Raw genomic sequence first — 72089 nt, 5'->3', positions numbered from 1 at the left:
AAGAAAGCCACACATTGGAAAAATCTCTGCATTTTAGAGTTTTTTAATTAGTTTTTTCTTTGAAAGATGACCGTTCTGAAATAGATAAGAGAGAAGGGGGGTTGTGACATGCAACAAAGGTTCTAATCCTTGAATTGAACCTTCAATGATCAAGTTGCAAGTCTTCATAGTGAAATTAAGTCAAGTCTCAAACTATTCCTGCAGAGTTTATCAGCTGCAACTGAAACAATGGTATTGTGTTCCAGGCAAAACCATACATGTAGCAAAACATGTGCCCCGTGTGAGGCTCGAACTCACGACCTTCAGATTATGAGACTGACGCGCTGCCTACTGCGCCAACGAGGCTCCGAAAGCTGTAAAATCGCATCGTTTTTCGAACTTGTGCGTTCTTTTACTGCATTTGCACCATTTATTCTCTGCCCTATAGGGCTGGTAAGTCCTGTCCCTGTAATACCGCTTCCGGTAGACCCAAGCCCCCAACACAGCAACTTCCTGGTTGATCCAATACGGAAGTGCCAAAAACTGCAGTACTCCGAGTGGCCTGTAAGAGTAATAGAGCAGTTTCTGATTGACCCCCATGTTAAACAGGCCGTTTTTCACAGCATAATTAAAGTCCTGTTTCCAAAAAAACATTCTAGTCCATATGTTTAGGTCATATGTCCATGACAACACTTAGGAGGGTGGATTATTTTGTGACAGGCTAGTTTTTATTTTATTGAAAGTTAAAGTATACGAATAATTAGGGGTGCTTAAGTGACAGCTAGCCTCATCTCGACCTCGTCTACGGTCATTCGTGTGGTGGTGTTAGCCATAGGTGACAAGATGGTTTGCTCTTCGATCAACTTTACAAACAGACGGTTTGGGAACACACCGTGTTACCGTTAGCTTTGTTATGCTAATTAAATAGCTGCACATGAACCATCACTTGCCTGCTATCTATGGCACATACACTAGATGCTAATCTGGAGTAGCGGGAGGATTCAGGCCATGAGGGTCGGTGTTTTATAATCTTTAGGCATGGTACTGTGTTGAATATCAGTTTTAATCATAGATCATAAATGCTAGCTGCATGCACTTCACTCCCGGAGCCGGTGTAATCTCCGCTAGAGACACGGGAGTGCCTGCACTTGGCTCGCCGAGTTGGTGTAGTCTCCGCTACACACAGGAGTGGGAGACACGGGACTCCCACTCCTGTGTATCAATGTAACGTGTTCTGTTAGCCTAGCTCCCAGGCAGTGGAGTTAATGTGGCAATTTCTGTAAAAGTCATCCAGACGATAGCCCATGGATAATATCCGCTTCATGAGTCATTTAAATCCACAGCGTCTAGGTGAAGCAAATTTCTCCATTCCTCCTCTGATCAAGCGCTGTCATCGCACTGGTATCAAGGACAGCTTCAGAGCCAAGGGTCCCAGGCCGATCCAGGTAAAGTTTCACTACTTCCAAGACAGGCTGAAGATTATGAAATTATCCAGGGAAAAGACGGGACCCATTCAGTACAAAGGAGCTTGAGTCTACATATACCCGGACTTCTCTGCTGGTCTGGTCCAGAGACGTCGAGAGTTCGATGCAGTGAAGAAAAAGCTCTGTGACCGGAATATCAAATATGCCCTGATCTTTCCCTGCACATTGAGAGTTACCCATGCTGGTAAGACAAACATTTTTTCGTACTCCTGGTGAAGCTGAGAGGTTCCTCAGTGAACACTCCTCCTTTGACTCCTCCATGGCCTAATGCTGGTGACTTGAGGCTAGTACTAATGTTAGCACAACACACTGCCTGCTGATGACATTTTTGAACTCTTCCCGTTATTCATATTCTTGTATTCATTTCCTCCTTCTTTTATGATTCATATGCAATTTTGTCGCTGATATATAACTGCGAATTTTCTTCTTTCTTAATTGTAAAACGGTTGTGGGCCGCTGCCATGATGGGAACTGCTTTACGACCTTTGCCGTACCGTATGTCCAGTGTTTCGAGGGCTACCAAGCAATATCGAATCAAATCGTGACCCAACAAATCGAAATCGAATCGAATCGTGAGATTCTTAACAATACCCAGCCCTAATTTGCAATTCAGTAGCTTACCGCGGCCAGCAGCTCTCTCTCTCTCGCACTCTCTTTCTCTCTCTTTCACCTCACTGGCCTGTGTGTGCCAACGGTTTTGCTCTTACAATTGGTTGGTGCTGAAATCTGAGCTAGGGATGTAATATTCCATGTCGCCCTGCCCGTGATATCATGGTATTCGCCATTTTGGCAGGGTGCCATCAAATGCGTTCTTTGTTTTTGTCTGCAGAGGCAGAACTCATTCACCTTGCATTTACAACGTTAATGATTTTAGCCTGACAACATTTAAATATTGCTCTGTCTGAATCTCAGGTGTAAGTATCATTCCTGTGTTTTAAATTTTTGCACAGAAATAATAACCAACTTATTCTTAACAAAAGACTGTTGCATTGGCCGGGAATCGAACCCGGGCCTCCCGCGTGGCAGGCGAGAATTCTACCACTGAACCACCAATGCTTACATGATGACTCACTGGCATTTTGAGGGGTGTATATGCCCAGGATGCGATGAAATGGGACTTGAAAAACTATGCCAAACTACTGCAGAGAACAAAAACATTTATTTACATAGCCATTTTCATTATATTCCATTTTCTAAGCAACAGGGTGCCAGGCCCAAGTCATCGGCACCCTCCTCCTCCTGCCTTCTCCCCGCGGAGTGGCAGTGCTCCACCAGGGAGAACGGAGCGGCGGCCCCGGGCCTGGTGAGCTCAACTCCACTCAAGCCGAGGGAACCCTGGTCGAGGGTGAACAGGGGCACTGGGGCTCGCCGATCTCTCCCCCCTCCGCCTCCGGATCTACCACTGGATAACAGGTTTGACGTCCTAAGCCTGCAGGAGTTTCCCTCGCTCGGTGCGCGCTCGGTGCGCGCTCCAGCTTGTCTCCGGCATCCGCCCACAGAGTCAGTCGTGGCTCTCGCCGACCCAGGAGCCGGGGTCCGCTCGCCCAAACCAACCACCCTGCTCCGCCCCGGTTAGGAGCAGCCGCGAGGCAGCGCATTCCCCCTCCCGTGCTGGTTGTCGGAACCTCGATGGTCAGGCATGTGAGGGTGCGCTGCGGCCAGACTTTCTGCTACCCTGGAGCCCGCGTCAGGGACGTTGAGTGCTCCGCCCTCCAGCTGTGTTCACAACACAGGTCGGCCTCCACGCTGGTGCTGCAAGCCGGCACCAACGACTTAAAGAAACGCCAGTCCGAGGTCCTCAAGCAGAACTTCAGGTCCATGGTGGACCGCCTGCTAAACACAGGGAAGCGTGTGATCATCTCCGGCCCGCTTCCCCCGCCCCGTTTTGGTGACGTCATGTACAGCCGCCTCCGCCAGCTTCACCTGTGGCTTAAAGGACACTGCCTGGGGAAGGGCATTCCATTCGTGGACAACTTCACAACTTTTTTTAGAAGACCCAAGCTTTTTAGACGCGACGGCCTGCACCCTAACCAAGAAGGGTCAGGACTTTTGTCTGCAAACATTGACCTGACTATCGAGTCCTGCACCTCCACCACCTCCTGACAAAAACCCAGTGTTGGGATCAGGATGCAGAGTCAGAGTTTAATTCACCTCTCTGCGCTGCCCTTACCGCAAGCACACAGCAAGCATAGCTGCAGTCTTACACAACTCTCCGCGAGCTCTGTGGATCACTTTACAGCTCAGTATCCTATACAAACGCTGTGTGCCCCACGATCATCTACATTAATTAAATCAAAAATGAACAGAAGAGGAGCTATACAGAAAAACTTGATGCAAATCAACACAAAATCTGCGATAATGCAACAAAATCAGAGAATAAAATGTGGACTTTTAAACATCAGATCTCTGTCATCTAAAGCTGTATTAATAAATGATCTGATATCAGATAACCATATTGATGTTCTCTGTCTGACTGAAACCTGGCTGCGTCCCGAAGAATATGTTAGCCTAAATGAATCCTCTCCTCCCAGTCATATTAATACTCATATTCCTCGAGGCAGTGGACGAGGAGGAGGCGTTGCAGCGATTTATGACTCAGGCCTATTAATAAACCCTAAACCTAAACTAAATTATAATTCATTTGAAAGTCTTGTTCTTAGTCTTTCACATTCAACCTGGAAAACTGTGCAGCCGTTTATACTCGTTATAGTGTACCGGGCTCCCGGTCCCTACTCTGAATTTCTGTCTGAATTCTCAGAGTTTCTATCAAATTTAGTCCTTAAAACTGATAAAGTAATCATTGTAGGAGATTTTAATATTCATGTGGATGTTGTTAATAATAGCCTTAGTACCGCGTTTATCTCTCTATTAGATTCAATTGGTTTTAGTCAGTGTGTACATAAACCTACTCACTGTTTCAATCACACCCTCGACCTTGTTTTGGCTTATGGTGTGGAAATCAATGACTTAATAGTCTTTTCACAGAATCCTATTTTATCAGACCATTATTTAATAACTTTTGAATTCATATTACAGGACTACTCACCTCTGGGCAAAAGTTTCTACACTAGATGTTTATCTGATAGTGCTGTAACTAAATTTAAGGAAGCGATTCCACCTGCATTTACTTTAATGCCTTATCCTAATATTCAAGAGTCCTGCACTAACGTTTGTCTCTCTGAAATTGACCATTTTGTTGACAGTGTTGCTTGCTCACTAAGAAAAACACTCGACTCTGTTGCTCCGTTAAAAAAGAAGAAAATAAAACAGAGGAAGTTAGCTCCGTGGTATAACTCACAAACCTGTGAACTAAAACAAATATCGCGAAAATTAGAAAGTAAATGGCGCTCTACTAAATTGGAGGAATCTCACTTAGTTTGGCAAGAAAGTCTAAAAACATATAGGAAGGCCCTCCGTAATGCCAGAGCTGCCTATTACTCATCTTTAATAGAGGAGAATAAGAACAATCCTAGATTTCTTTTCAGCACAGTAGCCAGGCTGACAGAGAGCCACAGCTCTATTGAGCCATGTATTCCTATAACCCTCAGTAGTAACGACTTCATGACCTTCTTTAATGACAAAATTATAACTATTCGAGACAAAATCAACTCGCTTGGCACCAATCTTTCATCGAACCCAGGAACCTTAGAAACAACTGTACGACCTGATATATTCTTGGACTGCTTTTCTCCGGTCGACCTTAACAAATTAAACTCTACTATTTCAGCATCAAAGCCTTCTACTTGTCTCCTAGACAGGTAGGTTACTCAAAGAAGTGTTACCTTTAGTTAGCACTCCTGTATTAGATATGATTAACATGTCTTTATCAGCAGGTTATGTACCACAGTCTTTTAAAGTAGCTGTAATTAAACCTCTTCTTAAAAAGCCCAGTCTCGATCCTGAGGTACTAGCCAACTATAGACCTATATCTAACCTTCCTTTTCTCTCTAAGATCCTCGAGAAATTAGTTGCCAATCAGTTGTGCGACTTTTTACATAATAATGAGTTACTTGAGGACTTCCAGTCAGGATTTAGAGCGAATCATAGCACTGAGACAGCACTGATAAAAATTACCAACGACCTTCTAATAGCTTCAGACAAAGGACTTGTCTCTGTGCTTGTCTTACTAGATCTTAGTGCTGCCTTCGACACTATTGACCATCACATCCTGCTACACAGACTAGAGCATCTGATCGGCATTAAAGGAACCGCACTGAGCTGGTTTAAGTCATATTTATCAGATAGATCTCAGTTTGTACATGTTAACGACAAATCCTCCATGCACACTAAAGTTAGTCACAGAGTCCCACAGGGCTCTGTCCTTGGACCGATTCTATTCTCCTTATATATGCTTCCCTTAGGAAATATTATAAGGAAGCACTCCATAAATTTTCATTGTTATGCTGATGATACACAATTATATTTATCGATCAAACCAGATGAAACCCATCAGGTAGATACACTTCAAATGTGCATTAGGGAAATAAAAAGCTGGATGACCTGAAATTTTCTGATGTTAAACTCAGATAAAACTGAAGTTATTGTACTTGGCCCCAAAGGCCTCCGAAACTCAATAGCTAAAGACATTGTTACTCTGGATGATGTTGTGTTGTCCTCCAGCACCACAGTAAGGAATCTGGGTGTTATTTTTGATCAGGATATGTCCTTCGATTCTCACATAAAACTAACGACAAGGACTGCATATTTTCACCTTCATAATATTGCAAAAATTAGGAACATTATGTCTCAGAAAGATGCAGAAAAACTAGTCCATGCATTTGTTACTTCTAGGCTGGACTACTGCAACTCCTTATTATCAGGCTGCTCCAATAAGTCTGTTAAGAGTCTCCAGTTGGTACAAAACGCTGCAGCTCGTGTACTAACTAAAACAAATCGAAGAGAACATATTTCTCCTGTATTAGCTTCTCTGAACTGGCTACCTGTAGAATCTAGAATAGACTTTAAAATCCTTCTCCTTACCTATAAAGCTCTTATTGGTCTGGCCCCGTCGTATCTTAAAGAGCTCATAGCACCGTATCACCCAACTCGATCACTGCGCTCAGAAAATGCAGGGCTACTTGTCGTTCCTAGAGTCCCCAAAAATAGAACGGGAGGCAGAGCCTTTAGCTACCAAGCTCCTCTCTTGTGGAACCAACTCCCAAGTGTTATTCGGGAGGCAGACACTGTCCCTATATTTAAGAGTAAACTTAAAACTTTCCTTTTTGATAAAGCTTACAGGTAGGGCTTACAAGCTCTCAGCTGTGTTGCTGTTGTTATTCTTAAAGCTGCGTCCGTTCAGTTTAATGATGCTGCTATAAGCCTAGTCTGCAAGGGGAAATATTACCTTTCCTAATACTCTGAGATTCTCTCCTCTCTATGTCATTCATGTCTCATCAATGCATGTTATTAATTCAACTTCTTCCCCGGAGTTGTTTGTGCTTTGTCATCTCCGAGGTCTCTGCTGATCGTGGTGGTGCCTACTGCCGTAGTCCTGTGGGTCACTGCTGATTTTGGTAGTGCCTGCTGCCTTGGTCCTGTATATCAGGTCCCTGCTGATGGGGGTGGTGCCTGCTGCCGTGGTCCTGTGTGCTACTCTCTGCTGGTGCTGGTGGTGCCTCCTGCCCTGGTCCTGTGTGTAGGTCTCTGCTGACGGTGGTAGTGCCTGCTGCCTTGGTCCTGTGTATCAGGTTCCTGCTGATGGGGGTGCTGCCTGCTGCCCTGGTCCTGCGCGCACATCTCGGCTGATGGTGGTGGTGCCTGTTGCTGGGGTCCTGTGGTCCTGTATGAAGGTCTCTGCCGATGGTGTTAGTGCCTGCTGCTGTGGACCTGATTGTTGGTCTCTGCTGATCGTGGTGGTGCTTGCTGCCGTGGTCCTGTGTGCTGGTCCCTGCTGATGGTGGTGATGCCTGCTGCCCTGGTCCTGTGTGCAGGTCTCTGCTGATCGTGGTGGTGCCTGCTGACGCTTCCTGCTACTTCAATAACTATTAGTCATTTATTCTGTCACTACTTTTATAAATTATAAAATCATAAAACACCATCAGTGGTATATCTTGCTGTATCCTAGCTGCTATTGCCCCTACTCATCATTTTGTCATAATTATTTTCATTTTCATGTTCTGTCATCTTGGATGGGCGTGTTCCTGCTGTTCTGCTATGCAGACTGCCATAACATGTGGGTCATGTTCACATTACTATAGATATTGTTATAGTTACTGTTACTCGCTGGCTGCTTGAATCTCTGGAAGTGTGTCAGTCTCTCTGTCTTTTGTCTATCTTTGTGTTTCTCTCTTTCTCTCTCCTTTTCTTCCTCCCCAACCGGTCAAGACAGATGTCCGTCCTCCACAGAGCTGGGTCTGTCCGACGTTCCTGCCTGTTATAGGGAAGGTTTTCGTTGCCACCATACTCTATGGGGGAATTGTTGGGTCTTTACCTACTCTGTAAAATGTCCTGAGATAACTTTGGTTATGATTTGACACTATAAATAAAATTGAATTGAATTGAATTGTTAATAAGCCTAATTTATTGTAACAAACTTTCTCGTCTCGTGTGTGCCTTTGCCATGTTTGAGTTTGTCAAAATCTGCCACACATTGGAAAAATCTCTGCATTTTAGAGTTTTTTTAATTAGTTTTTTCTTTGAAAGATGACCGTTCTGAAATAGATAAGAGAGAAGGGGGTTTGTGACATGCAACAAAGGTTCTAATCCTTGAATTGAACCTTCAATGATCAAGTTGCAAGTCTTCATAGTGAAATTAAGTCAAGTCTCAAACTATTCCTGCAGAGTTTATCAGCTGCAACTGAAACAATGGTATTGTGATCCAGGCAAAACCATAAATGTAGCAAAACATGTGCCCCGTGTGAGGCTCGAACTCACGACCTTCAGATTATGAGACTGACGCGCTGCCTACTGCGCCAACGAGGCCCTGCAAACTGCAAAATCGCATCATTTTTCGAACTTGTGTGTTCTTTTACCACATTCCCACCATTTATTCTCTGCCCTATAGGGCTGGTAAGTCCTGTCCCTGTAATACCGCTTCCGGTAGACCCAAGCCCCCACCACAGCAACTTCCTGGTTGATCCAATACGGAAGTGCCAAAAACTGCAGTTCTCCGAGTGGCCTGTAAGAGTAATAGAGCAGTTTCTGATTGACCCCCATGTTAAACAGGCTGCTTTCCACAGCATAATTAAAGTCCTGTTTCCAAAAAAACATTCTAGTCCGTATGTTTAGGTCATATATCCATGACAACACTTAGGAGGGTGAATTGTAACAAACACCCTCTTTCTCGTCTCGTGTGTGCCTTTGCCATGTTTGAGTTTGCCAAAATCTGTCCGAATTAAGTAGGCTGTGATATATTTTTGGATAAGTTATAACATGAATGTTTGTATTAATATTAATATTATTATTTATATTATTATAATAATTATCATTATTTTGGGTAAAAACGAGGGAAAGTTTTGTTTATGAGCACTGGCAGGAATGCTGCTTTAGCACACAGTAGCCCATATCAAGTGTAACCGTTAAATGCTTTAGGAACTTCCATATGAATTACTCATCTAATAATAAAGATCTAAATGTGGAAAACACGCTGTGTTTTGTATTTTCATTGCATTTTGAATATAGTTAATTTTAATTAAAAAATATTAATGATTAATCAAAAATCAATTGTTAATTCTCCCGACGATCAACTAAGATAATTTAATCAAATGTCCATCCCCAGTTCGGACTGATGGGCCATTTACCATCAACAACCCCCACAAACAGTAAAGTCATTAGCTTCTTTGTCCACACGATCGAATAAATAGCTATTTTTCTCCGTCGTTCTAAAAAAGTTTTCCGTCCAAACGGACTCTGTCTCCAGTGCTGCTGACCACAGTGTCAGATACTCCGTCCTGCAGTCTGACATACTGTGGTTGACCCGTCAAGTCATCCGTAATCAAGGAAACCGGGCAAGGGTCCACCTGCATGGCTGTCAGCTTACTTCCCAGCAGAACAGGCCGGATGGTATTGAATGCACTGGAGAAGTCCATGAACAAGACTCTCACAGTGGTTCCCGGTCCCTCCAGGTGGGCACAGGCACGGTGGAGCGGAAGGATGATAGCATCCTCCACACCTAGTCTCAGCTGGAAGGCACACTGTTGAGGGTCCAGTGATAAGCTGACCAGGGGCCGAAGAAGTGACAGGACCAGCTCTCCAGGGACTTCATCAGGTGCGACGTCAGCGCACATGCTTTGAGAACCCTCGGGCTGACACCGTCGGGACCTGCTGCCTTGCCTTGGTTTGTAGCCAGTGATGCTCCTCATGCCGCTCCACACATCCTTTAAATTGTTCTGCTGGAGTTTGTGCTCCAGCTTCCTCCTGTAGCTGTCTTTGACCTGTTGAATCCTCTCCTTAAGCTCCCTCTGGACCTGCCTCATCTGCTCTCTGTCCCAATCTCTGAAGGCCCTCTTCTACTCATTCAGCTGGACCTTGATGTCTCTGGTGACCCACGGCTTGTTATCGGGGAAACAGCGTACAGTCACTGTAGAACGCTGTCCACACAGAAATTGATGTACCCTGTCATGCAGTCCGTGAGATCATCAGGGTCCTCTCCAAGTGAATCACAGAGCAAATCCCATTCTGTAAGTTCAAAGCAGCCCTGCAAAGCTTCATCAGTCTCCTGTGACAATCTCCTGACAGTCCTGGTGGTCACAGGAAGCCGCTGGACTTGGGGCTTATACAGGGGCTGCAGGTGGATGAGGTTGTGGTCCGATATTCCAAGATGAGGAAAGGCAGTGGAGCTGTAAGCCTTAACATTGGCATACAGCAGGTCCAGTGTCTTGTTTTTGTGGGACAGTTCACAAACTGCTTGAAAGTGGGCAGTGTTGCAGCCAGAGTGATGTGGTCCCCAGATATTGCAATGAATACGTCTGGGTGCCGTGTCTGAAGACCCGTGACGACGGTGTTGATGACGCCACTCGCACGCGCCACAACCAGGACGATCACGTGTGAAAACCCCCTCGGCAGATAGTATGGCCGCAGACTCATGGCAAGCAGCTCAATGTCCGGGCTGCAAACACGCTCTTCTATAGTAACTTGTAGTTAATAAGAATAGCAAGTCCCCCACTTTTCCTCTTGCCACACTCACGGTGACTCCTCTCCGCACGAGCAGACAGAGAGCATTCCACAGTTACGATAGAGTCCAGGATGTCCTTGTGGAGCCACGTCTCCATGAAACACAGCACACTGCTCACTGTTCACAGGTGTAAACAATGCAGCCGCCGCATTGTTGCATCCAGACGGAGACGCGGTGGGCAAAAACAGTCTCAAGAACGACACAGACGCACAAACCCATGCAGTAGCACCTACACCATGCAGTAGCACCTACACCATGTTAGATCTAACCTATACAGAGTCAACACGACAAACGTAGCTGGTCCAGTCGAAGCGAGCAAGAAAACAAAATTTATGCCCCGTGTGAGGCTCACGACCTTCAGATTATGAGACTGACGCGCTGCCTACTGCGCCAACGAGGCCTGGAAAGCTGCCAAACACAATGGTTTTTTTTCCATAAAACACTCATATGATAGCCTTTATGTTGCCAAAAATCCACCTGCCGTTGTGCTGTTTTTTAAAAACATTGTGGGCGGGGCCTAAATATGACAGACATCTCCTTGTTAGTATAGTGGTAAGTCCCCGCCTGTCACGGGAGAGGCCGGGGTTCCATTCCCCGACGGGGAGTGCAAATGCTTTGGCTTTCTTTCTTTTTAATGTAGTCTTCTTAAGTTGCTGTTTTACTACAAGGGCAAAAATACTAAAATACATCAGCAGAGTATGGCCATCATTTGCCTCTCATGTGTACGTGTATTTGCACTACAATTACCATTAGCTTTATTCAAAATCAGGTTTATTGCCAAGTAATTTGCATTACAAGAAATTTGCTGTGATTTGACAGTGCTTACGTGGAAACAGACATAAACATAAGCATAACTCCTAATTCTGAATGAAGGTCTGTGACTCTCGCTATATTCTCCCCCCCACTAGAGGAATCACAGCACATATGGAGCCTCATTGCTTCCAGTACCTCAAAAAAAGACATCATACGTCTTATCTCACGAAAAAGATGTTGCATTGGCCGGGAATCGAACCCGGGCCTCCCGCGTGGCAGGCGAGAATTCTACCACTGAACCACCAATGCTCACGTGACCAATATCCATGACCATTCAAAATTAAATCGACGAGACTAATGGATTAAGAGAGACGAGGCCAAAATTACAAAAACATCTCCGCTGTACATTTCGTGTGTGTGTGTGTGTGTGTGTGTGTGTGTGTGTGTGTGTGTGTGTGTGTGTGTGTGTGTGTGTGTGTGAGTGTGCGCGCGCGCGGGTGCGTGGTGTGTGTAATAGTTAAAGAACTTTATGTTTCTTCCTACTCGATTTTTTTGCATGTAAGTTGAGGCAAATGGCTAATAAAATTCATTATGTAATCTCTTCCTGTTCCTTTCTTTCTTATTCTATATGTTTATGCATGTTTTTCTATTCCTTTTGTTTTAGAATTTTACGTACTTGAAATAAAAAAATAAATACAAAATAGTATAGTGATTAGTATCGGAGAACAGGGATCAATTCCATTGCCAGGAAGATTTCCAAGAGCAAATGAAACGTTGGCGCCTAGTGTGTGATAACTTTACTTTTATGTTATGGTTAATGATGCATCGCAAGACAATTAAAAATGAAAGTTATAAGCTTAGCTATGATAGTAACCGGCTACGGACGGTAGAAACAAGACCAAAGAAGCATATTTAGCTATAATAAATCTAACAACCCAACAACGAAAAGATTTCGTTGCATTGGCCGGGAATCGAACCCGGGCCTCCCGCGTGGCAGGCGAGAATTCTACCACTGAACCACCAATGCTTACGTTCCACCAAATTTTCACTAATTTTTTTAAATTTTGGCGGTACAGTGGGCTACACACACATTTTGCTTAATCAAAATACTAAAGAGGAAATACAATGCGTGTGTGTAATACAGTGTGTGTGTGTGTGTGTGTGTGTGCGTGTGTCTTTGTGTGTGTGTTGGATATACAAGCAATAATAGGATGCAAACTCAGATTAAATCAGTGTATTGCGCATTTAGCTACACTGGGCATCGGAAAATGTATTTTTTAAATAATTGTCCAAAAGGTTCAAATAATGTTCCCCAGCTGAAACAATCCAAAGTTAAATATAAAATCCCTTTTCGGTTTCAAGCACAACAAACGCTCATTATATACGCCCATTATGACACAGTGCCGTGAAAGTGAAAGTGAAACTACAGTTCTAAATAGAGGCCAACCATCAGCTTCTTTCAAAGAAAGATGCAAATGTTATTACAACAACAACAACAACAACAACAACAACAACAACAACAACAACAACGACGACACTTTAAATAAGATGCCTGTATCAGAAATCACATCACAGGTGCCTGCTGCCATAAACGCAGGCAGCACTGGACTCACGTGCTCTCGGGCATCCGCGGCTGATCTGTGTCCGACGCTCGCCACCCAGTATCAGAGATTGTTTATTATTTCCACGCGTCAATAGTGTAATTAAATATAATAAAGACTGGAAAGACGTATTTTGCAGTTCGCTTTGATTGGCAGCCTGCATTAAGCACACACGCCCACACACAAAAATGAAAAATAAAAATAAAAAAAAACAATTACCGAACACTAAAAATGATGATTGTTGTATAAAAAATATGATATAATTTTTCCAACAACTTATGTCACAAAACTTAAAAAAACGGCAACGATGTATTGGTTGTGATTCCCCTCATTGTCCACAAGAAGGAGACAAAGCGCTAATTGCTACATTAGCTTAATGCTATTGGGCCTTCCGTCTAAACAATAAAAAGTAAACCTATCAACGAAGTGCAGACTTGAAGGTGAAAGCACAGTAAATGAAGTTTGGTAATACTAATACAACATGTCCGTTAAAATATGAGTTTGGAAATAGTAGGACTGGTGCTAATATGTAAATAAGAAGGCTAAGTACGTTGAGGCCTAGTTCACGCTTCGGCCACCAGGCTGCAATCCGCTCGTCCTTGAGGCCCGTAACCCTAACCTTGAGATACCGCTAACACACGATACTTCGCTACCTTTCACGAACATTTACGGAACAAAGTCAACAAAAAGCAACATTATGGTATTATGTTGACAGTTACTTACCCAACGGCCGCAAAAACGTCGCCACACTGAACACAGTGTCTGCTGCGTTGACCTCCAACCGTCCTTGGCTAAGTCTCGAGCTGGTAAAAGTTTGTTTTAAAGTCCTGTTACTTCACCAGAATAAGTAAAAAAAACAACGACGGCTTCTACCTTGAAGCATAAACGTCTCGGATAATATTAAACTTAACGGTAATAACCGAGATGCGCCCGGGTAATTCCTCCGTCGTCCGTCAGTCGTCCGCACCAGTCCAGGGCACGCGCTAAGCGACCTCCAGACACTGAGGCGCCTCCGCTTCAGCAGCAGCCAATCAGAGAAGGCCAAACATGATCCGATGTCACGTGAAGAGCAGATGCTGTCGCGTGCACATTACATCGTGACAAAAAAAATAAAAAGATTACAGATTCTGATTATTAATACAAAACATTATCAACAAAGAGACAGAAAAAAACTGTATTTGTTCTGTGTAATTTAGCACCAAACAATCCTAGCATTTCTTTCATTTGATCGTATTTTGTTTTTAAAAGCCATAAAATATGGTCTATACATACATTACTAAGCTAGTATTATTGTGAGAAGTTTGAAAATATGTTGTCAACAAATGTAGAATATATTTAAAGTGTAGTTTTAGCAGGCTGCAGCAGGGACAAGCCGATGACTTCTTATTTTTAATACAAGTCAAAATATTTGGGATCCAGCGGTTTAATGGTTTACAATATATTACATTTCATTAACTTATCATATTTTAAATGAGAAATCCTAATCTCCAAAGTAATTTAAAGGTTGAATATGTATGGATCTTTATTAAAAGATATATATATATTAAAAATAATACACTCACAGGGCATATCGAGGGGTACAGAATTAAAGTATTGGTTTTCCATAAAAAATACATTAAGTCTGAATTAATATTTTAAACATTTTTTGATGGGTCTGACAATGACTTTCTGTCACGTTCTGTTTACATTGTACCAGCCAATAGTGTTGGGCATTGCGGGTTGCCAGGTACTGTAGGCTGGCACCGGGTGAAATGGAGTTTTCCAATCCTGCAGCTGTGTCATTTGTGCCAGCAGCTGAGTGACTGGAGAGTCAATATACAATATACATACATAAAAGCAAATGAAAGGAAAAACATAAATAAAATAAAAGTAACAAAACAGGGGTGAACACAAATAGATAAGTGAACGATTATAATAACCTGAAGTTGTTGATTTATTATATAGATCAATTTATTTCCTCAAAATTATTTCTGTGCATTTTTGTTGCACAATTTTTGTTGCACAATCAACAACATATTCAAGATAATACAAGTTATATTTTTTTTCCATCAACTTTACTATTGGTTTACAAAATACACTAACACTGCATCAAACCATATATGACTAGCATCACATTAATAACAATTGGATAACAAATAGACGTGACAACAAATAAATGCATACATAAATAGAGATAAAAAGTAATAATAATAATTTAAAAAAGGAGAAAAAAAGTAAGATACACCAGGGGACTTGAGCAATGAAAATGAAGTTGAAATAAAGATATTAAAGTTGGAGCACAGATTTATAGTTTTGATAGCTTTCTTGTTATTAGCAGAGGTTATTCACTTGAAATGCACCTCCAGTTCTTTCATGAAAACACAAAAAAATGGGACTTACTTTGGCAAATTTACACTTGTGGATGTAGAACTTTGCAAGAATTGAAATGAGATTAATTAAAAAAGTATTCCTTTTCAGCTGGAGCTTCACTCTTTACAAAGCCAAAAAGCACATTTTGCAAGAGGAGCTCAAAATCACAGCAGATATGATCTAAAATGAATCTATAAATATCTTGCCACAGTTTACGAGTATATTCCCATTTCCAAAACAGACTCTCAGTATGGGAGTCACAAAAGGCACCCTTCAGATCTAGATCGAAGTATCTGAATTTGATAAAGAAGGATTTACCTGGGTAACATTGATGAATCATTTTAAATGACACAATACAACCTAGAGTATAAACAACCAAGCGAGTGACATCAATAACAGATCCAGAAAATAAGCTAAATAATAAATATGTTAAAACGGAATTACTCAGGAAATAAGGTCAGGAAATAAGGTTAATAAATATTCATACAGATGTAGGGCTTTTTCAATAAAAAAGGACATGTTTCTGTATAGTTTCATCTCATTTATAAATACATTAAAATGGGAATCGTTTTAAGACATTTGTGTTTTAAGTATTTTGCCAAAAAAATAGATTATTGTTACCAAAATCTACTTTGTTTGTGCTCCAGTTGGACACCAAACTTTATATTTTTTATATATTTATGTTGTATATATATCATACACCCATTAAGCCCCCTTTCTGCGTGGGCGGGACATACTAGCTCTTGCTCCAATCACCTTCCCCGGTGCTGTCACGTGTCTGCTGGATGTCCAATCGCGAGCCGCAGCTTAACCAGTTTGCCGCACCCAAGTGGGATGATGGCGGCTGGGCGGAGCGACGCAGGGACGACGAGCTGCGGAGAGATAAACCCACTGTGAGATCACCGGGGTAGGGGATAAAACCAAGTGAAACCCGCCGTCCTGCTTTCACCGAGCACTGTTTATACATTTCATCACTTCATCAAAGAGAGGGTAAGCCCGGAAATCATCCACACTGTTTGCATTTCAGCGGTGCAACAAGAACCGTGTGTGTGTGTGTGTGTGTTAGTAATGTTTGCTCTGCAGTCTCGCTGTGTTCCCATGTCTCTCTCCCCCTCGCACTGTTTTGCTAATATGTTGCCCAGTCTGCAGAGGGGCGGTTGTGCACGTTTCTTTACACCGTAAAACGACTATTGCTGCGTTTTTAGCTCGACTAAATCGACTCTCCTGAGCTCAGACTGTTTCCTGTTCAGGACAACAACAACCCAGGGCCACACACACTCTTGTATGTGTCCCGGTGTGTGTCGTTAGCCTGCTGCCCGAGCAAGGCCTGTGGTTGCATTATTTTGCATTTCACATGCGCACAGTTACTGGGGCAGTTCTACATGGGCTGCTCGGGGACGATGCGTTTCCTCCTGTAGTGGTTTATGTCTGTTTACAGTCTGGGCGTGTTAGGAGGACATTGTGTGGTGATGGAGCAATTTCCTGTTGTTCAGATGGCACATATCCCTGTCTATATCTGACTATATCTGTCTTTTTCACAGTGTAAGAGGAAACCCTTTACCACACTGCATCAGATCCAGTACTTTATTAACAATCACTCATTTTATTAACAATCGCTCATTTTATTATAGTTAGAGATAGAGAAAAACTTGGACTGTACGCTAAACTCCAAATATACAGTATACAGCCATAGTGGATGGTAATACACTGTGCATTAGTAGTGCAAGGCATGCAATAAAGCTATATTTTGATATTTATGGTGGCTTAATTGAAAAAAAAAAAAGATGTGATCATTTCCTGTTTTATGCAATAGTAAATTGGAGTATCTAACATTTTGGGGTTGTTAGTCAAACAAAACAATGTCACCTTCGGCTCTGGGAACTTGTGATGAATGTGTTCCCACTATTTTCTGATGCTGTATAAACATGAGCAGTGTAGTTGAAGAAATAATTGATAAATTTCAGCTTAAGTATCCAGCTGGTATGAGTGTGTAGGAGGATTGATGATAACCTGAGAGTTTTAAGGGTTTAATGGTGCCTCATTGACATTAGCTGTTTGTTTTTAGCCCCAAATTGGACAACACAAGGCTGTTGCTCTGTCTGGCTTCTTTCACTCTGAAAGTGCACTGTGAAGTCCCTCCCCCGTCAAATTGAACAAGGATTAGCAAAGCCAAACTGCCAACATTAAGTGTGTGTGTGCGCGTGTGTGTGAAGGGATGGTAACTCCCTGGATTTGGTTATTCTGTTAGAATGAGTAAAACTCCCAAAGGAGTGAGCTGAGCTCTGTTAGTCTGGCTCTATCCTACACACACACACACACACACACACACACACACACACACACACACACACACAATCTCTCTCTCTCGATACAGATTGTTTGTTTTACTCCCACTCCCCACGCCCACGCCCTTAACTGCAGTGCAGCTGAAAATGTGTTCCTCATTTCAAGTCCATTCTCTCTCTATTACACTTTCTTTCCTTCCTCCCCATATGTGATCACTTAGCAGGAGACTTTTCTTTTTTTTTTAGTTAGAAATGTGAAAACCATTGAACGTTAACTCACACCACAGAGACCACTGAGGTCACTAAGGATCATGTCAATAAATATGTTTGGGTCAAATATGTAGCCAGCAGAATGCTATACGGAGGGACACATGATAGCACAGGCCGGAGTGTGCGACTAAGGAAACTGTACAGGGAGGGGTGTGTTTTTTTCAGAGAGCAATCTTCCATCGCTCTGTCCCATATGACATGCAACAGCCAGATAAACCCCAAGCCAATGTACTCACGCTCTAACACCACACAGCGTCTGGCCTGGCCTTGGTCGTCTGATGCAGATAATACCTTTCCCAGGAAGATGATGGTAAAGCTTACACACAGTACATTTTAAAAAAGTATGCCGTGAGGAGCCATTCACTTGTCTCTTAGATGAAACTTTGATGAATCATGTGGCTCTAATCAATCTGATGAGCATTTATTATTATTTTTTTAGGCACAGGCAACCTGGAAAGTGGAAGTGAAACTGGAAGGTGACCCGACCAAAGTGGAGGAAAATACCGTCTTTTAGCTGCTTAGTGTTCCATTAAGTTCACCAGTTAGTCCCTAATTGTGTCTGTCTGCCATTTAGTGCCATGCAGGGAGTGTACGGCTGTGTTTTAGAGTTTTGTCCTTGAAAACAGCTGTCTGCTCCCTCTGAAAACAAAGCTATGAGAGCAGTGAGAATAAACCAAACCAGTGACGACGTGGACAGCTAAACAACAACAAGCTGAAAGTCAGTACAAAGCGCCCTTAAGCTGAAGGGAGCTGCAGATTCTGGCGAGCGCGTTCACATTGTAATTTGCTGCAGTGTTATTATAAAAATATAAATGATACCTGCTTTGAATTTTCATCTTCTTCATCTTCGTCTGTGTGCCCCCAACTTAATTTTTCAGGGGGTTAGCATCAGTTGGCTAAGGAGAAATACCTGGAAATTGCACCATGTGATAGAATTATTACATAGTAAAAAAAAAATGGATAAAGACTAAATGTAATGTGGTTAGTGGCTGACCGGGATCTATAATCCTTTAGCACAGCCACAGTGTTTTATTAAAATGCTAAAATATCTTCAAAAAGAAGATTATGGGGTGAAATAAGGAGCTTTGGTTGTATTCAGTCCGATATAAAGAACTCTCATATTGAACAGGGCTTCTTTGTCCCAGATGGTGAAAGGCAAAATGACAGAACTTTGACCATTTGTCCGTATGACTTCTCTAAGTATGTCAATCACTGTCTGGTGCACAAGACCATACATGGGGCACTGCTAAAATGACACCTGCAGTGACACCCCCCCCCACACACACACACACACACACACACACACACACTCCAAAGAGCAGTTGTCAGTGGATTCTTTGTCGCCAGTAATGACAGGCATCCAGCTTGGAGATATAAAGAGCCTTGTCTTAAGTGCTTCTCTCAAAACAGCTTGTAACCCAACTGAACACACACACACACACACACACACAAAAAAACATAGTTAGAAACTATCAAAACATCTATTTTTTTCCACACTATAATGATCTTTTTATTGGACGATTGCTTGATTGGCATTTTTTTGGAACAAACTAAATGGAATCGTTTTGCTTCAGATTGCTTTCTTTGTGCAGAGCGAACGCTGAAAAGATGTTTTTAGTGCAAGCTTCCGTCGCTCCGAAATAATTCTGATAAAGTTGAAACATGCACAATGTACACGAGAGCTTTAATGCTGACAAAACTCCAGACATGCTTAGGAGAGCAGAGAGCCCGGTGCTTCTCTACATATTATATCTCTCCCCATCATTAGCTCATAGCAGCCTCTGTGCAGAATGGAAACATTTGTTTTGAGAGGTGTCATTGCAAGTTCAAAACATCAGTTTAGTCAATCGTCTAGAGGAAATTCAATTGCTTGTATAACGCAGCAGCATCCTGTTCATTTTCTCTTTCAAATGTACATGGTTATGGTTGGAACATAAGTTATGGGTTGTGGGGGAGCTTTTTTTCTGAGAAGAATGCAATATGATGATGGTAAAATACGGTAAAATGATGTGCATAAATGTTTCTCATTTTGTCATACTGTTAGTCTTAACATTTCTGGGTGTATTATTGCTGGCAATGCTGCAGGACTGCTTCATGGCAAAGTTGTGTTTGTATGATTTTTTGCATCAGTGTGGTTAATAACTTTGATTTGTTTGGATTTTAATTAATCAAAGCAAAAATAATCTGCAGATTATTTGATGATGAAAGTAACTGTTAGTTGCAGCCCTTATCCGATTCTATAGTCTAATCTGGGAAATCAAAAAAAGCAACAGTCGATGGATTATACATAACTACACTTTGATTCATTAAAATCCAAACAAATCAAAGTTATAAAGTTACTTTATTGATTTCCCAGATTAGACTATAGAATTGGATAAGGGCTGCAACTAACAGTTACTTTCATCATCAAATAATCTGCAGATTATTTTTGCGATTCATTGATCATTCTTATAGTTTGGTTTATTAAAGGTAAAATAATACTGAAAAATCCCAATATCCTAAATTCCCTCAAGCCCAACATGACCTCTCCAGAAACACTTGTCTCATCCAACCAACAGTTAGATGAAACAAGAAGCACGACATGCACATATACAGGCTCTGTAGTATCCTCCGGGATGGATTGTAACAGGTCCAGTGTTTCCATCCATGTGATGCTGTTTTCCTTCACTTACAGTTGTAGCAGTTTAAAAGTCTAAAACTCTTGATATTTACAATGACAATTCAAAAATCTCTCCTCTCTAATTTCTCACACAAAAGCAGATGGCATACATTGTACTGTTTGAATGTGATGCTTGACTCATCGTCACAAAATTATCCTGTTGCTTGGAGACAAGAAAGCCCAAGGATCTCTCCAGTCCAAGAGTTTTCCACATCCACAGTGAAAATGGAGGCAGAAATAGCAGCCTTTGGTGTGGATAAGCTCTTTGATGTTCTGTGTATCAGAGGCCCTCGGTACACAGGTAAATGTCAGTGTCCTAAAGTCATGCACGCCGGAGCAGCGCCCAGGAGGCAGGAACTCAAACATGATGATTTTGCTCTGACTCTAGTCAAAGATAAGAGAAAGCCTTGTGACACTAACTGGCTTGCAGCGTGATGTTGGCCTACCACTGTCCTTTCTTACATAACAGCAATCTATAAAGTCTGTCCCTTGTTTCCATGGTAATGTGTTTGGTTTCCATAGTGATTGCACTCTTTAAACAGGAGTGGAGTCTAGCTGAGCCCCTGCACCTACATATCTGTGGAGAGATGAGAGGGGGGGGGGGGGGTGGCGAGGCTAGGCGGGGGCGCCTGTAGTTTTAGGAAAACGAAATTGTGCATAGATAAAGAAAGCTATTGGTATTGCTGCATTGTCCACAAGAAATGAACAACTCAAGGATAGTTTACACCAAGAAAAAGAAGCTCTAGAGAAGTTCGTGTTGGAATGCTGTCTAGTATTGCACAGCTGGAGCGATTCAGTTGACATTTGTGGAAAGGCAGAGTGCACCATGAAACAAACAAACACTCCTTGATGTGGCAGTGGAAGCAACCTGATTTAACTGTTAATGTACAGTAAGGCCTGTATTCCCTTTTTAACCTCTTCTTGCTGAGGTGATTATACTGACACAGAGCAGAAAACAGGAGAATATTTGAAAGCTACAGAGGTGATCTCTGCAGATCCTCTGTGATATCCTCCTGCTGCTCCTCCATTACCTTTCTCCGTCATGGCGTTTTAGTGATACTCATTCATCCTGTATTTTGCAGGTGTTGGCAGATTTTGTGGTTGTGTGCATTGCACTGCCGGAGCGATGGCGGCCTCGAGACGATCAAAGGATCCTATTACACAATTGCTGCAGTTCTTCATTTCATAGAGATGAGTCATTGTGAGAACTAGTTGGATTGATTTCTAGGGCGAATTCTGGTTTCAGCGCTAAAAATGGATTTCTGAACAAGTGTATTCTCCTCTCTGACCAAAGAAAATCAGAAGCATGAATGTTTAATCTTTTAAGGGGTTTGTCACTTTTCTTTCAGTTGTCAGCTGACATGTTTGAGTCCAATTGTTGCTGCTAGCGATAAACTCTAACAAGAACAGCAAACGCAAAATAAACAAGTCAGTGCAAAGTGAATGAGCACAGACGAGCAGTCTAGAAGCATAAAGACCATCTTCCTGGGAACCACGCTGACACTGACCAGTATTGGAAGAGACTGCAGAGACTGCAGTGTTGACATGTACCTTGCTTTGATGCGTTCTACAGACCAGCCTGTATCTAAAGATAGATTTGTTCAGTGTGACATTTCAAGTCCCAGTTTCAGTCAGACAATTGATCAGAACCTTTTTGAAATAGCAATATGGACAAGCGCAATATCAAAATCACAGGGGGCACAATATTTGTTAAGGCAAAATGTGTCAAAATACTATTTGTAAATAATTAAATATTGTGGTGCTGCAGAGATGTCCCAGCCTACAAATTGAACTCTACAGAATTAAGAAAAAAGGCTTCGTGTTTTTCAAGGAAAATAAGATGCTAAATTGATCATTCCCTCCAATATTGTGAATGATATAATTGAAATACCAGTCAAAATAATCACAATTAGATATTTTTTGCAATTTGTTCAGCTCTAAAATGGTAAATGGTAAATGGACTTGTACTTATATAGCGCCTTTCTAGTCTTCTGACTACTCAAGGCGCTTTCACAGTGTTTGTCACATTCACCCATTCACACAGAAATTCACACTGATGGCAGTGGACATCTACACACCATCTAATCTAATGTAACCATTCACACCACATTTACCTACTCTGCCTCTGAGCCACAGTCGCCCTCATGCATGCACCCTGTCAATCTGTTACACAGTTTACCCAGTCAGCTTTAAACCTTATTATTTCTAATATTTCTAAACCTCAGTTTTCTCTATGATGTTATGTCATAATTCCCCTTCCCTTTCCATTTATTGTGTGTATGACATGAACATGGACAAAACATTGTGGGCCTAGAAATGGCCAAAAAACAAAAACATCATTGGAGCAGGTGACCTGAGATGTGTGGAAAAATGTTGGGTGTGATGTTGTGGAAAATCTCAGAACACCAATCAAAGTGGACAGAAACAGAGATAGAGGCTCTGCCAGCTCTGTGTGATACTGGATGCTTTGGGTTTGGTCTGCAGTTGTCATGGTAGTTTTGGCTGGACATTTGTATTGATGCCGGCTAATGGGCTGCATCAGTTTCTGCCAGAGCAACCCCACATTAAGCGTGCATGCCTGCACACACACATTTCCCTGTGCTCATAAGTCTGTCCGTGTCCTTCAGAGTCAGGGCTCGAGTAGTCTGATTCTGTGACAGACAGACAGAGACTATTTATCCTCACATACACCCGGCAAGCTGGGATGGACGTGGATCTATAGGAAATCAGTCTGTCTATTCCCTCTTTTGTCTCTAAATCCGTCCCGTTTTCTTGTCGGTTGAAGGGAAAATGTGATAATGTTGGAGCTAAACGTTTATTTATCCCCAAGCCTATATAGTAAAACTTATGCCCACAGCAAACATTGATAATTAGGATTGTTCCTTTTATAATATTTATCAAGCTGAATGGTAAGAGACCGTAGGCTGTATTTTCAGTTTGACTTTCCTTTGCACAGCCTTGACCGTTGAGTGGTGTTGTGATTCCAGGAAACACATTGTGGAAATCAATGAAAAGCCATCTCAGCTGGGAAGAGTGGTCACATGATTGTGACAGGAAGTAGGGGAGAGCATGGAGAGCCTGCGTGATTAGCTTTGTGGTCTGATGAATTGCATTTGGGAAACTTTTTGTTTGTCCCTCCATCGGCATCTTTTTGTATGGGCTTCCTTTACACGTTTAAGAAACAAGCCAAAGTTTAAAGCAGACAGAAGGCATAGTGTGTATTATTAGTCTGTGACAAACCACTTTCGTACACAAAAAGACTTAAATATTAAACATACAAAAGTGCGTAATACATTTATATGTCAGGCCTATAATAAAACCCACAACACAAGCTCACATAAAACATTGTACATCCATGACAGCTTTATGTAAAACCTGGGGTTCATCCACCCGTCATCATCCCACCCCACAGACATCAAGCTTTACATCCAGGCCAGAACGTATAATTCATCTGAATAAGGAAGGTCGGAAGGCTTTATCATCTACATACAAAATATCATGTGTATGTGATGTGTGTTATCTATTTTTTTCTGATAGAAAAAGTTCAAACGTTGTCTCTTATCACTCCCTCTACAGGAGGCCAGCCCAGGATGAACGGCGACTCAGGTGCCGGCGTGGTGACGGCTCCCCCTCCCACCACGGCCCCCCACAAGGAGCGGTACTTTGACCGTGTGGATGAGAGCAGCCCTGAGTACCAGAGGGAGAGAAACATGGCGCCCGACCTGCGGCAGGACTTCAACATGATGGAGCAGAGGAAGAGGGTCTCCATGATACTACAGAGCCCGGTCAGTGGACGGTCATGTGCTTTACATTCACTACATTAACCGACAAAATACCACGGCCACACACTGCCATAACCAGCATGCAGCCTTCTGTACAACACATGATGGATCCAGTTTATTCCTCATCAACAGTGTCTTTGTGTGCAGCAGGAATATTCAGGAAAGAGAACAGCCTATTGTATTTATGAAAGGCACTGTTGCATTCAAGTCCTGGAAAAAAAAAAGGAGTCCAGAGTGGTGCTTATGAGTTGTTGTTTTTTACTTTGTTAATGTCATGCCAGTGCTTTCTGTCTCAACTTTATATACTGTTGAATTACACTAATTTCCACAGTTCAGTAGTTTAACCTAAACTAATGCAGGCTTATACAACACCCTCATTCAAATACAAAAAATGGACAAAATAATAGAAACAACTAGTAATATTGCACAATACAGTTCAACAGCACCACAAACTGCAGCCTCCACAATGGCCATACAGTGGAATCAACTCTTCTAAAACATACAACATTATAACCTTCATGAAGGTAGGAGTTTATTGTAGTGGAGTTGTAGCTGACTGCAATAGTTTTTGCTAGTTTTTACCTACTAAACTGGAAACGGAGTGTATCTTCGGCTAATGTGTGTATACGAAATGCAGTATCTGTTAAAAAGCAAACTTTATGTTCATGTTTGTTAAAAAAACAACACATACTAAGTTCTCTCAAGCAAGACATAAGACATTCTAGTATCATTGTAGGCAAACAACGAACTTGCGTTGATAACTTTCAGTGACCAGCAGCAATTTAGAACAAGATAAAAACAAGATAAGGAGATAGGAACAAGATAGCAAGATAAAAATAAGATTATAAATGATTACAAGGGTATTGCACAACACATAAGATGTGTACACTGGAGATCAAAAATTAGAGAACTACACCCCTTAGAGAATCTCTGGAAAATCCTTGGCAACAAAGTAATGTCTTAGAAACCCACTATAGTTACTGAAGTGTGGAAGAGACTGAAGACGAATCGACCAAGATCAAACCAGAGCAGTGAGAGAAACTAGGGATGTCCTGTGGGCGCAGATGTGTTGAAGTCATTCAAAACAAGGGCCTCTACACTTCCTATTCATTTTTGGATCATATAGCCCTAAGAGAACATTGTTTAAATATTTTTCTTCTTCTACTGTTCTCTGATTTAGCTCACTGTTTTTTTTTTTTCACAAAATAAAGATTTATTTGAAGTTCCTTGGTAATTTAAAAAAAACATGCTAGTACAGCAGTGCTATAGCCACAGCAGATATTCTATCAAATTCCGAACAGTAAAAAATAACAATATTTCAGATTAAATCATGTATTAATCATTTGTTCTCTAATATTGATCTCCAGTGTATAATAACGTGGAAGGTTCTGCAAGTGCATTTGTATATATTGTGCATATTCGCGATTCATTTCAAACAATAGCTGACTGAAGGGCCTGTAAACACTGCAATATAAGCTATAAAGCTATTTCCTTTCCTATATATGGAGCCCCTAGCCTCTCTAGAACAAGCCGTCTCTGTGCATCTTTTACCTCTTTTGTTTTTGAGTCACTGTACCCCTTTGTTTTTATAATTTGCCTTTACATTTTCCTGCGTTTCTGTCATGTTTGACCGGCAGGCATTCTGCGACGAGCTGGAGACAATGATCCAGGATCAGCTGAAGAAGGGGAAGACGCCCACTAGCCTGTTGGCTCTGCAACAGATCGCAGACTTCATGACCACCAGCATGCCCTCCATGTATCCCGCTGCACCACAGGGAGGCATGGCGGCACTTAACATGAGTAAGCAGAGAAGCAAGTTTGTGTGTGTGTGTTCGTGTGTGTGTGTTCGTGTGTGTGTGTGTGTGTGTGTGTGTGTGTGTGTGTGTGTGTGTGTGTGTGTGTGTGTGTGTGTGTGTGTGTGTGTGTGTGTGTGTGTGTGTGTGTGTGTGTGTGTGTGTGTGTGTGTGTGTGTGTGTGTGTGTGTGTGTGTGTGTGTGTGTGTGTGTGTGTGTGTGTGTGTGTGTGTGTGTGTGTGTGTGTGTGTGTGTGTGTGTGTGTGTGTGTGTGTGTGTGTGTGTGTGTGTGTGTGTGTGTGACTTTGACCTCGGCCCTGCTATGTTTGTGCTCACAATGAGTAATGCAGCTTATCACGCCAAATTTAATTTCTGGACAAAGAGTCCTAATTTTTGTAATCAATTAGTTGGATTTTTTTCTTTGCTGCCCTGCCGTCAGTCAGGAATTTTATCAGTTATTGTTATTCATTTTCAACCTCTTTCACGTAAGCGAAACCCTGTCTTTCTGTCTGACCACATCTCTTCCTCTCAGGTTTGGGTATGGTGACTCCAGTGAATGATCTGCGTGGCTCAGACTCCATTTCCTATGACAAGGGCGAGAAGCTGCTCCGCTGCAAGCTGGCTGCCTTTTATCGTCTCGCTGACTTGTTCGGCTGGTCCCAGCTCATCTACAACCACCTCACAGTAAGACGGGCAGCTTTCTTAATGATACAACTGAAAATTTCTGACTTTGTTATCCAGCAGTTCAGTAAAGATATATTAACAATGGGGATTTTAAGCAGAGGTTTGATGGTAAACACATATAGGTTAAATTGTACATTTGTATGCTATGTGGTTTGTTGATCTGATTTGAAAGTTGGCAATATATTCTAAGAGGGTATGGTGTTTAAGTAAAATTAAACATTAGTAACCCAATAATGTGACTGTCTTCTGGTCCTTTAGGTCAGGGTGAACTCTGACCAGGAGCGCTTCCTAATTGTCCCCTTTGGGCTCCTGTACAGTGAAGTCACTGCATCCAGTCTGGTGAGAATGAGTGCTGATCTCTTCTTAGAACTGTGTTTTCTTTGTACTTCTACTACTTTGACTTCTCACATGATTAAATACATTGAATACTCTCCAGGTCAAGATTAACCTTCAAGGTGAGATGGTTGACCGGGGAAGCACCAACCTCGGGGTCAACCAGGCCGGCTTCAATCTCCACTCTGCCATCTATGCTGCACGGCCCGATGCCAAGTGCATCGTACATATACACACGCCTGCGGGTGCTGCGGTAAGGGGCAGTGTCCGCCAATTAATTATATATATATATATATATATATATATATATATATACATACACAGACATGAACATTACAGTGTTACGTCATATATTGTGTTCTCTGTACGGTTGCAGGTGTCAGCCATGAAATGTGGCCTGTTGCCCATCTCACCTGAGGCACTGTCCCTGGGTGAGGTGGCCTATCATGACTATCACGGCATACTGGTGGATGAGGAAGAAAATGCTCTCATACAGAGGAACCTTGGGCCTAACAGCAAGGTAGTACAGAATGTGTGTCTGTGCTAAATTCTAATTCCTGAAACACATTTAAAGAAATGAGAATGTGCTTTTCTTTGCTAAGTTTTTATTTATTTTTTATTCTCTCCCAGGTGCTCATTCTGAGGAACCATGGCTTGGTATCTGTAGGTGAAACAGTGGAGGAAGCTTTCTATTACATTCACAATCTGGTCACAGCCTGTGAAATCCAGGTAGGACACACACTGAGCTCTCTTAAGGACATTCCCTCTGATATATCACTTGGCAATTGCGACCAGCATGTGGAAATGTATTAAAGGTCCCATATTGTAAAAAGTGAGATTACCATGTCTTCTGATCATAAAGCAGGTAGAGGTGCTATATAAACACTGTGAATGTGTCAAAAACGCTCAGTTAACAGAGAAATGCACACTGCCGTATTCAGAAACTGTGCCTTTTTAAATGAACCATCACTACTTCTGTACGGTTGGGATGTGACAACTATACCTAAAGAGAATAAAGCTCTATTATTACACTTTGCAGCCACTGCATCCGTTATATAGGTAGAAAGAGGAAGTAGAAAGTGCTCCTACAGTATCGTAAGTCATTCCACAGCTTCAGTGACGGTGCAAAGATACTGAGAGTGTAGATGCAGAAGACCCAGACACGCCAATCAGCATACTGGACTTTTTTTCGGGAGGGTTTAAAGAGACAGGCGCTAAAACAGAGTGTTTCAGACAGAGGGTGATTACAGGACAGTATGAGGAAAATATGGTGTTTTTTGGACATTAAAGCATGTAAACATGTTCTAGTTGGAACCCAAAATACAAGCATGAACCTGAAAATTAGACCAATATGGGGCCTTTAATAATCTTACATATTATCATTGTGGTCTGATGTATAGAATCATTTATTTTTATTTGTGTATTTTGGAAACATTTGTTTGTCTTTCATAACGATGTGTCCCTTGTCTCTCCACATTTTTATATATGTTCATCTTTCTTCATGTTGTTGTGTGTGCATGTGTTTGTTTGTCCTCATGTCCACATTTTATTTTCCTTCTGTGTTCTGGATCTGTCTGTGGTGTGTCTGTCGATATCCCTCCCAAATTCTTTTTCCAGGTGCGAACACTGGCCAGCGCTGGAGGGCCAGATAATCTTGTGTTGCTGGACCCAACGAAATACAAGTCACGCCCACGGGTCCCGGAGCCAGCCGGCGACGGATCCTCTACACACCCCAAGTGGCAAGTCGGGGAGCAGGAGTTTGAGGCTCTCATGAGAATGCTCGACAACTTGGTAAGTACAAAGAAAGGGAAACTTAACACTTGTGCGGGGGAGTATGAGTTCTTCATTCTTTCAGGTGGTAGTAAAAGTCTCTTTTTTTAATTTTCAATGAAGTGACCCTCTCATTTCTGGAACCCTACCTCCTGGATAAATTAGTACCCACTTCTCCACTCTGTGACAATATATCTACTGGTCATACCAGACTAAATAGGGCTGTAAACAAAGTAAGGTATGTAGTTACTGTATTAACCCTTTGTTAACCTTTTACTGTTAATTGTCTCTCTGTCTCACAGGGTTACAGGACGGGCTACCCTTACCGCTGCCCGGCATTGCGAGACAAAGCTAAAAAGTACAGTGACGTGGAGATCGCTCCCTCCGCCCACGGTGGTTACTCATACGGGGAGGACAGTGACTCAGGTGCTCGCTCCCCGCTGAAACAGAGCTTCCAGCGCGGCCAGCGCGACAAGACCCGCTGGCTCAATGCCGGCGGCCGGCCCGACGAGCCCTGCGAGGATGGGCCCGACGGCAGCAGCCCCAAGTCGAAGCCTAAGGTGTGGACGAACATAACACACGATCACGTCAAACCCTTGCTGCAGTCTCTCTCGTCTGGTGTCTGCGTGCCAAGCTGTATAACCAACTGCTTGGTCTGTGCCTACCTTATTGTTCATAGTAAAGATTTTACAGCTACCTTGTTGGTGGAAATGGGCAGGTGGTCGGCATCCTGAGGCTCTGGGGACAGTGAGGAGTAAAAGCATAGTACAAAGCTGAAACTGCTGTTTCTTTAAAGGCTCCCTCACACTGTAATTTCAGATATCCTTTTAACCCACTTTTGTGATTCAGTTAACTCTGTTCTCTTCATTACTCCATAGCATAGCTGTGAGTACTTGTTGACCCTCTTTGCTCCTTTTCCCTTCTGGTCTCCTAATGCTTCATGATGCCGTGCCAGCTGCACAAAGCATGCCCCACTGCATGTGTAGTAGCGAAATGCATTGTTGGTGTTGATGTTTTTCCCAGAGGAGCGGGCAGCAGGGGTGTGGCATGAGTCCTCTAGTGGGCAGGTGAATGTGGCAAGACACAGTAACGTTGCTGCGAACCCCACCGATCCCGCAGTACACAGTCTTAGTTTAACATGATTCAGGAAAAGGATAAAGTCAATGCAAGTGCAGCGAGATCTGAGGCTATATAAACCTAAGAGTGAGTTTGCTTTGTGTGCTGTCACAAAGTGTATTTATAAGATGTACTGTACATTGCCAGCATAAATGAGGAAGGTGGCATGTCTAACTGAGAATCTTTAATTACCAGAATAATGCCAGATTCATTATGTACAAAATATTATCATACAACAAAGCAAGTTATGGAGCCTACTATTCTAATTATTTATTTCCCTCAAACTCTTGCAACTACTCCCAGTTGTACTTCTGTTTCCTTTATTTGTCTTTTCGGGTTTCAGTTTATTCTGAAAATGGTTTTGAAAACACCTCAAGGCCTGCATGAGTGGATTTTGTTGGGGGAAAAAGAAAACAACAGAGAAAAAGCCATGAAATTTGACCTGACTTTTGAATCAATTATCTCCTGTTGGAAAAAGTAGGAAATGTTGTGTTGTGAGACTCTTTCTCAGTGAGTATATCGCGTTTACATGTTCATCTCATACTCAACCAACCCAACCCGGCTACTTCCATCCAGAAACCCTCCCTCATCCAGCTCCTAGTTTGGCAGCTGACCAGCGATTCTTAAAGTAAACACAGGAATGAAGTATTGCGCTTATGCTTTCCACCGCGAATTACATGCCTAGTTTAAAAAAAAGGTTCAACGAAAATATTTTGCATGAAAGCTGAAGATTTTATTTGTATATTCCCACGCTGCTCATTCACTTTGGTGCAAGAAATGGGTGCAGACTGTTTTTCATGCTGAGCATTACCAGGTTTACAAAAACATTGTGGAAAGTGGACGGGGTCACATTAAAACGAAAAATGTGAAGCCAATTAAGGGTTTCATCCTCTGCGGGAAAGATACACTCTGGTCCTAGTTTGCAGCGTTGTAATGTGGGCGAGTGTCCTCGAGTGTGTTTCTCTCTTATCTCTGTCGTCCTTGTTGTTGTGTATCAGCCTGGGAAATGACTTTGGTGATGCCAGCTCACCCCTCACTGCCACTCTCGCTTCGTAAGCCAGCCTCATCATCTGTCACCCACCCACCCACCCAGCCATGCCTCACTCTCCCTCACCTACTGCCACCACCCACCCCTCACTTCTTCCTCCCTCACCCTTTTAAAGCTTTTTTCTCTCATTCTGTGATGTTTTCAGTTATTCTTCAGTGTGCTTCTACTGTTTATTTTTTATAATAGTACATCAATGATGATGAAAAATGGTTTGCTGTAGTAAAAATGCACTGTTAGGCTTTAGTTGTTGCATCTTAAACTGTTGTCATCAGTCTGAGCATCACCGAGGATTCATCTAAAAAGGCGTCTAACCATCAGAAGGATATTCTCTCTTTGTGGGCTCCTAAAACCTGTCACTCTAGCTTTACTTCAACTTCAAAAGATCACATACCACACTTCCAGGAGCGCTTTGCAAGCTCGTCTTTGGGTCTTTAGTATTTAAGCACAGACTCCTACGGATGAACATTAATAATGAAATTGCAAAATACCACCAATAGCTATTTAGTGTCAAATGAAATGCATAATCTATAACCACTAAAACAGATTGAAATGTTTTTTTTAAATTGCATTAACACATATGAACCTGTACTTTTCTAGCATTTTTTGATAAATTCCTTCCTTTTTTAAAACCAAAAACAAAACATTTCAGCGCTATGCAACAGTTTCTCAGTAAAATTCACACACTGAAAGACCATCTTGTGATGGGATCACACCAGTCAGGATGCTAAATAGGGCTAGATGCATAAAGTGGTGTTGCAATGGCCCCTTTGCTACTTTATGTCCCCGTATTTCCAGTGCCCCTTACTTGTACTACCCTCACCTTTGAACTCAGCCTTAGTTTTGAACTCAACTACACACTTGTAACGTTTCGTGACTGTATCTTGCACGGCTGCGGCAGTAGTGCGTGAGAAAATCTGTCTACAGGCAGACAGAAATATAAATACCTGGCAAAATACTTCAAACTAAAACGCCTCTGTGGTAGTTCCCGCTAGAGTAGGTGTCTCCAGGACTACATTTTGCCGTGATGACACACGCGCACACGCACACGCAAACACGGTTAAAACAATACCAGCATCACTGTTGTGGCTGTTAAATATCCGATCTTATACGATGATGTAGAACAGCCCCCTACTAAAAGAATAAATTAATCTCATCATCATTGGTTCACTTTTTACATTCCAACCTTTTTACAGCCATCCAACTTTGTCCATTTAAGTTCAGCATGATTCTTGTATTGTGACGCCTGCATATGATTTTGTCTGAATCTATTTTTGTGCCTGGGTTTTCATGTCATTCACTATATCTGATTTGAGTTGTTTTTTTAACACCTTATGTGGTGTTTACAGTGGACAAAGGAAGATGGACTTCGCCAGGCTGCTGTAGCCAATCAGTTCATCCCAATGAACACCAACCCAAAGGATGTCCTGGAAATGAGGAACAAGGTATCTTTTTCATTTTTACTGCCTTCTGTGAAACAAATACTATCCAAGGCTCCTGATGCATGTAGATGCACAGCATGTTGATCATTTTTTTTACGACTTCAAATGCTGTTGTTTGTAGATCCGGGAGCAGAACCTGCAGGACATTAAGACAGCGGGGCCCCAGTCTCAGGTTCTGTGCGCCGGCAGCGTGGTGGATCGCAACTTTAACCAGGTCAGTCTGTGAACTCGGCACATTAAAAACCTTGCTGCTGCAGCCATCCTGAGCTGGAGATGAACATGTGTCTCATACTGATGAAATATTAAAGAGTTTTTGTAGTTTGATCTCTTTTATTCAGTTTAAATACATTTAAAAATAACACGAGAGTATTGTGCGTGAAGTTGTCCTGAGCTTTAATGAAAGAAATTGATTGCAGTCATTCATTGTACTCTAATCTAAAAGGAGTAAGTTCTCCACTAGTAACGGAGCAAAACATGTCCTCCATGTTGTGTCCCAGAGCATGGGGGTGACTTTGTAACTGTCACATTATTCTTTGACCACAGAGATTGTCAATCTGGCAGGTGAGTAGTGTTTGAGAGAGGTACCCTCACTCTGCCCTCCAAACCTGCCAGCTCAGGTTTTGGCCAAATTCATACATAGTTTTTTTTTCTCCTTCATCTCTTATTTGTTTTTTATTTATTTTGCCTTTTTTCTTTTTGGTATAGTTCAGAGTTGAGTTATCTGGTCATTTTGGACTCTCGCAGTGCTCAACAAAATCCCCTCTACAGTCTAATGTACTTTTATTTCTGTGCATGCACTCTTTAAATTCTTTTTTTAGAAGTGAAAAATAGAAAATTGCTGAATATATGAAAACTCATGAGTTCAGTTTGCATGATCAGCCCAACCTTCGCTGGGCAACTTTTACCTCAGTTCTTCCACTTGTAAAGCTTCCTGGACATTTAACCAAAACAACCCGAGGAGCAGGACTGCTGCTCTTTGTTAAGACTCGGATTGTATTCGCCACATACAGAAGAGCACCCCCGTGTGGATCGTGTGTCTTTACAATGCATGATATTGGCTATTTGCTCTATCACTGCTATGCTTTTCACAGCCCCACATCGCTCTCCAGTACCATCTCTCTTTGCATGCTTTTCCAATGCTTGTGTATGTCTGTATGGCATGTGAGTAATGCGGAGGTGGAAAGTAACTTATCAAAAACATATGAAAAACAATAAATGCTACTTTTAACAATATTTCACACAGCTTTTTAATGAAGAAGAAATGAAACCACTTTTTAAAAAAAGGCAGATTTCCACATACACTGTTGTGTTTTCATTTTATAACCAGGGGAACTTACTCACTCTAGTCATCTCTCCAAACTTTACATTTGGGAGATTTAGAAGTGTGTATTTATTTGTAAATGGTCACGGCCTGGTTGACAAACAGGTCCTTTCACCATAAATATGTCACCCAAAGCAACAGCCTCATGTGTGCTTGAGGATTACTCGTAGAGCAGTGTTTGTACATGAGGGAGACACCATAGTACTCTTTCCACCTTTGTGTGTGTGAAAGGTGGTTTGTTCCTGAGCGTCTGCATACATTCACGCCTGCCTGACAGACTGCCGATTTGAATGTGCTGGTGTTTAAGAGCTGGGTTGTGCTCCCTCCCCTCACTGGGTTTACTATTGCAGGACGCCCCTCTGTCTGACTGTACAGACACTATTGATGGCCTCGATGTTTCCGAGGGGTCCTATAGTCCTGCTAAATCAATTAGAAAGGTACTTACTGCTCCAGTCACAAATACTATTCACCTGTACTTCACACCATCCTCCAGTCATTCCTCTTGGTATCTGGGCTTGTATAGATGAATCATAAGGCTAGAATAAGACAATTTTCCCTCTTGTTATGTTTGTATGGTCATGTGACCTAGTCTTTTCTACATGTTTCTGCACTCTACAGCCGGAGTACTTTGGATACAGTTAAATTAAGTGCGATTTCAATGTCTTTTTAAATGTAATTAATGTAACTAAGCAGGTTGAGGTGCCAAATAAATACAGTGAAAGTATCAAAGTGAGCGGTGAAAGATTGATGTGTGTCTTGCTGTATGAGTCCATCTGCAGTAAAGATTTTCACCATTGTTTGAAAATGTATTGTTGCAAGCTGAAGTGGGCTGTAAAGAGGGCAGGTATTTGATCCAGTGATGGTGGTGTTTGTTGCGTGTAGGTATTGTAGTCATTTATGAAAAAGGGTCCTTGAAATCATTTTAAAGAGCGCAACGATTGCTGTTAGTTTACTGCAGTGATGCTTTTCCTGCTTCACCTCGAATATATACGGTATCTTGTGCACCTGGTGATGTACTATTGGCTTTAACTCTTACTTGAATTTGGTGTTTGGGTTCTCCATCAGTGTTAATGTACACAATGAAACAGGGAAAACTTTGCTTATTCCTAATATAATAAGAAGTAACCCGTTTTTTCCCCATCATAACATGGATTTTGAGGTTGCCTGCTAGCTCTAATTTGTGCTCTGAAGAAATACATTTATCTATGGCTGATACTTCAGCACATGCAGCATATGATAATGCAGTTCAAGTGAGATTTTGTGTGAGAATTTGACACTGCTGCTAGTTTCTAAAAAAAATGAAATCCTTCCATGTGTAACCTGCAGTGACTGTTAACCTCTGCATCTCCTCTCTTTCTGCCTTCCCTCTGTGTGTCCTGAAGGGGGAGCTAGTGACCGCCTCCAAGGCCATCATCGAAAAGGAGTACCAGCCCAAGGTTATCGTCAGCAAGCAGGGTCCCAACCCTTTCACCAAACTCACCGACCAGGAGCTGGAGGAGTACCGCAAGGAGGTGGAGCAGAAACAGAAAGGGCCTGAAGGTAAAGCTGACGAGTGGAGAAGATGAAATGGATCTCAGTAAAATGCAGAAAAAAGGCGCACTAGCCACACACCCCCTACCTCTTTGTAATGTCTTTTCTCTGAATTTTTGGTGTGGATGAAATTATATTCACAACTGGTGAAAAATACATTTTGTCTGCTTCTAACAAGATTAGAAGATTTGTTTAAAGAATAGCTGTAATAAAATAGCAACTACCTTCCTCCAGAGTCATGCAAAAACCAAATGAACTTCAGGTTAGTGATGTTCTCTCTCCACACACACATACACATACACATGACTTCACAGTGCAGGGACGAGAAGATAGTAGGGAAGAATCGGCCCCCAGCGTGCCCTGTCCTGAGCCTGAAACGCTACCGAGGGGTCAAGCCTCTGTCGCCACATCTCTGCAGTCTGCGTCTGACTCGCCCAGCTTACAGAGAGCTCCGCCTACAACTGCCACGCCCGTCACACCGGCCTCTGAGGCGGGCTCTTCTTCCCTCGTCCTCGCGGACTCTGCAGACGACGTTTTTTCCACCGCAGAGGAGGTTTTGTCAGCTCCGGATTCCCCGCACAAGGAGTTCCACTGCGCCGTGGTGCGAGCCCTCAGCAAGGAGGCTTCAGTGGCAGACGCAGCTAAGGCAGATAAGGCTCCAGGTACACCAGATGAAGCGGAGTCATGCCTTAAAAAATCTGGCCTTCTGCTTCCCTCCTCCCCCCTGCTCAGCCCCGGCCCGTCTCACTCCACACCGCTGCACTGGGAGTGCGGGAATCCCTTCCTGCTGTGTCCTCTCCTTTTATTCTGGGGGGTTTGGAGTCTGCTGCCGTTGTTCTAGCAAGCATCCTCCCTACCCACAGTCCAATTTTCGAAGCCTTTGCTTGATTATTTTTCTCCCCCATTCCCTTCTCTCTGATGTCTTGTCGAAAAAAGGCATCAGAGTTCTGGCAGATCAGATACCTTTCTGCGGTTTGATTGGACGAGGAGCTGAGTAGAGAGGACGTGAGGAGTTAAAGCAAGCTTATTTTTGAGATTTGAGAACCAAAACCTGTCTAAAAAATAGTGCTTTGGCAGTGGAGTGTTGCGCTAACCTTTTTAGACGCAGCTGTGTCTGAGCTCAGCCATCCAATCAGAGCAATCCATGTGTGGACGTATATAATGGTGTCCTCTTTTCCCTGCTAACCTGTCCTGGATATATCTCTGTTGGTGTTCACTCTCTCCTTTGCCTCTGACTGATTTCCAATGAACCTAATGGTAGTTTTGAGATAAGGTTGATTTAAAAAAAAAAATATATATTTATATATTTTAAACTGGGATTCATCTGAAAGCGTTTGCAGTGTTCTCCTGATTGAAGCTTCCTCTTTGGTTTTGTTCTTTGTGTTGTCCTCGCTCTTCCTCGTGTTGTTGGTGTTGATATCTTGAGATTCTTCCGAGAGTGTTCGATCAAATTCACAGCCTATAAATCTATATTCCTTATTTATTGGTAGTTTCTTATTGTTTCATCCTCTGCCGATTTTACATTTAGACCTGGAGCTCGAAGAGCCTGAGGAGGAGAAACCCACCGCCACGCCACCCAGCACCCCAGTCAGAGCAGAAGAAGGTAGGCTGGTCTGACACACTTAACGTACCTGGTTCGGCCTGGTTCAGCATGGGTTTCCCCAGTCCTCTTGCTGTTTTTTTGGGGGGGCTTTTCTAGGGTCTACAGAGGGAAAGCGGAGGCTCCTGCCCGTCCACCTGCCTGTCTGTCTTGGGGTCTGTTCATGTTGTGGTCTTTAATAATACTACTACAGGCACTGTGCTGTGTTTTCTGTAATAACAGGCCAAGAGGTTTTGATTACTTAATCAGGTTTATGCTTAAATTTACAAGCTTTAATTCAGTCTCCAGACGTAATGTCAGGAAATATTTTGGAAAGGCAATGAATAGAGAATATATGATATATAAAAAGTAAAAAACAATATATTTTTGATGGACCCCAGTGCAGACGTCTCAGTTTATTTTCGCTCTTTATATTGATTTCTCTCCCTCTTGGTCTTTATTACTATTGGATTACACCTATGTTGAACAGTATCATCCATGATGGTACCAGAACTGGCTCTAAACGTTAGTAAGTCAAATCTTTATTTCAACAATAATTGGCATATGTTTTCTTATTACGTGAGCTACAGTCTGCATGAGGGAGGAAGGGGATGCGTAGCTTTGATCGCAGGTGTAATCTAATCCCTGAAATGTTGTTGTATAACATGTCTTTATGTACAGTATCTCCTTTACCCCCCTTCACTTCCATTCTCCATCTTTTTGGGGTCGACTAAGAATGGTTCCCAAAACCATTCTTTTTAAGATTTTTCTTCTGGTGGTGTTTTTTTTTTTTTTTCTCCTTCTCAATTTCTCATTTTTATTTCTTTTTTTTAATTTAACACTGTGCCGATGGTTTGATCTGCATAGACATTTGTTTCTACTTGTGCTTTTTTTCTTCTTTGTGGCTGCGATTACAATCAGGAGATGGAAATACAAAAGAGTACCTGTTGCCATAGTAAGTACGTACTGTTCCACCTCCTCACCAACCTCTTAAATTACCCGTCACCCTCCATACCTGTGTTTGATCATTAACCCCTTTTTTTTATCCGTTGCATGGCTTCACTAGTAGAGCTGTACTGTGGTCTGAACTAACCCTTTTTCTGGGGGTTTGACACCTAACTTGTATTTCTGAACTCCTCTGAATCTCTTTCTTGGGGTTGATGGGGGTTATTTCAGAACACCTCCTTCTCTTGTAATTAGCCGCGATTTAACAAAAGGAAAAAGATAAAATGACTATGGCGAGAAATAGTTATTATAGTTATCTTGGTACATTTTCTTTACAATCGTATTTCAGGTGTGCTCTGTAATATCATGCATGAAAGTCCCATTTACCCAAATGTCTAAACAAAAGTGGAGGATGTTCTTGAAGTAAACCTCACAACTCACCAAGCCTTTTACGTTAGATAACCTCTCTTTTCTTCCTGCCTATGATTCACTGTCAAATTAACCAACCTCTCTTGCACCTTGGCACATATTTATCAATGTTTTATGACTCTGTATATTTGTGTTTCATGGAAAAAAATCAGGTAATGTTTTGAAAATGTGTTGTTTGTCTTCCAGACGAGTCCTTTACCAGGTACATCACTGCTTTTATTTGGGTGTGGCTTTCCAACCAAACTTGCTGCTGTCGGCTCTGCTGAGACTCTCTGTTGTTTTAACTTAAAAGACGGTTAAGATCCAAGTGCTTTGGCTGTGTGGTGGTGTTCAGTCTCCATTTTATCTGTCTGTGCGTACGGCCCCGTCTCCCTTCTGACAGACACGAGATGTAAAATGAAGACTGGTGTGTTTTTCTCAGTTCTTGACAAAAGGGGTTTTCTGTGCAGCATGTGAGCAATATTTAAACTAAGACTAAGCTGGAGTTGCCCTGTGTGAGCTTGTACCTGAGCTTCAAGCTGTGGTTTGGGATGCTGTTTGGGCCACTGATCCCTGGAAGGTCTACTGGAGCAGAACTTCTGGATCCAGTACTTGTCGCTTCATGACTCTTTTTGCTGGGAGTACTTTAAAGGATGTCAGGCCTTTCTAAGTAACTGTCTGGTGATGGGTGCATGATTTCAGACTGAATCGTACAAAAGCAGCGGCTCGTTTCCACCCGGCGACCGTTGTTTTTTGCCGGAAACTGACGCTTGCAGATTTCTGGCCATCTGTTATTATTTCATCACAATTTAATCTCTAATTAAGAGTCCACTCAATTGAACATCTTTATTATTATTTTATTAGACTTTATTTCTGTTTTGAACTTATACAGCTCAAATACATTAAAAAAAAAAAATAGAAAATAATAAAAATGAGACGCCATTGGTGAAGTAGTCCCAGTAGGTCACAGTAGTCCTACGTTTCAAACTAAAGGCTTCTGCTGTAACATTAGTATAGCAGAGGTATTCAAATAGGCATAAATTGCACAAATTCCTTGGGTCTCCAGCAATACACCCACCAAGTATGAAGTACATCGGATAGCACTTTTCAAAATATGCACACATAACTTAAAACAATGAATAAAAATAGTCTGCGGTTCATTGAGTAGTTGACAACTAATCGACTAATCGTTGCAGCTCTACGAATAATGTCTATTATACATACCACAAAAATGAATCCATCCAGTCCGTCACATCTCTAGATTTGAGAGCATGTGAGGTTATTAATAACATGTACAATATGATAACAGATCTGTTATTCTGACACAGCCCTCTTCAACACATGGGCTGAGTTTATGCTTTATTCTTCTATTATTTAAAAAAAATTGTAAAACAAAATCAGCATTATCGAGTTGTACCTTCTAGATAAATGGACACATTACTCTAGTTCATTGTGATCTGTGAAAATAAGACATACAGACTCTCTTCTAGCGCTCATTATTAAGACCAGAGGGAACAGCTGTAGGTAGTTTCTATACTCCCAGCAACTGGATCAATCAAATGATTACTTACGGCTTAGTTTTACCTCAGTTTTCATTGAGAGTTGCAGCAGTTTTGATTTAACCTGATCGCCTTCCCGGACTTATCATGCAACATCGCTTGTGTGTTTATGTCATTAAGATCTTGGAAAAACTTTGCAATATTTCCTGTTGTAGACTTTGATTTTTGTTTTTGTACACAGGGTGCAAATGAGCCAGGGAACTACCCTCGTTAAGATTTCCCTGTTTAAATGAAGGTAAAACCAAACTGCTGTGTACCAGCTTGGGCCTGTCAAAATAAGAGACCTAAAAGGAGCCAGAGAGATGGATGAAATCCTGAATTAAAGAGATCAAAGTCTTGTGTTTTTGTTGCATATTTTTAAAGGTAAAAAGTAAAGAGAGCCCTGGAGAGATACTTTTCTGTTATGTAATGGAAAAGAGGCAGCGCATCTTGGTTTGGCTTCTGATCAGAGGAAAGATGTCAGTTAGGTGCGTTTGTGAATTCAGTGGGAATGTTGTGTTTGGAAGTGTGACTTTTCTACTATATTGATCAAATGGCAGTATCTAGAACTGAGTTGAATACAATCAATGTCATTGATGCGATAAACCTAAGAGCAAAGTTTGGGTGGACTTGCAGTGACTACATGCAGTGACAAGTAAATGTTTTTGGATTGAACAGCTTATCCAGCGGTGGATTTGCAGTAGCCTCAGTGGTGCATAAGCTCAGCAGCGGAGATCCATCTGTTTGTCCTCTGAGATCAATAACTCCCTCTGTCCTCCCACCAGAATCCCTCCCGGAACAAACCTATAAGGATGAGAGCGACAACGCCACCCTGAGACAGACCCTTCCAGATCTAACACCCGATGACCCCTCCGACGCCCCAGCACTTCCTGCCGAAGACTCCGCCTCCGCCTCTGCCACCGCAGACGCAGCCGAGGGGGAGGAGCCCGCAGACGCTGGCGACCAGGAGGGAGAAGAGTCTCCCAGCAAATCCCCCTCCAAAAAGAAAAAGAAGTTCCGCACTCCTTCCTTCCTGAAGAAAAACAAAAAAAAGACTGAGTCCTAGATTAGAGAACGTTGGATCGGTCCTCAAGGCTGGCCTCTGCCTCTTTTCATTTCCGCTTTTTCGTCTGCTATCAATGCACCCTTTCGAGCAAGCCACAGTAACACACAGTTTTTTTGTTGTTGTTTTGATATCATTTGTCGCTCGCTTATTAACCTTTTGTTTCCTCGTTAGTGTGTGCCAATTTTGTATACAGTGTAAAAATGATTGATTGCATAAAGGTTTTTAATTATTAGAGGCTTTTTAGTTGTGTGTGAGTAATGCATTCTGTCTCGTCCACTCCATCTGGCCTTTGATGCATGTCTATTACTACGGGCCCACACATGTAATGTGAGGTTTTAGGGTTTTAACGCCCTCATTTTTATTTTTTATTTTTTTTAAAGAGTATTACTATGCTGTTGTAACCACTAGAATGTATTGGGATTGTATCAAAAATATTTCAAAGTGTCTTTTTAAAAGCAGTGAATGCTGAAAATGAAGCGTGTCCTCTGGCACACACTGGTGGTAAATTTGGACAGTGAGAACTACAAATTGCATAGTGCTAATTTTACCTCTGACGCTGTGCACCCATGTAACTACACGTCGGCGTGCTAGGAGAACTCCAGTTGGGATATTTTCAGTGGGAAATACAGTCATACAAAGTCAATTTTAATGTCTCCATTATCTAATAATTTCATTAAATCATCCACAAGCTAAATCCCAATTTTGTTGGCTTTTTTTTTTAAACTCAAAATCTTCCACCCACAAGCAATTAACACAGCCTTAACTTACAGGTATATTGTGTAGTGCTTTAGATCTGTATGTGATGTGGAAGTTTAATATTTCTTGAGACTAATTAATCTGCAGTGCTGCAAACCTGTAGATGATAATGTTTGAACCTGTAGTGATACTCTGCGTGGATCACAACAAAGTGCGAGTCATCCCGGGAAGCGTCGGCAGGCATAGTCGTTTATTCTCAAGGCTTGATAAAACAGTATATTAGCTCTAAGTCTTTAGGATGGAGGAATGTGTAAAAACAAACTCTGTTTTACATTTATTGTAATTATTTGAACCTGGCTTTGTTTGACGTCCGCCCCTTGATTTCTATCCGTCTCTGTGAAAGTCCCAAACAGACAGAAATGCTACATATTGTGTGAGATTTTCATTTTTTTGTGTGTGCTTTTTCTTACAAACTATATTGAGCCATGTTCGCTTGATATGTGAGAGAGCACTGTGAACCTCCTCTTTTCATAAACCACTGTCTGGGATCATACCACACGTCCTATCGTAAACAGTTATTCCACAACGTGAAAATGACAACGTCACTGTTGAGCTGCATGATCAATCGTACGTCAGAACCCTCAACCTGGACTTTCCTGTGTAAGACTGAGCAAATAGACTTTGTCATTGAAAACCTGTGTGTTTCCAGCTGCAGTAAAGACACCATGTACACTGGAGAAGCTTTTTTTGTTTTTAAGTGTCACTGATGTGTAACCAACGATGTGATTGCAAATGAGCTGTGCTTACGGTTGCAGGACATTAATACCAAGGCCTTCCTCATGCATTGCTTCCCTAAATTGTGTTTATTCATCCTGTTTGAGTGAAGGGTTAGGCACCAGTTTGTCAAAGCTTCACCTAATCCGAGACTCTTACTCCGTCTTTGTTAACCACAGGTGGTGTATCCACATCATGCAAGCTGAGAATGTCTAACTCGTGAAGGACTGCATGTGTAGCGTGCTTAGAGCGTCCTTTAAATGACTGTAACGACCCCTTTTTGTTTGAATTTAATTTTAGCTTTAGTGTGCTGATAACAATACTAAAGTCCTTGTAGTCATGGTTTTTATTTGAGTCAACTGTTTTTTTTCTGTTTGTTTTTTTAAATCTCGTAGTTATGCGGATTTCTCTTTGTCTGAACTACTTCCAAATTTAGTTGTGTTGTCATTATACCATCTACAGGCGTAATACTTCCACCTTCTTTTCTCATGGTTCTGCCTCTTTTACCACCATGAATAAAAAACACTACCTTCAAAATCAGTGGTGTGTGATTGTAGTCATTTAAAATCTACTGTAAGCCATCTCCGTCATCAGTGCTCAGTCCTACATGAGTCAATATTGAGTGTTTGTTCAGGATGGATCATTCTGCGAAACAGCTCATAAAGAATAAATAGTCATAAATAGTAAAATCATATATTGTGGTCAACTGTTGATTAGCTGATTAAGGATTACCAGCGATGTGTATCAGAATCAGAAATACTGAGCCCCAGGGGGAAAAGTGGTTCATGTTATAGTATAGAAATATATAACAACTGAAAAATGACAACTAAGTGAAACCATGTGCATTGTACTACAACATAAAAAAATGAAGTAAATAAGTATATACTAGTATATGTAAAAATAGTGTAAATTGTAAAAATGCATCAAAAAAATATCTTACAAGTATTGAAATGCAAGAATAATATAAACAGATAAGAAAATGAGTTGTTATGTACGGCATGAATGCATTATTTTTTGCAGTTGATACAAATTTTAAATAATTTATGAGGTTATAGCTTCTGACGGGTAAAATAATACATACAGTAATATTTTATTACATTTTACACACAATGGGTTAATGAGTATATATCTATATAATTTGAAATGCTAATATTTATTTGACCTGTTTCCAGGGCCAGGTGTTATTAATTATATTATTATTATCATTATTATTATTATTATTATTAACATGACCACTGGGTCTACTGACCCTCCTGTTAGCTTCTTAGCATGCTAATGTGCTTACAATGATGATGCAAGCATGTTTCCCCGTAAAACACTTAACACTGAGCTCTATCTCCTGGGTTAAATTATCCATATACATATTAAATGTATTATTTATGGCCTGCTGGCCCGGATGAACCACCTCTACAGGTGCATAGAGACACTACAAAGCTATTTCAACAAACTTAAAATAAACTGTATAAACCCAATTAATTATAATTATTTATTTCAATTATCTTTTTCATTTCATTTTTCTCCTTCCTATTGTTCAGACTTGATTACTAAACGCACTTCTTATTCTTAATCTGAGCCGTTGATAACAATGCTGTTGGGCCATTTTGCAAATGCTTTGTACCAATTACGTAATATATGAATATGATTGATAAATGTTGCTTTTTTTTGTACATTTCCAAGTTCCGAATTATTTTATTTATTATTATTATTATTATTATTATTATTTCTTTATTTATTTTTTGAAGAACAAGAATGCGCATATTTTCAACACTTGGGGCGCTCGAGGGAATGTCACACCGGAAGTAGCTCTTGTCTGCGTTTTTGGCTTCACCTTTGACCTCACAGTTGTGCACGCTGGAAAAGGAAACCCAGTGACAACAACGTGGATACTGAAAGACTCCTAAAACTATTAAAGTCAGAGTTAGCAGAGCTTTAAGTGCCCCATGTTTCCCTCCGCCTGGATTTAACACCGCCACCCTCGAGACGCGGTTAAAAGGTAAACGTGCCTCTGCGTCATAGCGTCAGCTTGTTTTGCTAACGGTGAAGCTAAAAAAAGAAATAATAGTTAACATCATAATAATAACAACATCTTTGTTTACTCATATTTCAAACTGTACGTGCGCAGACACGCGTAATGAGCGTGCACTGGACTAAGCAGATGTGCTTTTTCTGTATAAAAAAAGATGGGCTTTTCTTTCTTTTTTTAACTTAATTTGCATATTTTTATTACAAATATAATACAAACATAGTAGAACAGTTTGGCAACGTAATAAAGAAAAGTATGTATATATAAGGCAGTCATTTTCTATCATTACATAACACTACGATTTTAATTTATGACTTTACATAAGTAAAAGTACTTAAATACACAATAAAATAAAAAAGGCATAAACAATAAATAAGGCAAAATTGATACATACAAAGACGCTACCTTAAAAAGTGGGCTATCTTATTACGATATTACACAATATATCAGCGGTATAAGAACATTATTACTATATTACTATATATTTGGCAGTTTTTCAAGCCTTTATTAAACAGGACAGACAGGAAATGGGGTGAGAGAGAGGGGGAGACATGCAGCAAAGGGTCGATCCCAGCTGACATCGGGCGTGAGGCGGGGTACACCCTGGACAGGTTGCCAGTCTATCACAGGGCACATAGAGACAAACAGAGCCAAACAACCATTCACACTCACACCTACGGGCAATTTAGAGTCATCAATTAACCTAACAAGTACATGTCTTTGGACTGTGGGAGGAAGCCAGAGAACCCGGAGACACGCGGAGAACATGCAAACTCCACACAGAAGTGTTGGCCTTCCTCTAAACTCCACCTGTCCACTAACTGTTAGCGTTACTCTGTCACAGATGGGGAAGGTCACTAAGAAGAGGAGCCTTGCCGACAAGGTCCGCAAAACTAAGACCTCCACTGAGATTAAAAACAACCCTTTTGAGGTGAAAATCAACAGGAAGAAGTTTGATATTCTGGGGAGAAAGTCCAAACATGACGTGGGTCTGCCTGGCGTGTCTCGATCCAAAGCCATTAATAAGGTAAGATAACATTTCATGTTGTTGTTCCTCCCTAACTCTCACCAACGTCTCTCTCTGCACACAATTACAATATTTCCGCCACCTTCCACTTACTTTTAATCTCATTAAATTGACAAATATCTCTTTTCTTACACAATTTTAGATTTTTATTTTAAATAACTGGTCTTGACAGTTGTGACGTTGTTGAATAAAGATACTTACAGTGTTTACAGTGATTGGCTGACAGGTGACCAGGCTGTAACATGAAAAAGTCATTAAAACACAGGAGCACACTAAATTAGATAAAAAGATTTGATTAGTCAGCGGACAGATTTCACACATGATGAAAAACATAGATTTTATTTTAATCGACATTAGGCATCAAACACTATCTGCATGTTGATACTTTCAGATAGTAATTCAAATTTTCAACAAATCCTCATCTTCCAAAGATATATTAACTCTACATACAGCAGCAGGTCAATCCAGGTAATGCCATAAAAATAACTAAACTTGTTCATTTATGAATTGCAGTTGGTGATTATATCAGTAAAGTAGTTTGAGGGGCACATTTTTGGTTTGATGAATAATTCTGACAGTTGACATAGTCATCATTTATTGAGTCCATCAACTCAAAAATGCTGTGGGATCCATCTCTAATGCTATTGGATAGATTCTTTTAATTAAATGAATTGCAATTAAAATTGTATTTCGGAAAGTTCATAAGCAGGGATGAGGTGCATTACCGGCAGCAGCTGGCTGATTTTAGCGCTCCTACCCTTTGTGAATTAAGCCACTGTTACACTAAAGACTTAGGAGTCCTAAACCTGGGATCGACTTGTCCGTATCTCAGCCAGATAGAATATAATATTACGAAAATAGCGCCTGCTTCTTTGACCAAACTGATCAAACACCAGGAACTGCAGCTGCAAATAAAAGCCATAGAAATGGAAAATGTCACTGTGAGACAAAGGGCCTATCTGTGCGGTACGGTAGAAAAGCCCAGCAGACTCTGAATGAAACATAAAAGATTCTGCCACCTGATGAAGTTAAAAATAAAAGATGAACTTTTCTAGTGTAGTAGCACTGTATCTGGCAGCCATGGGTCACAGCTCATCATCCATCTGACACTATCTGTGCTGTGAAGCCTGGTGCTCACAGTATCATGCTGAGAGAGGGAGTTTCTGCACCAGAGACTGAGAGCTTTGTGAGGACAGAGAGAACCACGAACAGAACTGACCACAAGTTAGAGCAAAGTGAGAATCCATTGACCGGTGAAGCACTGACTTATTGCACTCTACAAAATTATATAAAATGTCTAAAATGTATTTTTATTTCTGTACCGTTTCTATGGCAATATCGAAAAACCATCACATCATTTGGACAGAACTTTAAATTGTCATCCTTGCACATCATGTTAATTTTGCCCTAAAAATTGTACTAAAATATGAATATATTTATTTCACACAGGAGTATACAAGAATAGGCTTAAGCATGGGGTTATTTCAAATAGACTATTTATTTCTGAACTGAATTACCAGGAAACATGCAATATCGTGATATAAAAATACAGAATTTTGCCCTATGATATCTCCCAGCGCTAACTTAAAGGGACCCATTTGTAACAAATAGATAAAGTTGCGTGTGTGTGTGCGTGTTTGCCTTAGTGGACAGAAATCAACATGCAATTTCTTGATTTTTCGTATGTGTAGAGAAAAGAAACCCTCCTGAAAGAATACAAGCAGAAGAACAAGTCCAGCAAGTTCATTGACAGGCGCTTCGGGGAGTATGACACCAAGATGGCGCCGGAAGACAAAATCCTGAAGAGGTTTGCGATGGAGAGGCAGGTCAGTGATGTGACGTTTGGTATTAGGACACACCGGACATAGGTCCTGACATGCACGTCAACATTTTCAACTAAATAAACCTGCCTTTCAGACAGAAATGAAAACGGATTTAGTATCACTGTCTACTTCTTTGATTTACTTCTGTTGCCTATGTAAAGTAAACCCTCAGCCAAACTTTGCTTTATCGTTCAGCGTAACCATGATAAGAAGGACATGTACAACCTGAACGAGGACGAGGAGCTGACTCATTACGGCCAGTCGCTGGCTGAGATGGAAAAATTCAATGACATTGTGAATAGCGACGATGAATCCGAAGAGAAAGGACTTTTGTCGGGTGAGTGTTGCAGGTGTCCAAAGACCCAAAAGTGAATCTAACATATTTCATCGTCAGTGACTGATCTTGGCATGTTTACGCATAGTCTTCTAAATATTCAGTATCAGTTGTTCTCTCATGTGTACAGTTAGGAGAGCATTGTCTACAGATTATCCATAGTTTTACCGAAATCCATATATGTGTGTGTCTCTCTCAGAAGAAAGTGATTACCAGAAATCAAAAAACATAAAAGAAGAAAAAAGTTATTACCCGTGAATTTATATACTTGCGTGTTGACCGTTGTGGCCTTTTTAGTTCGGGTGTTTATCATTCCAAGACAACAACTGGATGTGCTACATTGTGTTATATGACAGAGCTGGTACATAGTAGTGACGGTGTTTCTGTTTCTCATCTAGCCGAGCTGACGGCTGCCCACTTTGGAGGAGGAGGAGGCCTGCTCAGAAAGAAAACCTCAGGGGAGCAGCAGGAGGGGGAAGGAAACCAGAGGGCCAAGTCCAGACAGGAGCTGATTGAAGAGCTCATCCAGAAGTCCAAGCAGGAAAAAGTGAGCCAGTAACCTTTTTGATTAACTTGGTTCCACACAACAACAATCCCCCTTTTTACCAAATCCCATAAAAGACAAAAGCAACAGTGGATCACCCTCACTGACAATTCTGTTGTTGGTTTTGGTATTTTTTATGGGAACCGTCGAGAGTAACACAAATGTAAAACATTGTGACATCAGTCTTATGCTTTAGGAGAGATGTGACTTGTGTACTAGATGATTAACCTTTTTTATTCATTATGGATTTTGTTCATTTAACAAACAGAAAATAATACAGAACAGCACAGTAAGTCACATATAATAAAATAAAGCAAAAAGCGGGATGTGAAATAAGACAAACTAGGCAAAGCGTCTAACGGTTTACACTCACACAAACCCCACACAATGTGCTACCATCATAAAGATTCCAACTTTACTGTTTTTACTTTTTCAGCGAGAACGACAGGTGCAGAAAGAGGAGGCACAGGAGCTGACTGAGAAGCTGGATCAGGAGTGGAAAAGCATCCAGGCTCTGATGGTGAAAAAGACGCCCAAAGGCGAACGTGTCGAAGAGGAGAAGCCCAAGGTAGAGTCACGCCAACCAATGAACAAAGCGGTGTACCTCTGCCGAGTGCTTTCACCCGTCAGTGGCAAAGGCCTGATATCTCTTCGCTCTTTTTCTCTCTGCTTCCTCTGTGTGGGTTCCAGCCGGAGCAGTATGACATGATGGTCAGAGAGCTGGGCTTCGAGATGAAGGCTCAGCCGTCGGAGAAGCTGAAAACCCCAGAGGAGCTGGCCCGGGAGGAGAGGGAGAAGCTGCAGAAACTAGAGGTATTTTCACAGTGCAGGGCAGCCGTGGAAGACTTTTATCTCAATTCCAACGACTTCTAGTCATAATCACATATTTGAATGCTCTTCAGGCTGATCGTCTGAGGAGGATGATGGGAGAGGAAGTCACGGAGAGTTCACAGAGTCAGATCCACATGTCTGCCGACGACCTCAATGATGGTTTCATTCTGGATAAGGACGACCAGAAGACCCTTTCTTATCAGGTAAGAGACAACATAATACAAGGGTTTGTGTTTTAAAGAACAGGTTTTATTCCTGGAATATTCTTCACTTTGCTCGTCGATTGATATGTTAATAAATAATTTGTTTGATTCACATTTTTTCCGTGTGTCCAGGATGGAAAATGGAACATTGGAGAGGAGTCTGAGGAAGGTAATGAAGAAGAGGGAGAGAGTGGAGAGGAGGAATCAGAGGAAGAGGAGGGAGATGGAGATGGAGATGAAGACGAAGAAGGGGAGGGGGAGGAGGAGGAGGAGGAAGAAGAGGAGGAGGAGGGCAGCAGTGGTGGTGAAGAAGAAGAAGAAGATGAAGACGGTCACTCGGACCTGGAGTCTGAGCAAGAAAGCGAGGATGAGAAGGGAAGACAGGAGGATGAAGAGACCAGTGCCAAACCGAGTCTGAGCAAAGAAGAGTTGAAGGCCCAGCAGGAGGCAGCTAAAGCAGAGCTCCCATACACATTTACTGGTAACTACACTCTCACACACACAAACAACTGTTCAAAACTACGTTTAGGACCCATGTCATTAAAATTAGACCTTAATTTGATATTCTTATTTTACGTAACCTTCTTATAGTGTAATTCTAGCCAAAATCATCCCATGGTCTTTTTCCGCACTTGCACACATCAAATAAGCCATCAAGACCTTTTTTTCGTGTATGAACTATTAACGAAGAAATCTGGTAGAGTCGCTAACAGCCAGCCGTGGCATTACGCTGAAGGCATGATAAGAGTCCCTACACATAAAACGAAGCACCAAAAACGTAGTTGGTGAACCCGGAGTTTATTAAAAGATTGTTTTGAAAGTCTTACCTACAGGCCCCGGTACCAGCTCCTCTTATAGTAAAGTAGATTCAAGTGGATTACCCAATGCAATCCGAAAGGAAGGAGCCCATTGATGCTTCGTTTTATGTGTAGGGACTCTTATCATGCTGCTGCAGAGGTCTGGTGTTATTTTGATCAGTATTAGTGGTTAAAAAAAGCCGTTTTTGTGCGTTCATCGTAATCCCCCGAGTTAATCAGTGTTAGCCACATCCGGCTGTTAGGGACTCTAATAGTTCATACACCAAAAAAACGATTTTGCGTCAGAATTACACTTTGACTTGTCTTTTCTTTTCTAAAATAGAGAATTTGCTGACATGATAATCTGCTTTACTTACGCATATACTGCGTTTTCTCCTCTCGTAGCTCCAGAGAGCTACAGCGACCTGAAAGATTTGCTGCATGGCCACACGCCTGACAATCAGCGCCTCATCGTGGCCCGGACTCAGAAAAGCAACCATGCTAGTTTGGCTGTAGGCAATAAGCTCAAACTGCAGGTACAGCATGGGTTTCTAGCTATAGATTTTCCTAAATTCGTATGGTGCTTGTGTTTCTGTAGCCAGCGTTTAGGTGACATTCAGCGCCGTAGGAACTTACAGTGTTATCCGTGATTGTCTCAGAAACTGTTTGGCTTTCTGTTGGAGTACGTCGGAGAACTGGCCACCAGGAGTCCACCTGAACTCGCCACCATAGATAAGCTCATACCGTGAGTGTTTTACCTCCCAATTCAATCAAATATTTACTCCTTGAAATGTTATCGGATCATTCCTGCACTGCTGCTACTTTTTGCTCCCTGTAGAGAGTTGTACACTATGTGTCAGATGTTTCCGGAAGCCGCCTGTAAGGCCATGCAGGGCATCCTCGCAGACGCTGGTCATAGCACGGACGAGGAGCTTGAGGTCAAAGGGCATGTTGCTTTCCCAGCACTAGACATGGTATGAATTTTTTTGCTGTTAATTCCAAAAAGGGAGAAGGTTTGGATTTAGAAGTGTGGTGGGCAATGACGTAACAGTACATTTTAAACATCTATAAAAGGTGAAATGATGTCCTTACTCTTGGTATCAAATGACAATATGTGTTCTCAATTCTCTCTTCTGTATTGGACATATTCAGCTACAGTTTTTGTTTTTGTGTTTCCAGCTCATCTACCTGAAGGTGACAGCCCTGTTGTTTCCTACCTCAGACTTCAGACACCCAGTTACCACTCCGGCGCTGCTTTACATCAGCCAGGCTCTCACCAAGGTACACGCAGTCTTGAGTGTGTTAGTTATCATCTGTGTTGTTAGGGCTGTTTTTGTTCTTTTCTTGCCTCAAATTGGATTTCATCATGTATCATTCCGTTTGAACCCAGCCCTCCTCCTCTCATTAGTCATCTTTTCTGTGTGTGGATTTTCTCTGGATAAGAAAAGTCTTTCCATATATGAACCTCAAACACTTTCAATTATTCATTATAAGTTTTCCAGCTCACAACAACAACTGTATTGAGTTACACTGTTTTGTTGTGTAGCGAATCTCCTCTTAAATACCACAAAATCAATGTCACTGGATGAACGGATGTTTGGTTTTCAGCATTAATCAGCCATAATCATACCTGTGTGTGTTCTTGTCCATGATTTGTTCACCCCTAGTGTCCAGTGAGATCATTACAGGACGTGACGTCAGGTTTAGCGCTGTGCTGTCTGGCGTTGGAGTACGTCTCTTTTTCAAAGCGCTTCCTGCCTGAGCTCATCAACTTCCTGGCTGGAACGCTGCATCTGGCCGTGCAGGAGAAAACCTCTCGAGGTAGATGCACGCTCCTGTTTCGCAAAACACATTTACCATCACAAGTCTACGATTCACGGTTTGCTGTGAGGTGTGCTCATAAGGTGAAACAGACTTGACTTTCTGTTGCAGGTTACACTGTTGTGCCGCCCTTTAGGCTGTCGGGGAAGTGCGTTGATCTGCTTGTGTTGTCAGACTCTGAGTCCTGCAAGAGCTGGAGCAAGAAAAGCCTTCCACTGTCTGCGACCCAACACCTGGAACTCAAAAATGACGTGGACAGAGATCACCATAGGTAGGAGGGGAGGGGCGTACACCTGGTCAAACCCCTAAACCATAGACACTTTTGATTTTATTTCAATCAGTTGGCAAAACAATTGGAATAAAAGGCTGTCAGCAGCAGTAACCTAGGAACTGCGACTTTTGTCAAGGATGTACCAAATTAAGGAGCTCAGAAAGCAACATAGGTAGAGTTGAGAGTTGACAACGAAGTTACATAATTTTATGTGAGTCGTTAGTGCGTGTCCACAGACTTTAACAGTCCGAGTCAAGTAATTGTGCTCATGAGCGATGTTTGAGTCCTTACTGTAACATTGGGTCGTCTAAATCTCTCTCCACATCAGATTTACTGGAGCTGTATACATCAGATTTACTGCAGTTGTTTTTATTTAAAGGAATAGTTTGACATTTTTGGAATTATGTTTACTTAGGGTTAGTTTAGCTCGATTGGAAGGAATAATATATACAACTTTCATATTTGTCCATTAAATATGAAGCTAAAGCCAGGAGATGGTTAGCTTTAGCTTATCATGATTGAAAACAGAGAAGCGTAACACTTCTTTTGATTATTATTTTTTTCCATAAATGTGACGCAGTCATGATTACTTTGCCTGCGTCCAGACCTTCGAGTCCACCCACTACACAGAGGTGACTAAACGGAGCGTCACCGGTTGACAATTCTGTCTGATATCATCATCATTACAGAAAATCTCCTGGGACCATCCTGTAAAATGATCTGTAGGAAAGAGTATGAAACCTTGCAGTGTTCCAAAAGGATTTCTAAATTAAAGACATATGTTGTATACCCTTCTGTATTTACAGCTGGCCCCCAGAGACGTGGCATTCAGACAGATCTCAGAATGCCTTTATTGGCCATTGAGAATTGAATATATAACAACACCATGTAATAACAGGAGTGAACACTTGCTTGGAGACAATTATAGGCCCAGTAGGAAAAGAGGGAGGGAGGGATATGTGTGATAAGTGTGAGAAAACGCTTTGTCTTCACACAGCTTCCAATGTTCAGTTTGAACCAGAATATGACCACCTAAAACTAAAACCACAAGACGGGAAGTGATGATTAAGTGACTGATTAATTACCTTTTTATAGAAGACATAGACGGGCTCATTTTTTCAAAATGAATGGGCACAAACATTCACTAATGCAGATCTCTTCTTTTACCGGTTGCTTTACAACATTTTCTAAAAAGAAAAAACAGCATATCATGCAGTGTTGATAAGGAATCAACATGCGAGGGTGTTCGTTTATGTACGGATATAAAGACCTAAGCTGGGCCATCATACTGTGTTTACCTGTGCAGACTGCACGGCTCAGAGCTGATACGTCTACTTGTGTGATTTTGATGAGTCACCAGCGTGATTTCACACAGCAGCTGGTGTGTGGGCACAAAGCAAAGCTTGCAAACAGGCTTCAGCGGACCATAACTGTGCACAGATTGTGAGAATATACATTTTTATATGTACTCAACTATAATTAATACTCACAACATGCCATACAGTAAATCAATCAAAGGTGGTAAGTATACCTGTAAGAATAAATCCAAATTCATGTTTTCAATATCAGTTCCAGAGATTAGAACTACAAATCCAGTGTTTTCCTTTGAAAGCAGCAGGTGTTGGACAGTATTTAAATTCCTAATGACACAGACTTAATGAATCATCTTTAAAATACCTCGCCTGGAGGTCTGATCCACACAGTTGTGAGCAGAGCGCTGCATGCGACTCCCGCTCCTCACACCTGGGTGCCTGCTCATATTCTAGTTCTGCATTCCTTCAGGCCGTACAGTAACACACAGCCACACCAGCAGTGAAGAGTGTGTTAGCCTGGGCCAGAGTGACACAGCATCCACGTAGGAGAGGACAGAGTGAGTGTACTCTGCATCAAGGCCAAGTGTGTCTTAATGTGTAAAGATGACCTACATGCGTTTGGACATTTGGAGCTCATGCAGTAATAGAGACCAGTTGTTGTGGATTACCAGACAGGGCTTGACTGTTACATTTGCCAACCGACTCTTGGTCTTTTTAACATATAACATATAACTAATGGGCACAGCGTCTGCAAAAGGTCATGCACCCCAAGATTATTTTTAATATTTGTTAGTTCGCTTTAAATATTACTGTTACAGTCAGAACCCACACCAGACAGTGCTGCACTTAAAGGAATTCATTTTGTACGGTGACTGTCATTCAGGGCAAATTTTCATTACTAAGCTGGTGTATAACTGCATAGTATTTTAATGATCCTGCTCAAAATACAAGTTGACTAAAAATGGCGGCCATATTTTCCGTTTCAGCAAGCAACAGCTGATGCCTGGTTGCTAGCATGCTATCCTCTTTTCAGCTAAAGCTCATGTTGAGCCTTGCTAGATACGGTTATTGCAGAACAGACAAAAAACTTTTACCAAAATGCCATCGGAAGTAAAAGATTGCAGGGAGCGCTATGGATGTGACGGCTCTGCTGTTGAGTTCAAGTGTATGGAGGCTTAGCTTATCTCAAACTATCAAACTGGGATGTTCATCCATGTTTATGTATCTCTCCGCAGGTTGACGTGTCTGTCTAGTTGCCTGGACCTGGTGAAGCGGTGCTGCCTGCTCTACAAAGACCTTGTTTCGTTCACGTGCATCTTCGAGCCAATCAAAACTCTGCTGTCCAACCATCTTTCAGCCCTAACATTACCAGAGCTCATACAGGTCGGTGCCAAGGAGGGTTTGACACAATAAAATCTCTTTCTCTCTCTCAAAGTATCTTATTGTATCTTATTATAATCGTTTTGACGCAGGAGCTCCGCAGTGAGATCCTGGAGACCATCAGCAGTGCTCCTGTGACCCACAGCCGGCTGGTGTTGGAGAAAAGGAAGCCGATTCCTCTGAAGCTGCTAACACCCAAGATTGTTGAAGTGTAAGTGACAATCCAGTTAAAAAGTTTGCACATTTGCTGGGACCGCATCGGTTTGAAATATCCCATTGGCTTCTTTACCATTCGTCAGGTTGGACTATGGAAAGAAGCGCGGCAGCACCAGAGAGGAGAGAGAGAAGGAGCGATTGAAGCACAAGTACAAGAAGGAGTTCAAGGGCGCTCTGAGGGAGATACGGAAGGACACGCGCTTCCTGGCCAGAGAGAAGCTCAATGAGGTCATGGACAGGTACGGCTAACACAAAGATCCCATGCAGAAGGGAACCAGAATGTTTGCTGTGAAAAATCTCTAATTTTTTTTACACGTTCTGTGTTTCAGAGATTCAGAGAGAAAGAGGAAAGTGAGGGAGCTCTTTGGCAGCTTGGCCACGCAGGAGGGAGAGTGGAAGGCCCTGAAGAGGAGGAAGAAGAAGTGAAATGCAGAATCTCAGTCTTCATCGCTTCCCTCCGTCATCTGTTCCCCGTCAGATGTCTCTCATCCAGATGTGGACAGCAGCGTGAACACGGATGAAATGTGTGGAACTGTTTTGTTCTTTACGGATTATTTTTTTATAACCCGAAAGAAACAGAAATTTTATACCGTTTGACAAGTAGCTGTCAGAAAGGCACACCCAAGTTGTCAAATATTATGATGTAGGCGTTTGATGCGACGACCGGATACTGTTGTTGATAGTGTCAGTCAACACAGCAGTGAACACTTGGTTCTCCTTTTCCCCCACCAGAATTCATCACTATAGTGTCTTTAAATTCAGAAACAAATAAATGTCTTTCCTCTTACTTTGCATTAACAATGAATATGTGTTTCCAGTCAACCTTAGTAAAGTAAGATTCAGGGTCATTCCCATCATGATAAAGAAGGTAAAATAATTGTACAGCGGGAATTGGTAACATAGACTCCATGACTTGAACTAACTCCGTTCTGTTACATAAAATCAGTGGGGGGTGGGGGCTTTATTGATCCTTGAGGGGGAATTACATTTATTCACATACATACAATGCTACATAATACAGTTCCCTGCTATTTTCAAGGTCAGCATCCAGTTATCTCTATATCTCTAATATTTACGCCTATTTTAAATGCCGATCATGACTCTTCTTCTGGAGACCTACAGCACAAGGTCATATGTTGACATTAGCACTTGAGTGCATGAAGTCTAATCCAAAGGAAAACTACTATTTTCCACTCGCCTCAAAACGGTGATAGAATAGATTCATGTAAACATACAAGTGATGTGTTGAGTTTCAGTGCTCTCGTTCTAGATTCATTTATTAGTTTTTTGAGCTATAAATGTCAGAAAATGGTAAAAAATAAAAATCAATGTTTCTCAAAGCCCAAGATGGCGTCCTCAAACGCCTTGTTTTGTCACCAAAGATATTCAGTTTACTGGGTTGACCAAAGGAGAAGCTACTCACATTTAAGAAGCTGGAACCGGAGAACATTTCCTAATTTTTTCCTTAAAAAATGACTCAAACTGACTTATCAAACATCAAAATAGTTTCCAATTGATTCAATAGTTGATAACTAAGTAATTATTCAATTCATTTTTTCAGCTCTACAACTTCCAGATGAGAAGTAATAATGAAGTAAACAAAAATGCCAAACATGGTGATGTCACGGTACCTGCATGGAGCCGTGATGAACAATACCGAGGAGTCGTTGGCTTTTGAGACTGCAGGGATGTTCCAGGAAACAGCAGCTGTGAGGACAACAAGTGAGGATGTGTACAGTGCAGGCCTCTCTGCAGCCTCTATTGGTTAGAAATGGAAGGGAAAAAAAGAGTGTGTGCTGGTTTTAAGTCAAATGTAGGAAACATACCTGCTGTCAAGTAGTGTAGACAAAAGGTTAAAAAACAAACAAACAAAAAAACGTGCTGTGGGGGCCAATAGAAATGGGACATGAGTCTTGGTGTTAATGGAGCAGAACTGACTCTGGAGGAGTTGGTTGCAACGACAGACCTTGGTAAGTCCATCTCCTCTTTCTGTCTTGAACACACGATAGAGCCTGCTGCTAGACAGTTGGGCGCAGCACATAATCAAGGCCGACGTGTTTCTTTAGTAATAATACCGCTGGGTTCAGTGGCTACAGGCAGGATTATTACTGTCTTTCAAACAAATGCCAAAAGACCCATTTTTTCTCAGATGAAAATACAACCAAGCATGAATCTGTATATTGCTAAAAAAAAAATCTTGGCAGATATTGAAATTTTTTGAAGCAGCAACCGGTTATTGGTGCATGATGTCCCCCAGGTGATTGTTTCACAACAAGCTGACACATGCACATTATTGAGTGTGTGTATGAGATAATAATAAGAGGGATAAGACGTCTTTCTATGTACTTGAGTTCAGGCATCAATTCAAATCATAAAAAGTTATCCCAGGATATTTTCCATATAGAGTAGGCATAGACCACACTGATTTATAGAGTGACCCAACAACTCCTCCATGAGCAACAGCTGCATCACAATAATACGCTGTCGTCATGTATTCCTACCATTAAGATATAATGTTTATTTTAAAACATGTCGTTTACAAAAATAGGTCAAAATAGGACAACAACTTGTTTTTTTAAACATATTTTATTCAACACTTAACGCCGACTAAGTGAATATCACAGCGGTTAAGCTGAGTAGTCTGACATGCTCTTGGTTTTTCAAAAGTCCATTCAATATTGGATATATTTGTTGTAACAGTGATAACTTAAAAAATACAATAGCACAAATAGCTCAGCACTTTGTAGTCCACCGCAAAAAACAGTGACAGTACACAGACAAAAATAGAGAATATCATTACACTTCCATTTCAAACAGGTCACTGGAAATTGTTCATTTATATTGAGACACTTAGGTGCTTGAAGTGGTATATTTCCATGTTTGAGTTATTGACATATCCACACAGTTGACAGAAAACGTACACACACACACACACACACAGACACACACACCCTTTCTCATTGTAATTGACAGCTGGTCACGGATTTTTGAAAGGCACACGCTCACACAGGATCTTTCTTTCTCTACAACACTTGCACATAAATTGCTGTACAGACATATGTAACAACACAAACACACACACACACTCACACACACACACACATACGGACAGACGTTGGGCACAGACTCCATAAAGGACCAAAACGAGGCACAAACGGGACTCGGCAGAGCAACATGGAATGTTTCATTGATCTTTGATTGTGAAGCTCTCGATCAGTTGTCGTCGGTGTCGTCCTGAGAGAGAAGAGCGAAACGTCATGAAGATGAAACATCACCATACAGCATGATGATATTACAACTGTGTAAACCCGTTGAGGTAATGTCACAACACCCATTGCGGTGGTTTATTTGATTGGGTTACTCTAGCTGCTGTCACATTATGCTCAAAGTCAGTCTTTGCCAGTAGCAAGATTTGAACTGAATTCATTTTCAGATTTGAATAATGATCAAACAGGTTTAGGAGACTATCCAAACTAAAATGTATGCAATTAATACACTTTAATAGGACATATAATGCTCATTTTCAGGTTCAATGACATACCTGAGTACCTGATGTCCGTCAGTTGTGACATCAGAGTCCTGACGCTCGTTTAAAAAGGCACAGTTTCTGAATAAGGCCTGTGTGCATTTCTCTGTATTAAGCATTTTAATACTTTCAGAGTATTTATATTGCACCTGGACCTGCTTTCTAATAAAATAAAATAAAGACATGACAAATCTCACTTTTCATAATTTGGGTGGGACCTTTTAGGATGACACCATATAATATATGACAAATATTTCAACATTATTTAAGGCTGAATGTTCCTATGCTCCTCTAGAGTATTTGCAGTTATATTGCAGCTGGATTAGGGAAACAGTTTTGGGCTGATTAGAGAACGAAATGCACCAAAAATCCAAGTATTCAGACTTTAATGGTGAGAATTTAGGACTCTAAACATGCAGCAGTCAGTATCAGACTGAAGATCTATTGTAAACTACAGTTTCTATCTGGCCATCAGCTGTTCCTTCTTTAACTTTGAAATGCAGCTGTATTAATATCATTACTTTCATTGACTTTTGCTAGTAGAGTCTTACCTCTGTAGCATCGGCAGGGTCAGTATCAACCGGTGACTCTGCCATGATGTCCTGTGCTGCTGACACTTCATCATTCTGGAAACAGACAAAAAGGAAAACATTGTAACTTTCAATATGATCCAATTTTATATATGCGTGATCTTATGGGAGTTACTGTATGTTTAATGGGAAAATAGACAATATAATAAAGGAGGAAGACTAGTGAATACAGAACAGGGAAATAATTTAATATGTGCTCTGGTCTGGTGGCATTACTGTAACTGCCTGTATTTGTGCACATATGAAAATCACTAACCTGTTCTTTCACTCTCCTCCTTTGTTCATTTTATATCCACTATTTTTTGTCAACAAAAAAATAGACACAGGTTGATCCGAAATGATCAGCCAATTAATGCATTAGCTGATAAGAAATAGCTGGTTCCAGACTCTCAGTGTACGGTTTTGATGCTTTTCTTTGTCATAAATGACAGTTAACTAAATATTTTTGGGTTTAGAACGGTTGGTCAGACAAAACAAGACATTTGAAGACTTAAACTGTGGGAAATGATTACAGGCATTTTTTCATTATTTCTTTTGCTCTATTCTACATTTTATAGACCAAACGTTTAACAGAGGAAATAATCAGCAGATGATTCGATAATGAAAACCATCATTGGTTGCTCCCAGACACAGATGCACCTCTCGACATCTGGATAGACCAACTACCATTATGCTATAATTGATGCAATATTATATAACAAGTTTGAATGTAAACAACTCACGGATTTCACATCCACTCGTGCTTTGTCCCTTTAAACATTATGAGGCACTCGTATAACGACGAGCATTATGAGTGGTGGTCATTTCGAGTGAGTGCTGCGGAGATAGGGACGAGGCATGAAGCACTAATGAAGAAGATGAGGTGGGGAGGCGGGGCTGTGTCACATCTCTCCTGTCTGAAAGGATGCCTTGATTACGCCGTGCCATTGAACTGACCTTCCTTAATGGGGAGCGGTCACAGTGCGCTGACGTGCGCACATGTGTGTGTCTGACGCACTCCCCGGCTGCTGACATAACCTTAAACCACTTATTGCACCTTCTCCTCCTGCTGTTGCATTTAACACCACCCATCGAGCCTCCATCTGAGCCCCCATAGCAGAGCCAGAGAGATGTGTGCTCGTGTACACAAACACATAGTTGCCAACTTGTCTCTGTTCACTTATCATGGCTCATCAAACACATCAAATATCCGTGTGAACCATCTTTCAAAGCAAAATGAAAGTAATACCTCTCCACTGATCTATCGTTTTAAACAGAAATTGCAGCAACCTTTTTTATTACATGTAGCGCCAAACGTCAGAGCAATAAGATGTGTTTGTTGAGACCGTTTTCTGTTTCCTGTCATCTCTCCTCTTCAGCTCCCTTCCACTCACTGTCTCCTTTTACCTTTTGCTGTCTTCTGATATGCATCACCAGCAGCTGATGAATTGGTGAAACAACCAGATGAGGAGATTAATCAGACTCAGCATCCTACCGTCCATGTGTGCGTGTGTGCGTGTGTGCGTGTGTCAGGCACAGCAGACTTTCATCTTTGATGGGCTTTCTCAACCTGGCATCAATTTTTAAATGGAATCAATATTAATGATGTTTAATGGCTGAGCCGCCTGGGAATGATGGTTAAATGAGCACAATCTGCTGCTGTCTGCATGTCAATCTCTCACTGGGATCACCAGGATTTAGTCCCCTTTTTTATATAAATCTGTCAGTCAGTCAGTCCACCATCTCTCCATCAGTCAGTACACTCTGCGTCTGTTTGTCCATCTGTTGGTCTGTGCTGCCTGCCAGTTTGGCTTGTCAGTGCTCCCAATAATGAGGCTCACATTCCAGGTGGGACTCCGTCAGTGTTTTTTCCCCTCAGGGGGACTATTAGCTATCTAGCTGCCTGAATAACGCAACTGCTAACAAGGATGAAAGGATTCAATTGGATATTTGTGGGAAATACCACAAGCATCTTTTGATACAGAAATCAAATGCCAGCAATGAGTGAAATGGAGAATAGAATGGGGGGTGGAAATGATTTGGTGGCTTCAATGAAAGAACTGCATTTCAGGTGTCAGGCGTTGCCATTGGCTGGAAGATTACTTGGTAATTTCTTTGGTATCTTATCTTTCCATACGGTACTTTTCAGTAATCACAGCCAATTAAAGCAGAGCTGAAGAAATCCTTGTGCATATGTGTGTTATCTCTCGGTGTGTAAATTGTGTTTCATCGGTAATTAAGGGACGGGAGATCGAGCATCACAGCAAACATTCAACAAAGTGTTGGCGCTGCCCAGGGAAATATTTGATTGGCTTATAATTTCCTGGTAATCACAGTGATGTTGTGAGAGAGGAGGGTAATTACAAGCAAATGTAGTCATCCCTGCTGAATTACATCCAATTTTAACACCTTATTAATCCAGATATTAACCATGGGGTAGTTAATGGTTAAGAAGAAACGTGATAACAGTGTTTATAAAAAAAAGTAGAGCATGAACACAAGGGCAATTTGTTCCTCTTGTAATGTTTGTCCTGTTTGAGGATGGCGTTCATGTGCTAATAGGAGCTGATTTGAACTAAAAGTGCAAGTGTAGAGATTTAGGTTAGAGATCTTGTGCATATTTGGAATCAACTAAACCTGAATGTCCTTCCGATAAATCATTTGTACAGCTAATTATATAAATATATTAATAAAATATAAATTGTGCATTGTTTAACCCACATGTGGAGAGTCCATGGTGTGACCACCACCAATGCCACAAAAGTTGTTTGTTTTATTTCTTTAGTTAAATGCTCATTTTATTTTAAGAATTGTGGCAGAGAAAACACCAAACCCTTTATTTATTTATTTTTGCTGATCTGAAAGTTGTCAAATTCAAGCCTTACATTTGAAATTCATAAATAATGTCCCAAACCACATACATCTTAAAAAGGACTTCATCTCACCTTTGAAAAACTACATGTGGCCATGTTTTCACATGAGCGTTCTTAGCTTTCACATATAAAAAAATCTCAAAAACACAGGTGCCTGGATCTGAATTTGTCACATTTGAAAAGGTGCCCCACAGTGTTTTGTGATTGGGCCTATAATATTATGTCTAAAAATACACTGACTGTATCATAAATCTACACGAAAAGCTATCAAAACCTTTTATTTTACAGAGAAGGAGAGTGGAAAAAAATAAAAGGAGGAAGAAATCATTTTTCATATTTGACCTGCGCTGCAGCAGTAAATTGTTTGCTACAGTAAAGTGCCTTTACCACCTCCTCCTCCTTTGGACAAACGATGGCTAGACTGACAAGATGAACAATGCAGGAAAGCTTACGGTATGTAACGGCTTTCATTTCGGAGAACAAAAGGACTCACAACTCATATGAGAAGTGATGACAAATGACTCAAGGTCAGGAGGCCATTTTGACACAGTGAAGAGTTATTGCTGGTAGCCGCTGCCATGAAATGGAGGGATGAGCTGCCAACAAGCATTTCTAAAGGCGTGTTGTATACATCAATATTTCAGCGGAGAAGCGTTAGCATTCAGCAAGTGTGGTCAGAAAAGTTTAATGTTACTCGGACATGCGTCTTTAATGGTATAAACGTTTGCATAAGCCGACAAACAAAGCGGGGAACATAGAACCCTTTCTGTGACAAGCGGGGACCCCGGTCCGCTGTTCCTCTGTCACGCTGTTCCCCGGTCACGCTGTTCTTCGGTCACGCTGTTCTATGGTCCCCAGTCACATACAAAGCGGGGAACATAGGACCCTTTCTGTGACAAGCGGGGACCCCGGTCCGCTGTTCCTCGGTCACGCTGTTCCCCGGTCACGCTGTTCTTCGGTCACGCTGTTCTATGGTCCCCAGTCACATACAAAGCGGGGAACATAGGACCCTTTCTGTGACAAGCGGGGACCCCGGTCCGCTGTTCCTCGGTCACGCTGTTCTATGGTCCCCAGTCACATACAAAGCGGGGAACATAGGACCCTTTCTGTGACAAGCGGGGACCCCGGTGTGTGTTCCTCGGTCACGCTGTTCTATGGTCCCCAGTCATGTACAAAGCGGGGAACATAGGACCCTTTCTGTGACAAGCGGGGACCCCGGTCCGCTGTTCCTCGGTCACGCTGTTCTATGGTCCCCAGTCACATACAAAGCGGGGAACATAGGACCCTTTCTGTGACAAGCGGGGACCCCGGTCCGCTGTTCCTCGGTCACGCTGTTCTATGGTCCCCAGTCACATACAAAGCGGGGAACATAGGACCCTCTCTGTGACAAGCGGGGACCCCGGTGCACTGTTCCTCGGTCACGCTGTTCTATGGTCCCCTGTCACATACAAGGCGGGGAACATAGGACCCTTTCTGTGACAAGCGGGGACCCCGGTCCGCTGTTCCTCGGTCACGCTGTTCTATGGTCCCCAGTCACATACAAAGCGGGGAACATAGGACCCTTTCTGTGACAAGCGGGGTCCCCGGTCCGCTGTTCCTCGGTCACGCTGTTCTATGGTCCCCAGTCACATTCAAAGCGGGGAACATAGGACCCTTTCTGTGACAAGCGGGGACCCCGGTGCGCTGTTCCTCGGTCACACTATTCTTTGGTCCCCGGTCACATACAAAGCGGGGAACATAGGACTTCTCCCGTAGGTTTAGCTAGCGTTAGCTGTCTCTTTTTCATGGATCTAGCTGGGCTGACAGCAAATGACCAGACTATCAAAATGAGTCTAATCTGAATCAAAAGTATAAAGCGCTCACTTCAGACAAGCAACATCTAACAATGTTAGCCATGTAGCAGGTTAGCCTCCTGTGTGGCCATTGATTAAAGTGATATTATGAACTTCACCAAACACATTATAGTCTAACTCAAAAAATTCACAACCATGAGAACACTGCAGAAAAGTAAATAAAACTTAATGTTGGCACAATTTTAACCCAAATAAATACAGCAATAATTTATATATACACTGATTTCTTAAAAATAAAAAAATCCTGTTAAACTTGTGAAAAGTATCTGCCTTACTTGTTTGGCTGGATCCTTCTTGACCAATCCGGTGGCAGCGGCGATGTTGCCTGCACTCTCCACAGTTTTGTGGGCCACAGCCGTAACCCCGGTAACCACGGCTCCACTCACCTGAGACACTCCAGACACAGCTGTGGGGACGAAAGAAGAAGGGCATTTCATGAGGGCGTGTCTCAATAGAGGCTCAATACCTGTGAGGATAATCGTGTGGAAACATAAACATGACACCGATCTCACAATACTGGATTTCAAGGCTTCCACAGTGACAGGAAATGTGAGTAGTGCTGCTTTAGTCTTCAGTTGTCAGACGTTGACAGGAAACAGAAATTACTATCACTAGTACCTGTTACTTTTATGTAACTGACTCTTAGTTTGACCTGATGGAGGTGCAAAAGGAAAAACCATGGAGTCACTCAAATCTGAACGGTTCTTCCTTTTGGAAAAATAAAAGGAAGATGCAACAAATCTAATGTTAATCCAACAATCAGGTTTCAGGACAGTCAGACAAACAAACAGATGCATGAAGGTGAGGATTGTCATGTTAATACTCCAATGATACAACCAATATGTTGGGTGGCTGTCGTGTCGTTTGGATGACTGAAAATCCTAAAGAATTGCCTGGAGGCGTTTTGCTTTAATAGACTTCACCGAGTTTCACCGCACCCTCTTTGAACAATGCATTGTTGTGTCACGTGATTTTGCACATCAGTGTATTTGGTTTTACATGTGCTTCTTGTGACATGTATGTAAACTGTTTGTTCTACAGAGGTGTATTGTAAATTCAGAGAGGCTTTATAAGTCAATCAATATCCAGCCAGTATCCATCCTTGTGTTGGATTTACACCAGTGGCTCCCAGCCTGGGGATCAGAGCTCTAACAAGGGTTAAATCCAAGTTACATTTGAAGGGATGCAAGGTTATTAGCAAGCAAAGACAATAGAAAAAAAAAGTACACAATATAAAGTTCTTTTTTTGAATGTCTTTTTCCTTAAACTGGTTACATAGAGCCACAGTGACATGGGACCACAAATAGAAATTTCTTTATTTTAAGAGGCAACAGGCCTATACATAATACCTGCCTATGTGGAGGCTCTGAAAGCAGAGTATTAGATCGATCATACGTCTAACTTATGGCTGCTCGGTCCCCCTGTGAAAAAAAAACACCTCCTCCCTCATTTAGTGGCTTTAATAAGCCCTTCTGTATGATACCAGCCTCTAAAACTCTAAAATTACTTGCAGCTATTATATAACAATACGTTTCCCTGAATGCATATACGAGGGAAGTCTCCCTTGGCTTGTTATGTGTGAGAAACGGCAGGGCCCGGCCCATTGGGAGTAAGGCTGCGAAACATGACATTTACACAGTATATCTCTCTAAGTGACCACCTGAGGATCCAGTGAGATGACCCCTTTTGCGTTTATGTCAAATATCCACTGCATTTATACATTTGTTAATTTATACACTATTGATTTTTCTTTTCATATAAAGAACAGAATGGAAGAGATGCATTTCAGCCTGAAGTGATATGTGGTGTTACCTGTGGTGACTCCATCCTTTGTTTTGGTACCTGAAAGGAAATGCAGGGGAAGCTCAATTAGTGAAACACATTAGTATCAAAATGCTCAGTTTCATTCATACTCAGAAGAATAGTTGAATACTCAGAGTTGTGCGTGATGGTATTAATTATATGCCTAATAATAATAATAATAATAATGAACAAACAACGTTTAGGAGCGTCCTGTCCCATTTTGCTCGTAACATGATCATCGATCAAATGAATTGCCAGCACCCACCGACAAACATAACCCCGTCTTTCGTCATCTCAGCTGCTCCAGTCACTCCCTGCTTGGTTTTCTCCGCCGCCGCCACGACCCCATCCTTGGCTTTGGAGAAGCCCTTCTTGAACGCGTCCATGGCTGCTTGATTGGCTCCCAAATGAACACGCACGCACAAGCTGTGAGGATGTCAAAACAGGCGCAATGAATAAAAAAGGCACTCCCGGATCGAAGCGCACGGTATTAAAACGTGTACCAACACACAAGCACACACACGATGCCACCGCCCTACTTTCTCTCTCTGGCAGTTTGGTCAAGCTCTCACCACCGTCGGAAAATATCGGAGCAGTTTATAAAGGCATGCCGAAAAGACCACCTGTGGGAGGTGGTTACAGCCCGACTGAGAAACCATGAATGGATCGACTCGGTTGGGTTTTTAGGTTACATAAAAAAGAGAATTATATTACAGTGCGATAGGGAAATCTAATAATGTAGATGATATTCTTGACTAAAGGTTGATTAAAAGAATATATTTGTAGGCGAAAGAGAGCAAGAAATGAAAGAGCTGTGGTACACGCACCTGTTCGCTTCAACTTCCTTGGAGACGGGAATGTGATGAGTCTTCCGGGATGACAGCGGAGATTCCCCCAAAGGCCAGTGAAACCGGTTTATTGCCTCCAAACTACAACTAGGCTACTCCAAGAGACGACGTGCGCGTATTGTGTGTTCTGAACAGACAGACGGACTCAGACAAAGAGAGACAGACAGACGCTCCACAGGTTTGACAGACGCCTCCTACGCCTCCGTGATGGAGAAAGGGCGATTCAACAACGTGATGCTGATGCTGGAGAAGAGATGCTCCACTGTCTGTCTGTCTGTCTGTCTGTCTGTAAAACACACACACACACACACACACACACACACACACACACACACACACACACACACACACACACACACACACACACACACACACAAATATTACGTAGCTCCTTCTGTATACGTGGGTTGCCCACAGTGTAGGTGCAGCAGGCTCTTTACAATCATCAGTCGGTTGAATGCATCTGCGGCCAAACTACCAATTAGTGGCAACAAGGACTATAATCATGCAAGATAACACTGACTGTGCCCACATGTGAGTAAGATGTTAACTAGCTGCTCAGTAGGTCCCTAAGGATGTTTTTTTCACGTCATTCAAGTCACTTAGACGCACACTTTTTAATATACACATAGTGGCAACACCTCTTAATAATGCACAAATACATACCTTTATTAGTGGCACATTAATTATTTAGCCATGCTTTACAGATTAGTAATAAAACATTAATAAGTGTTGCCAGGCTGGAGCAAGTCCCTTTCCTCTTATTTCTAGAAAAGGGATGCAGGCAATCTAAACATTTTATTAACACTTTTAACCAGAGATCTTATGGTTAAAATCCTTTATTATTGATTTATATCACCTTTATAACTGCAGACTGATGGGCTCATTGAGAACCCCATGAACATTTATTAATGGATTACACACATTTAGTCTATAGCTTCATTATTTTCAAGGATAAGCAACATGGAAACTCCAAAACTGCTCTTATTAATGGCTTATGACATAAAATAACATAACATAACATAACGTAACATAACATAACATAACATAACATAACATAACATAACATAACATAACATAACATAACATAACATAACATAACATAACATGACATGACATGACATGACATGACATGACATAGCAGTTATAGATGTTAATAAGTCATTTGGCAGTTGTAGATATTAATATGTTGCTATACATTTTGGTCCAGCTCGCCTGCACTCCTATTCTAGTTAATTAAAAGCAGTTATCACAACCTCAACCTCTATTAGTCAATGATTTATTAACCATTAAGTTACACTCATTCACCTTTTTATAAAGGGTGCCTTATGAAAAAGTGGAAGCATATGGAAATCCCATGAATATTATTAATCAATTCCAAAAATGTGTACTTGTTATCAAAGACATACACATCTGAATAAACAGAACTGATTTTTCACGACCTACCAACCTCAAATTTCGATTTATAAAGCATTACCATATTTTTTGTCAACCATTAATAAAGTCATTAGCTACAGCCTATAAACCTTTATGAAGTGTGCGTCATTAGAAAGTGGTACTCATGTAAACTAGTTATACCATAGGACACAATCGTAACACTGTACTTAGCTATGAGCTATGGTTTACTTTGTCTGATAGGATGAAATATGAGTCAAGCTTAGATCACCTTTTCTTCTTCTGGGTCATCCATGTCCCATTTTCTACATGCTTGTGTTCCTGTGTTCAACAGTTCCTGACTTTTTAGGGTGATTTGCTTGTAAGTGGTGTGTAACACAACTAACCATCTCCTGTGTACGTTAAGCAAACATTTATGGAAATTCATCAAGAGTGGTGGTGAAGCCTATATGGGCAAGCCAAGTCTATTTGTATAGCAAATGTCATACACATTCAAAGTGCTTTGAATAATGCATTAGAAATATTAGTTCTCATATATACATGGCCTTGTTCACACAAACTACACACATGAATAACATGAAAATACATAAACAACCTTGATACTTCTTCCGCTTCTTGCTACTTCCTTTTATCATGATACATTATACTTCCCTTTGAAACATTTCTATAATCGCCTAATGCTCTTACATACAGTATGTATATCCATATTCTATAATACATAGCAATGTCCAAGATCTGCAATGTGTGTAGTCAATCTGTATTTGACTTTACATTATGTTTTTCAACTACCCAATACAAATGTGATTCAAACAGGATCTCTTTGACATTTCTGAAAAAAGAAAACGCATCATTCTCTTGCTTATTTTGCAGGTGCTGTAATGTCAGAAACTGGCTGAAAACATGGCTGTGAATCTTTAATGAGAGGTATGTTGTGGTTTACATAGAAGACAATAAAATGATAACATGAATAGAACCTGCTTAATAAAATAATGACCAGAAACCCACAGAAAGAAGGAATTGTCAACAGATGATTAGATGTGACTGATGCGAGAAAGAAGACAGCAGAAAACACATTTCCTGTATGAGTTACAGATGCACAAAACAATCTTTAAATAACCGTACTAAACCACCAAGGATGGCTGCTGCACTTTAATTGACTGCCAGTATATTCTGTGTGTTATGAGAACGAGAGGCAGAATTCTCCTTTTCTCACCAAACTCCAACTCAAATGTGCTTTATTGAATTTTTGCACTGATTGTTTGTCTAAAACCTCAACGCACTCTTTTTATACCCACTGCTAAACCTCTACACGTTTCACTTTCCACATTACACGTGCATGCCAAGTAAACTATGATTAAGATATGGTTAGGCAATTTCAGGCACCGGAGAGGGAGATTATTGCGATGCCATGCATTCAAACCGGTGATGGGTGACTCCTTTGGAAGTCTGGGTGGTTTCAGAGGTTTTAGTTTCATTCTGCAGTGGTGTACAATAACAAGGTTGTAAAGAGAAAAGTGCTGGACTTGTTTTGTGTTGGCAACACGAAATTTCATCATTTTTTAAATGCATTTCTATAGTTTGTAATAATACAGGGATATCAGGTTTATTCCAACAAAGAACCGAATACAACTACAAACTTGGAAGTTTTTAGAAAGATTGTAATCGTTGGTGGCCTGTGACTGGCCAGTTAGAGCAGTCGCCCCCAGCGGCCGCGGGTTTGGCTCTGACCTGCGGCCCTTTGCTGCACCCCCCCCCTCTCTCTTGCCCCATTTCTTGTCTGTCCTACTGAATAAAGGCTTGAAAACTGCCAAAACCATTGTTGTAATCAACAGCCAATTATTTTCTGTCACTCTAGCAGGGTGATTTCAGGGATGATAGTGTCCGTTGGTCGGTTGGTTGGTTGGTTGGTCCACCACATTGTTCCAGACTAAACTATTGCAACAACTATTGAATAGATTCTACAGATATTCATGGTCCACATAGGAATCTTAATGACTTTGGTTTTCCTCTGGTTATTCATCAAATTGCTACTTTACCACGATATACAGAGTCACCAGTGTGGCCCATAAACTCGTTAGATTACAGCCAGTTACCTATCCAACACATCAGTTCACTTTAACATTGATAATCTGTCTTGTCTGGTGTAAAATCCCTGAAGTTTAACATTTAACTTAATCTTTAATTTGTTTACATAAATCAATTCCTGTTGCACTAGACTCTCCTTAGTCTATTGTTTGGGGATAATTACCTTTATTGGACAGATAGAGGAAATGTGGGGAGAGAGAGAGAGAGAGAGAGAGAGAGGGAGAGAGAGGGAGAGAGAGAGAGAGAGAGAGAGAGAGAGGGAGAGAGAGGGAGAGAGAGAGAGAGAGAGAGAGAGAGAGAGAGAGAGAGAGAGAGAGAGAGAGAGAGAGACTTAACCATTAGTCTACAAGGTCACTGCTCTCTAGCATTTGGACAGCAGAATGTTTGCTGCCATAGTGCTAAGTGGTTAGTTGATAGGGCTTGCTATAGCGCCGTTATGCAGGGCCTGCATTGTTTAGGCAAACACCAATACTGTGGAGCCTTTTGGATGTATTTGAAAAAAGCCGGGTATATAAAGTGGTGTGGCAAACCAGAACACGAGAAAATGAATGAAATCAAGTATGAAATAAAAAGGAAGTACTGCCCACTGAGTGCTAAATGGCATCGGCACAAATACATAACCTATTCCAAGGGGCATGGGCTCTTTGCTTATTAAACTCGAGAAGAAATATAGTGAAGGTAGTGTGATGATCTCACAATCTGGATTATTTGACACAAAACATTATAGTTTTCGTTATTTAACATCATTATACAATTTGAGGCCACTACGCGGATATAGTAGCTTGTTTTCAAATGGTGTTTTGTGTGTTTCGCTAAAGAGAAAAATGTATTATTATTAATATCATTATTGTTTTTTTTATTATTATTATTATTATTATTATTATTATTATTATTATTACTATCTGTCTAGAGCATTGACTGTATAAAACCGTAAAATACTTTTATACAGTCTATGGTGGAGAGCCGCGCGACGATGTCAAGTGCCACGAGTGTGCGAAAACAACAATGCGCATGCTCAAAGCCCTTATGCCACGAGGAGGTGATTACCTGTTGCCACACGGCCATCTGATTGGCTGTTCACTAAATACTGTTGTTGTCACTTACTCATGGTAGTACCATAAACACTATGGATTATCTCCTGCAGCACAAATGTGACTGTCTGCCTTTTGAATAAAAAATAAAACTACTAAGCTACACCCCGGTGCCTAACAGCCACAGGTTATTGTTATAAACTAACAGTTTGGTTAAAAAATATCAGTATTAACGCGGGGGCCTCCCAAAACAAACGATCAAAACGGCTAACTGCTAACTTGTCAGAGAAGAACAGACTTTGAGGATCTCAAACATCTTTCTGAGGGTAACCAAACATGAAAGCAGCAGGACGACAGTAAAACTGGGGATCTGAGCTGTACAACAACAAATTTATGAGAACAGGTATGTGTCCAGGTGGGTTACCACCTGTGTGGGAAATGTGAAATCATGCCTTGCACCTGTCCAAAGTAGTTGTTGCCCCACCATTTTACACCTTGGCAAGATAGGTAGTTAATAACCATACAGTGCATTTATGGAGAACCATTTCTTCACGCTTATAGACCAGGGGTGTCCAATCCTCTTCATGAGGGCCACTGTCCTGCATGTGTTAGGGTTCTCCCTGCTCTTACACACCTGATTCAGGTGTGTAGAAACCTGCAGGATACTGGCCCTCCAGGAGCAGGATCGGACACCCCTGCTTTAGACAATACTGTGTGTTTGTCTACCAGATGTAAAAACTCTATAAGGCAATTTGTAAAGCACAAGCAAATTCACCACATTTACAAACAGTGTTAAACATACACTGTAAAAGCTACAACATGGTCTCTCATTTAAAATGGTTTTAGATTAAAATAAGAATAACATATTTATCATATTATGAGCGTGAACACAGCTGAGTTGATTCAGTCAAATATGGAAAATTGTCCGCAGCACACTAGTTCATAGATGTGCTGCACATGCACTGTGATGCACTTTATAAGCAGGGCTATTTAAAGTATGTAAAGCACTTATTGATTTGCTGTTTGTAGCCTGGTGTGTTGCAGTGTTCCTGATGTTTTAGCATAAGCACAGGAAATATTCAAATCATTATCTATACAAAAAGCCTTATTACAACCAATAAATAAACCTCTTTCTGATTCTGAGTAATGAAACCCCAGGCAAACAATAAATTAAATCAATATCAGAGAGAAAATAATGAATCGGTTAAA

General features: G+C 41.5%; 3 protein-coding genes across 14 annotated transcripts; 2 read left to right on the top strand and 1 right to left on the bottom strand.

Moving 5' to 3' along the window:
- The first annotated feature begins 16130 nt into the window (after positions 1-16130).
- add1 (adducin 1 (alpha)) lies at positions 16131-42842 on the top strand. Of its 12 annotated transcripts, none has more exons than XM_083929576.1 (18): positions 16131-16268; positions 24069-24277; positions 25912-26074; positions 26600-26751; positions 27010-27090; positions 27188-27337; positions 27461-27604; positions 27715-27813; positions 28702-28875; positions 29157-29507; positions 32365-32460; positions 32579-32671; positions 35161-35317; positions 35623-35970; positions 36837-36911; positions 38448-38463; positions 39981-40034; positions 40564-40702. In XM_083929576.1, exons 2-17 carry the CDS (start codon positions 24083-24085, stop codon positions 40030-40032), a joined length of 2346 nt encoding a protein of 781 aa, XP_083785702.1. In that variant the 5' UTR covers positions 16131-16268; positions 24069-24082; the 3' UTR covers positions 40033-40034; positions 40564-40702. The 12 variants fall into 12 exon arrangements, with proteins under 12 accessions (XP_083785702.1, XP_083785706.1, XP_083785703.1 ...); XM_083929580.1 differs by lacking the exon at positions 40564-40702 and adding an exon at positions 37809-37842 and having other exon boundaries at positions 39981-40020; XM_083929577.1 differs by lacking the exon at positions 39981-40034 and having other exon boundaries at positions 40564-40733.
- A 1323-nt stretch (positions 42843-44165) lies between these two features.
- nop14 (NOP14 nucleolar protein homolog (yeast)) lies at positions 44166-55675 on the top strand. The gene is made up of 19 exons (XM_083930191.1): positions 44166-44307; positions 45182-45364; positions 47056-47190; positions 47383-47524; positions 47920-48068; positions 48502-48633; positions 48756-48878; positions 48968-49099; positions 49232-49580; positions 50302-50432; positions 50556-50641; positions 50735-50870; positions 51076-51177; positions 51564-51717; positions 51829-51988; positions 54537-54684; positions 54774-54892; positions 54981-55136; positions 55227-55675. The coding sequence occupies exons 2-19, from the start codon at positions 45182-45184 to the stop codon at positions 55321-55323; spliced, it is 2634 nt and encodes an 877-aa protein (XP_083786317.1). The 5' UTR covers positions 44166-44307; the 3' UTR covers positions 55324-55675.
- A 1830-nt stretch (positions 55676-57505) lies between these two features.
- Positions 57506-66472, bottom strand: LOC310958350 (alpha-synuclein-like). The gene is made up of 6 exons (XM_083929253.1): positions 66349-66472; positions 65787-65947; positions 65531-65560; positions 63994-64124; positions 58975-59049; positions 57506-58131 (listed from the first exon to the last, which is right to left on the bottom strand). Exons 2-6 carry the CDS (start codon positions 65905-65907, stop codon positions 58111-58113), a joined length of 378 nt encoding a protein of 125 aa, XP_083785379.1. The 5' UTR covers positions 65908-65947; positions 66349-66472; the 3' UTR covers positions 57506-58110.
- Between the last annotated feature and the right edge of the window lie 5617 nt (positions 66473-72089).

This window comes from Echiichthys vipera (genome assembly GCF_963691815.1).
Source record: "Echiichthys vipera genome assembly, chromosome: 16".
NCBI classification, from domain to species: Eukaryota; Metazoa; Chordata; class Actinopteri; order Perciformes; family Trachinidae; genus Echiichthys; species Echiichthys vipera.
Note: the sequence above shows the minus strand (reverse complement) of the source record. Positions and strands in the feature narration are given on the sequence as shown.

Coding starts and splice junctions, on each gene's coding strand:
- add1 (XM_083929571.1), top strand. CDS start 24,083: ATGAACGGCGACTCAGGTGCCGGCGTGGTGACGGCTCCCCCTCCCACC. Junction 27,338..27,460: donor ACACGCCTGCGGGTGCTGCG/GTAAGGGGCAGT, acceptor GTACGGTTGCAG/GTGTCAGCCATGAAATGTGG. Junction 27,605..27,714: donor ACCTTGGGCCTAACAGCAAG/GTAGTACAGAAT, acceptor ATTCTCTCCCAG/GTGCTCATTCTGAGGAACCA.
- nop14 (XM_083930191.1), top strand. CDS start 45,182: ATGGGGAAGGTCACTAAGAAGAGGAGCCTTGCCGACAAGGTCCGCAAA. Junction 50,433..50,555: donor GCAATAAGCTCAAACTGCAG/GTACAGCATGGG, acceptor TGATTGTCTCAG/AAACTGTTTGGCTTTCTGTT. Junction 54,685..54,773: donor CATTACCAGAGCTCATACAG/GTCGGTGCCAAG, acceptor GTTTTGACGCAG/GAGCTCCGCAGTGAGATCCT.
- LOC310958350 (XM_083929253.1), bottom strand. CDS start 65,907: ATGGACGCGTTCAAGAAGGGCTTCTCCAAAGCCAAGGATGGGGTCGTG. Junction 65,561..65,786: donor AGACGGGGTTATGTTTGTCG/GTGGGTGCTGGC, acceptor ATTTCCTTTCAG/GTACCAAAACAAAGGATGGA. Junction 58,132..58,974: donor ACCCTGCCGATGCTACAGAG/GTAAGACTCTAC, acceptor CTTCTCTCTCAG/GACGACACCGACGACAACTG.